The sequence below is a fragment of the Solenopsis invicta genome, chromosome 3 (assembly GCF_016802725.1).
Source record: "Solenopsis invicta isolate M01_SB chromosome 3, UNIL_Sinv_3.0, whole genome shotgun sequence".
In the NCBI taxonomy this organism is placed as follows: domain Eukaryota; kingdom Metazoa; phylum Arthropoda; class Insecta; order Hymenoptera; family Formicidae; genus Solenopsis; species Solenopsis invicta.
In genome coordinates, this window is record NC_052666.1 from 22,645,622 (window position 1) to 22,716,840 (window position 71,219).

The following is a 71,219-nucleotide window of genomic DNA, read 5'->3' on the forward strand; positions in this document are numbered from 1 at the left end:
ACTTATATCAGACCAAAATTTTTGAGAAAAACATCTTTTGCGAATTTCTCCAATATTTTTGTGTTCTGATAGCCCCCAGAAGACTTTTAACTTTTTTCATGATGGTTCGAATCGCTAAAGTGAAAAACGAAAGACTTATATCAGACCAAAATTTATGAGAAAAATTTTTTTTGGGAATTTCTCAAATATCTCTGTGTTCTGATAGCCCCCAGAAGAGTTCAAACTTTTATCATGATGGATCGAATCGCTAAAGTGAAAAACGAAAGAGTTATATCAGTCAAAGTTCGAAATATTTGAGTAAAATTTTTTTTGCGAATTTCTCCAATATCACTGTGTTCTGACAGCCCCCAGAAGAGTTCAAACTTTTTTCATGATGGAACGAATCGCTAAAGTGAAAAACGAAAGACTTATATCAGACCAAAATTTTTGAGAAAAATTTTTTTTGCGAATTTCTCCAATATTTTAGTGTTCTGATAGCCCCCAGAAGACTTTTAACTTTTTTCATGATGGTTCGAATCAGTAAAGTGAAAAACGAAAGACTTATATCAGACCAAAATTTATGAGAAAAATTTTTTTTGGGAATTTCTCAAATATCTCTGTGTTCTGATAGCCCCCAGAAGAGTTCAAACTTTTATCATGATGGATCGAATCGCTAAAGTGAAAAACGAAAGAATTGTATCAGTCAAAGTTCGAAATATTTGAGTAAAATTATTTTTGCGATTTTCTCCAATATCTGTGTGTTCTGATAGCCCCCAGAAGAGTTCAAACTTTTATGATGATGGATCGAATCGCTAAAGTGAAAAACGAAAGAGTTATATCAGTCAAAGTTCGAAATATTTGAGTAAAATTTTTTTTGCGGATTTCTCCAATATCTGTGTGTTCTGATAGCCCCCAAAAGACTTCTAACTTTTACCATGATGGATCGAATCGCTAAAGTGAAAAACGAAAGAGTTGTATCAGTCAAAGTTCGAAATATTTGTGTAAAATTTTTTTTGCGGATTTCTCCAATATCTGTGTGTTCTGATAGCCCCCAGAAGACTTTTAACTTTTTTCATGATGGATCGAATTGCTAAAGTGAAAAACGAAAGACTTATATCAGACCAAAATTTATGAGAAAAATTTTTTTTGCGAATTTCTCCAATATCTCTGTGTTCTGATAGCCCCCAGAAGAGTTCAAACTTTTATGATGATGGATCGAATCGCTAAAGTGAAAAACGAAAGAATTGTATCAGTCAAAGTTCGAAATATTTGAGTAAAATTATTTTTGCGATTTTCTCCAATATCTGTGTGTTCTGATAGCCCCCAGAAGACTTTTAACTTTTTTCATGATGGATCGAATCGCTAAAGTGAAAAACGAAAGACTTATATCAGACCAAAATTTATGAGAAAAATTTTTTTTGCGAATTTCTCCAATATCTCTGTGTTCTGATAGCCCCCAGAAGAGTTCAAACTTTTATCATGATGAATCGAATCGCTAAATTGAAAAACGAAAGAATTGTATCATTCAAAGTTCAAAATATTTGAGTAAAATTATTTTTGCGATTTTCTCCAATATCTGTGTGTTCTGATAGCCCCCAGAAGACTTTTAACTTTTTTCATGATGGATCGAATCGCTAAAGTGAAAAACGAAAGACTTATATCAGACCAAAATTTATGAGAAAAATTTTTTTTGCGAATTTCTCCAATATCTCTGTGTTCTGATAGCCCCCAGAAGAGTTCAAACTTTTATCATGATGAATCGAATCGCTAAATTGAAAAACGAAAGAATTGTAACAGTCAAAGTTCAAAATATTTGAGTAAAATTATTTTTGCGAATTTCTTCAATATTTTTGTGTTCTGATAGCCCCCAGAAGACTTTTAACTTTATTCATGATGGATCGAATCGCTAAAGTGAAAAACGAAAGAGTTATATCAGTCAAAGTTCGAAATATTTGAGTAAAATTTTTTTTGCGAATTTCTCCAATATCTCTGTGTTCTGACAGCCCCCAGAAGACTTTTAACTTTTTTCATGATGGATCGAATCGCTAAAGTGAAAAACGAAAGACTTATATCAGACCAAAATTTTTGAGAAAAATTTTTTTTGCGAATTTCTCCAATATTTTAGTGTTCTGATAGCCCCCAGAAGACTTTTAAGTTTTTTCATGATGGTTCGAATCGCTAAAGTGAAAAACGAAAGACTTATATAAGGTCGAAATATTTGAGAAGAATCTTTTTGCGAATTTCTCCAATATTTCTGTGTTCTGGTAGCCCCCAGAAGAGTTCTAACTTTTATCATGATGGATCGAATCGTTAAAGTGAAAAACGAAAGACTTATATCAGACCAAAATTTTTGAGAAAAATTTTTTTTGCGAATTTCTCCAATATCTCTGTGTTCTGTTAGCCCCCAGTAGAGTTCTAACTTTCATCATGATGGATCGAATCGCTAAAGTGAAAAACGAAAGAGTTATATCAGTCAAACTTCGAAATCTTTCAGTAAAATTATTTTTGCGATTTTCTCCAATATCTGTGTGTTCTGATAGCCTTTTTTTTTTTTTTTTTTTTAACGGAGAGGAAATGCGTTACCGCATACCCCAGGCCCCGGGGGAGGCCTAGCGGTTATGTGGGGCTCTTCCCCGCCGACAACGTGTCGGCGAGGACATACCCACTAAAACCTCTCCGGGTGTTCTGCTCAGGTCCTTGACTGGGGGGAACTCCGGAAACGCGTACAGCAAGCTTCCGGAGCCCCCCGGACCAGGTCGGCCGAGGCCGACTCAGCACGCCGGGGGGCACCCTGGTGCGGGTCCCCCGGCAGGGCCGTGAGGCCAAGCCGGCCTAAGGTCGGGGTAGAGGGACACCAGCCCTCCCCCGCCTCTTCCCCTTGTGATGTTTACGGGGGTAAAGCCCGGGAGTCCGGCCCCCGGCCGGATGTCCCGGGCCCCTACGCGCCGGACTAGCCCGGCGCGGCGGCATACTCTTCTCCGTGTTTGGGGGTGGAGGAGGTAGGAAGGAGTTCCTTCCCCTCCCCCCACCAGCACCCCGGCGTGGCGCTAGAGGGGGAGCGATGGCGCATTGTGACGCGCGATCGCTCCCCCGGACCGTTAAGTCAGGTTTGCCTCGCCGGGCTCACTTACATGGGGAGCTGCCCTCCTCCCACGGTTGCGTTTCCGGAAAGCTGGGCCGGCAGCCGCAAGGGAGGAGGGTCGCTCCATTTCATCATTCCTGTGGCGGTCGCCGTCGTCCCTCTCCTCCGCAATAGTGGGGAATGTGGGGGCGACCGCCACGGCTCTTCTGCCCCGCCGCCGCCCGGTGGAACTCCGGGGGCGTGGGCCGCTTCTTCTCGGTCGGGTGGACGGGGCGGGGACCGAGACGATGCGTGACCCCCGTCTCCGCCACCCCTTCTGTTTCTCGCGTCGCCTGGGGACATACGACCCCCAGGCTGACGCTCCCGCACCTTTTCGGCCTCCTCTTTCTGCAGCATGACTCGCTCGCAGAAGGAGGAGACCGCCTTCCAGGCGCTCTCCCTGCCGACCATCTGACTGATGATGGCCGGCAGGGAGAGGTCATCTCCCACTTCGGCCCTCAAGACTCCGGGCAGCTCTTCCCACGCTGGACACTCTTCCAGCGTGTGCCGCGCGGAGTCCCAGGCGGCGCCACAGTGGTGGCACTGTGTCGTCGGCTCCTTCCTTATCCTGCACAGGTACTTACCGAAACAACCATGCCCGGTGAGCACCTGTGTCATCCTGTAGGACAAGCCGCCAAACGGGCGGCCCACCCACTCGTCCAGGTGTGGTAGGACGGCCTCCAAGATCCGAGATCCGGCCGCCGGCGGATTGTCGATGAGGTTCCTCTTCCATGACCTCATCACCCGCCGACGGGCCCTCTCCCGTAGCAACGCGGCGGCCCTGGGGGTGACTATCCCCCCCTCAAGGCGGATGGCTTTTGTCCTGGCGGAGGTCCACGCCAGGGCATCGGCCGTGTACTCCGCCGGGGGAAGTCCCGCCAGGGCCATGATTGCTGCGTTGGGAGCGGTGCGAAACGCGCGCGTTATCCTTCGCGCCAGCCGCCGCTGCACATCGTGCAACACCTTCTTGATGCGGCGGCTGGCCTGCGCCTCGCGGGACCACACCGGGGCTCCGTACAGAGCCCCGGACATGATCGCGAGGGCGTACGCGCGTCTAGCACCCACCCTCGGACCTCGGAGGTTGGGCATCAACCCATTGAGGGCGTTCAATCTCCTGCCCAACCGCTGGGCCAGCTGGTCAAAGTGATCAGCGAAGGCCCAGCGACCGTCCAGGTGCAACCCAAGGTACTTCAGGGTTGCATCCACCTGAACACGGGTGTTGTCCACCAGGACGAAGGCCTGGGGCGGTACCCCGGAGGAGCCATCGTGAAAGAATATGGCTTCCGTCTTCTCCGGGGCCACCCTCAGGCCCAGGCCTTTTATGGCACCGACGACACAGGCCACTGCCCAGTCGCCATTGGCGACTGCTCCTCCCCAGGAGGTCCCCCCCGCCACTATGAACGTGTCGTCAGCGTAGCCGACGACGTAGCAGCGGGGTGGGGGGAGGGCCGTGCGGAGCACTTTGTCGTATGCGGCGTTCCATAGCAGGGGGCCCAACACGGACCCCTGTGGAACGCCACATGACACGTCCCTCCTCTGCTGGAGTCCGTCTTTGTCGCGGAACTCCAGCTCCCTATCCCGGAAATAGTCCTGAACGATGGCGAAGAGGTAGGGCGGCAGGCGAAAGTACTCGCTCAGCGCCGCCACCACCTCGCCCCAGGGGAGACTATTAAAGGCGTTGGCGATATCCAGGGATATCGCCAACGCCACCATCCCGTCCCCCGTTAGGGATTCCGAGAAGGACCGAACCTGACGTATCGCGTCAATTGTCGATCGCGCCTCTCGGAACCCGTATTGTTTGGGGGACAGTTCAGGACCATTCCGGGCCATATGCCGGATGATGCGGTTAGCGATTATTCGCTCGAAGATCTTACCCGCATCATCCAGCATACAGAGGGGCCTGTACGCGGAGGGACTCTCCGCGGGCTTGCCCTCCTTTTTAAGGAGGACAAGCCGGGCCCTCTTCCACCTCCTGGGGAAGGTACCTTCCCGGAGGCACTTCGTGTACGTGGCATGAAGTGCCTCCCCTACGATAGGCGATGCCCGGGCCCAGATTTTGGCATAGATGCCATCCGGCCCGGGCGCCTTCGCTTTTTTGCCATTTATTCGGGCGAAGGCCGCGACCATTTCGTGCCTGGACACCTCCAGTTCCTCCGACCATCCTGGGGGAGGGCCGGACTTTTCCGGGATATCCCTCCCCCGGGTGGGGAACAGTGTGTTCACCACCCTTTGGAGGAACTGGGGGTCCAGCGTCTCCGAGACTGGAGGCTCCCATGGGCGAAGCCTTTTCATCACTATACAGTAAGGCCTGCCCCATGGGTCGCGATCCAGCTCGGAGATCATATCCTTCCAGGCCGCGGCCTTCGCCCGAGCTATGGCGGTCCTCAGGGCCTTTCTGGCATCCCTGAGGACCGCCGTGGCGTTTGTCAACGCTTCCTCCATGCCCCGTCGCTTGGCGCGCGTGTGCGCCCGCCTGGCGGCCACGGTAGCTCGCCTTAGTTCGGCGAGCTCCGCGGACCACCAGTAGGCGGCGCGGCGCGCCATAGGTCTGCTGCGGGGCATGGAGGCGTCGCAGGCACGCGACATAATCTCACAGAGGCGCTCCGCCTCCTCCTCGGCTCCGAGGTCAGCTCCTCCCTCCGGCCAAGTGGAGGAGAGGAGGCTGACCTCGAGGGCTTCTAGGTCGAGTTTCCTCAGAACCCATCGATTCCTATCCCGGGTGCGGCGGCGTTGCTCTCGCACCTCCGTGGGGGGGGAGACCAGCTCCATGGAGATAAGTCTATGATCAGACGTCTCTCCGAGGGAGCCGGTCTCCACCGTCCATCCCTGGACCCTGTTTAGGGCCTCGGGGGAGGCCCATGTCACGTCGACAATGGAGTCTCCCCCTGTCCCCACGTAGGTGCTGACCCGGCCCCGGTTCAAAAGGACCAGGCCGAGCCCCGCCGCAAACTCCAAAGCGAGGCGGCCCCTCGCGTCAGTGCGGGGGGAGCCCCAGGCCACAGCGTGGGCATTGAGGTCTCCCCCCACGATGACAGGCCTTGGAGAGCGACTGAGTATGTCGCTCTCCATGCCGTCTAAGACCGCCTCGTACTCCCCCCTGGTTAGGCTAGGGGGGAGATAGCATCCCAGGACATCGATGGGTCCGTACTCGACCATGACTAAGCCCTCGCCAGCCGATAGAGGAATCATCGGCGGAGCGCCCGGCACATGATGGCTGATCATAGCCACCTTCCCCGAGGGATCTCCAACCCAGTTGGGGTTGCCCTCGGGGATCCTATAAGGATCGGCGACGATGGCCAGCCCGCCACCCCCCTCCGTCAGGCACTGCGCAAGCATGTCTTGCGCAGCCCTGGCGTGATTGAGGTTGGCCTGGAGGAGCCTAGGGGGCATTTTCGGGTGTCCCCTGAGGCTCCTCCACCTCCATCTCGGTTTCGCGGGTTTCCGCGTTCTCGGTTCTTATGGTCCTCTCCCTTTGCGGGAGAGGGGCTTCCTCCTCAACTACCACCATGCGGACCGGAGCAGGGGGCGGGGTTGAGTCTGAGATTGTAGATGGCCCCGCCTCCCTCCGGTCCTCGGTGCTCGGGGGCGCCCGTTGCGGCTTGTTAGCCAGGCACCCCTTTGCACCGATCTATCGATCCGGCTGCTGCATTTGGCCTGGACGTGGCCTTGGGCCAGGCACTTGTGGCGCTGCAGCCCCCGAGGGGGAAGCAGCACCACTCGGCAACTCGACCAGCCCACCCTGACGCGGGGGGCGGCCAAAGCTGCCTTGCCAGCCTTGGCTGGGATACGTACCCAGCAGGTGCCTAGCCCGTTGGGAGCCGTTCGGATCTCCCCCACTTTGATGTCGTGGGGGGAGCATCCTCCTATGGCTCCCAAGGCATCGGCCACCTCACTCGAGGTGACCGAATCGTCCAGGCCACTCAACCGTAGCTCAACCGTCTTGCACGGTCGAGCTACTTTAACGTCATCTCTGACTCCGAGGGCCTCCCTGATCCCTTCGGCCAGGGCGTCGGCCTTGATGCCGTTTTCTACGCCCCTGACCTCTAGGATCAGGACCCCCGTAACGGCTCGTCTCGGGCGCAGGTCCTCAATCCCGAGGGAGGAGAGATCTACCTTCTCCCTCGCGGTCTTGAGGACCTGCGCGTATGCTCCCGGGTCGGCGCAAGTGACCGTTACAGCCGCCGTGGTCGGCTGCCTGATCTTGGTCACCTTGGCCGGACCCTGGGAGCCGGCTCCTCCTGGGGTTTGCCCCCCTGGTTTCCCCTGGCCCCCTCCACGTCCACCCCTCTTCTTCTTCTTCGAAGAAGTAGAAGGTTGTTGGTGGGTGGGTTTCGTGGGCGGGATCGGGAGGACCCTAGTCGGCCTCGCCGCCGGGGGTGGGGTCGTCTTTGTCGCCCTTTCGGCGGCTTTGACGGCCTTTTTCTTGGTCTTTTTGGAGACCACCTCCGTCCATAGCTATAGTATGGACGGGGTGGCCTCCCTCTGCGTCGTCGGAGCGGGCCTAGCGGCCACTGCGACAGCGTTGTCCGCTCCTTTCTGGGGGGCAACCCCGGACTGCCTGGCGATCTTGCCCGCAGTCGGGGGTGCCTTGGGCCTTTCCGCCCCCCTGGGGGCGAAGAGAAGTCCCATCTCAGCGAGGACGGCCGGGAGGACTCTAGAGAGAGCCTCCTTTAGGCCGTCCTCGATCAGGGCTTTCGCCCTCTTCCTTTCTTTCTTCCCGCTCTCCCCAACCCTGGCCCATCCCGATGTCTCCAGAGTACTGGAGGGAGGTGGGAGGGCAGGGAAGGAGAAGCGGGAAACGGGAGCCGCTATCCGGTCCGCCGCTTTAGACAGGGGGTTTAGCTGCTTGCTGACCCCCTTTAGCGGCGGACGGAAGTACGGCTCCTTTAATATCTCCGTGGAGACCACTACCGGCAACTTTCTGTGCCGGGTGGTCTCTGCTTTGGCGGAGGTTTCCTCTACAGGGGGTCCCTCCACGGCCGTTTCCGTGTTTATATGGGTCCCCTCGGTCAGGGCGCCTAGGACTTCGTCGTCGAGGTCCAGATCCGTCTGGACCTCGACGTCCGTTCCGCCCTCGCCGGCGGCTCGTGCCGAGAGGCCCTTTTCGAGAAGGGCAATGCGAATTCGCAATTGCCCCATCTCGGCCTCCAGGCGCTTCTTCTCCAAGGCCCACTTGGCCTTGGCCTTGGCCAGTGCCGCGCTTTCGTCTCGCTGCGCACGAGCCTCAGGGCTCTCCGCTTGCCTTGTTACAATGGTGGACAAGCCGGCCGTAAGGTCCGTGTACACACTCCATAAGTCCCTCTTGATGGGACCCTGGATGTTTGTGGACCTTTCTACCGACTTGGCCAGCATCCCAAGGCTCTGCGACATAACTGCAGCAACAGCCGCGATTGGCTGTTGCTCCAGTTCTTCGGCGCGTTCTAGGGCCTTCTCTTGGGCCTTGGCGGCTCGAGCAGAGGAGGGGTGGACCTCCGGGTCGTTAATGGCCATGTGGTCCTTTTTCACCTTCCTCGCCCTTGCTGCATCGGCCTTCTTTGCGAGGGCCTCCGCCGTGAATTGCCCCTCATGAGAGGGGTCTTTCGCCGGCCTGCCTCGCCCCCTCTTGGTTGGACCTTCGTCCGACTCGGACTGTAATATGCGGGCTTCTTTTTTACATAGGCCCGCTTTGTCCCTCGCCCCGTCGAATCCCTATCCGTGTCAACGTCCATGTATATGGGGTCCGTGACTAGGGACGGGGACGACGGCAGAGACGCCGTCTTCTTCGTTTTCAGGCCGGATGGCCCGGGAGTACTAACCTTCTCGAGGCGGGTGGTATCCGGTCCGCAGCTGTCGGGTTTCGGCCCCTTGCTGCAGGACGGGCCCGGCCTTGAGCCGGTGGGACGTGCCTTCCCACCTTTCGGCAGGAAGTCCTCCAGAGTGATCTGGAGCCTTCTGGTCTCCAACTTGTTTGGGGGGTACTCCTGAGAGCTGGACGGGCTGAAAAGTTCTAGCCCGCCAGCTCCGGTGGAGGGTCCCCTCACATATTTCGAGGCATCTCTCCCTTCTGCGGGAGAGATGTCCCCTGTTTTTAAATCGGGAGAGGACGAAGATCTCGTCCCTCCCAGACCGCCGCTTGAGCGGACACCCTTGGGCGTGCCGCTTCTTCCTGCCTCTTGTTGGTTACTAATACTCATTTTGAAATGTATCCCACTCCCCGTGACGGCTGGACCGACCGGCGTATCTCCCCCCCCGCCGAAACATGACCGGTACGGGTGCCCCCGGTACTCCGGGGGGGTCGGCTTATGGCGCAGGCCCTGGGGATGTGACATCCAGGGCACGGGCCTCCAGCCCCCTACACACCCATACGGAGGAGCCATCAAGGGCTCGCCCCGTATGGGCTTTCAGGGGTCCCCCGCCTCCGACAGCGGGGGCACCGTCACGGGTGGCGCCATCCGGGGGGCCCCACGGACGGATCGGGCAACGGAAGCGACGCCCCTTCCGCACCCTAGCCGCCGTAGCGACCAGCATGTCCACCCAGGGGGGTGACAACTCCCCTGGGGGGACAAGACTCCGGCCCGGCACCCGCTTCGGAAGGGACGCCGTCGCGGAATGCCGGGCCAGCCAACACCGCCGCGGGCCCCGCCTCGGAATACTTCCGAGCGGCCCCGGAGCCAGTCCAGCCCGCAACCTCGGGGAGGGTTTCCCACGAGGAACGCGCTGGACCGTCCTCCACCGCTCCGACCCTGACCCGGAATAAGTCCGGGCGGCCCGGAGACGGCCCAGCCCGCTGGGTCTGGTGAACCGGGGTCCCAGCGGCCCGTCTCGTCCGATTGGGGGCGGCGGGGAGTTCCGTTCCGGGACAAGTCCCTTCACAGAGACCCCTCGCCGCTGTCCGCACGCGCCCTCGGCCCTGCCTCGGAAAAGTCCGAGCGGCCCGAGGGCCGCCCCGGCCCGATGCATCTGGGAGAGTTTCCCACGATGCACGCGCCGGGACAACCCCGCCGCTCCGACCCTGCCCTGGAATAAGTCCAGGCGGCCCGGAAACGGCCCAGCCCGACGGGAATGGCCACGCCAAAACCCGCCGGCCCGTCCTTCCCAGAGGGACTGGTTCTCCCCGTGCCAGGACGAGAGCCGTGAAAACGACACAGTCCCCAGACACAGGGATAACCAGCCCCTCTTCTTCCCGTGCCCGCCGCGCCGGGAGGCGCCTTGGGCAAGGCATTTGCCTTCGATTTGAAGACAAATGCCTTTCACGTGACCTCTTGGCCCCCATCCCCGAAGGCATTCGGGGATGGAGTTCACCCTCTCACCACGTTGAGGTGGGTCACATCGAGAGGGGTGTTCTGATAGCCACCAGAAAAGTTCTAACCTTTATCATGATGGATCGAATAACTAAAGTGAAAAAAGAAAGAATTATATGCGATAGAAATTTTTGAGAAAAATTTTTTTTGCGAATTTCTCCAATATTTCTGTGTTCTGATAGCCCACAGAAGAGTTCTAACATTTATCATGATGGATCGAATCGCTAAAGTGAAAAACGAAAGACTTATATCAGTCAAACTTCGAAATTTTTGAGTAAAATTTTTTTTGCGAATTTCTCCAATATCTCTGTGTTCTAAAAGCCCCCCAAAGGTTCTAACTTTTATCATAATGGATCGAATCGCTAAAGTAAAAATCGAAAGACTTATATCAAAGTTCGAAATTTTTCGGTAAATTTTTTTTGCGAATTTCTCCAATATTTCTGTGTTCTGATAGCCACCAGAAGAATTCTAACTTTTATGATAATGGATCGAATCGCTAAAGTGATAAACGAAAGAGTTATATCAGTCAAACATCGAAATCTTTGAGTAAAATTATTTTTGCGATTTTCTCCAATATCTGTGTGTTCTGATAGCCCCCAGAAGACTTCTAACTTTTATCATGATGGATCGAATGACTAAAGTGAACAAAGAAAGACTTATATGCGATCGAAATTTTTGAGAAAAATTTTTTTTGCGAATTTCTCCAATATCTCTGTGTTCTGATAGCCCCCGGAAGTATTCTATCTTTTATGATGATGGATCGAATCGCTAAAGTGAAACACGAAAGACTTATATCAGTCAGAGTTTGAAATTTTTGAGTAATATTTTTCTTGCGAATTTCTCCAATATTTCTGTGTTCTGATAGCCCCCAGAAGAGTTCTAACTTTTATCATGATGGATCGAATCGCTAAAGTGAAAAACGAAAGACTTATATCAGTCAAACTTCGAAATTTTTGAGTAAAATTTTTTTTGCGATTTGCTCAAATATCTGTGTGTTCTGATAGCTCTCAGAAGAGTTGTAACTTTTATCATGATGTATCGAATCGCTAAAGTGAAAAACGAAAGACTTATATCAGTTAAACTTCGAAATTTTTGAGTAAAATTATTTTTGCGATTTTCTCCAATATCTGTGTGTTCTGATAGCCCCCAGAAGACTTCTAACTTTTATCATGATGGATCGAATCGCTAAAGTGAAAAACGAAAGACTTATATCAGTCAAACTTCAAAATTTTTGAGTAAAATTTTTTTTGCGATTTTCTCAAATATCTGTGTGTTCTGATAGCCCGCAGAAGACTTTTAACTTTTATCATGATGGTTCGAATCGCTAAAGTGAAAATCGAAAGTCTTATATCAGTCAAAGTTCGTAATTTTTGAGTAACATTTTTTTTGCGAATTTCTCCAATATTTCTGTGTTCTGATAGCCACCAGAAGAGTTCTAACTTTTATGATAATGGATCGAATCGCTAAAGTGAAAAACGAAAGAGTTATATCAGTCAAAGTTCGAAAATTTTGAGTAAAATTTTTTTTGCGTATTTCTCCAATATTTCTGTGTTCTGATAGCCACCAGAAGAGTTCTAACTTTTATGATAATGGATCGAATCGCTAAAGTGAAAAACGAAAGAGTTATATCACTCAAAGTTCGATATTTTTGAGTAAAATTTTTTTTGCGGATTTCTCCAATATCTCTGTGTTCTGATAGCCCCCCGAAGAGTTCTAACTTTTATCATAAAGGATCGAATCGCTAAAGTGAAAAACAAAAGACTTATATGTGTCAAAGTACGAAATTTTTGAGTAAAACCATTTTTGCGAATTTTTCTAATATCTCTGTGTTCTGATAGCCCACCGAAGCGTTTTAACTTTTTTCATAATGGATCGAATCGCTAAAGTCAAAAACGAAAGTGTTATATCAGTCAAAATTCGAAATTTTTAAGTAAAATTTTTTTGCGAATTTTGCCATTATTTCGCGAGTTCTGATAGCTCCATAAGAGTTCTAACTCTTATCATAATGGTTCAAATCGCTAAAGTGATAAACGAAAGTGTTATATCAGTCAAAGTACGAAATTTTTTAGTAAAACTATTTTTGCGAATTTCTCTAATATCTCTGTTCTGATAGCCCACCGTAGAGTTCTAACTTTTATCATTATGGATCTGTTGGGTTTAAGTGTTTGGAGATGGCGATGATAAGTAGTTTTTTGTTAGTTCGTGAGATTATCTAGCGTACTCTTGTATCTCTATGCACTGTGTGTATGGTCGTTCTTCTTCTTCTTTGTCTAATCGTAAGCGTGATAAATCAAAATTTTATACGTGCAAGTGCATAGCATGTAATATTCTTTTAATTACTAAGTTGCAATATTTTTAGTTTAGTTTGCGACAAATGAATTACTTGTATTCTTGTTGCAGGCGCTAGCCCATTGAATGTACATTGAGTATAATTTTTATAAAAGTTCAAGTTGCATTTCTCTCTCAATTGGTCCGATTCAAGATTCCCTGATTTTTGCACGGTTCCCTGCACATCAATTGTATCTCACAATAACGACAGGTTATGTGTCCAGGTGCAAAAATAGCGGAAATAGTAACGTAACCTCCAAAAAAAAAAACCGAGTAAAGCAAGTAAAATTCAGTAAAGTAAGGTTATATAGACAAGAATAAAGCAAGTATTAGTATTGAAAGCTAATCATGGTTGAAGCAAAATTGAACTTGGACAAGCTAGTCGAAAAGTCTGATAATACAGGTCTAAGTAATTACACATCATGGCGCTTCAAAGTAAATCTTATACTAAGAACGAAAGCACTCTATAATATAGCCACAGGTGTTACAGTCAAGCCTTCTGAAAACGATGCTTCGTATGATGAATGGTGTAGGTAAGACTTGGAAACTCAAACGATCATAGGCATAAATGTTGATGAAAGTATAGCATTGAAAATATGTGTATGCAAAACTGCTTCGGAAATGCTCGAACGTCTGGAAACGCTGTATGGTAGAAGGTCTAATCGACCAAAGATGGACTACGCATGCAATTCTTCGCTTATAAATACGATGATAATAAAACTGCAGTCGACAACTGTCTTGCCATAGATGGGTTATCGCAAGAGCTGGGCGCTATTTGTGGAAGAATAGAAGATGATTGGATTATCTCTCTAATTTTGAATAGTCTACCAGAAAGGTTTAGTCATTTCCATTCTGCCTGCAATTCGACAGTATCAACTGATAAAACAATTTCAAAATTAATGGAGCGACTTCAACAAGAAGAACAACGTATAAAATTGAGAGACGGCAATTCAGTAGAATGTTGGGTAATTTCTAAAGGCAAAAATAACAAGCTTTATAATAAAACGCATCACAAGAAAAATTTATCACAATGGAAAGGAAATCAGAATCGGTCATCAAGCAATTACAACCATAAATGTTTTAAATGTAGCAAAGTTGGACATCAGAAAAGTCAGTGTCATGGAAAGCCGTGTCAAGAGTATTTGGATTATTGTAAAAGAAACTATAAATGTAATAATTGTCAGGAAGTTGGCCATTTTATAAAAGAGTGTCCTAAATTGCAAAAGGAAGATGTAAAAGCTTTCATATCAATTGCCTTGTCCGCAACGGAAATATCAGATGATCATAAATCATGCTATCAAGATAGAGCAACACATCACATGACTGGAAATCTAAGTTGGATGTCAAATCTCACAAGGATAGAAAATTCTGCAACGATAATTTTAGGCGATTCAACGAAACTAAAATCATATAACATGGGCGATGTACACATGACAGCTTATAATGGTAAGGAATGGTATCCCATAGTACTTCAGCAAGTCTTGTATGTACCAGAGTTGACATTCAACCTTTTCTCGTTAACAACTGCATTGGATAAAGGATACACTCAACAAGCAAATGCAAGTCAGTCAATTATCCTTGAAAATAACAATCCAGTACTAATAGCAGACAGAACGAAAGGATTATTTCGAATGAGAGTAAGGAACAATAAAGATCAATGTTTGACAGCTATATCAATAAAAGATTGGCACAAACGACTTGCACACCAAAATGTCACTTATGTCAGAGACATACTGAAAAGAAACGACATAAAATATATCGACGACTGGAATGGTTACGTATGTGAAGGATGTGCTTACGGCAAGCAATGTCGCACTACACACAAAACGAATCCGAATACAGCTACAGAATGTCTGGATGTCATACACGTAGATTTAGGAGAAATGAACGAATTTTCATTAGGAGGAGCCAAATACTTTCTCTTGTTTAAGGACGACTATAGCCATTATCGAACCATATATTTTTTGAAAAATAAGTCAGAAGCAATTGAAAAGCTCAATATTTTTCTAAAGTTGGTTAACAATCAATTTGATCGATAAGTTAAAACTCTAAAGTCAGATAATGGAAAAGATATTAAAAATACTGAAAGTCGAAAGATACTTGAAGAACTTGGAATATTTCATGAACGTTCTGCAAAGTACACTCTAGAACAGAATGGACGTATTGAAAGAGAAATAAGAACTATAGTGGAAGCTGCTCGTGCCGAACTACATACTGGAAATCTTAGCAAGCAACTTTGGGCTGAAGCTATAAATTATTCCGTGTTTACCATAAATCGTACAGGTACCAGCTCGGTCAAAGGTAAAAGTCCAGCTAAACTTTGGTTTGGACGTCATGTGAGTATCAAGTCTACGAAGCCATTTGGTTGTAAATGCTACATACTCATACCAAATAAGGATCGTAAGAAGTTGGATAAGAAAAGTCAGAAAGGCATCTTTGTCGATTATGATCTTGAAGAAACAGGTTATCGTATATATGTTTCAAATAAAAGAAAAATAGAAATATCTTGCGATGTTATTTTTGATGAAAAATTGAATCAAAACCTAAACTCGACGGAAATCTTTCTTAATAGAAAACCAAAAGGCTTGAAAGAAGAAAAACACATCAAAAATTCTGAAAAAGAGGAGCATGTCAATCGACAGGAGGAGAATCATGATAAAGAGTCAAGCGATGAAGAAAGCTTTGCCAGCGTTGATGAAGTGGACGAAGAATCACAAATTTTCGATGAAGGTGAAATTCAATCTCAAGATGTACTACAGCGAGGACTACGAGATAGAAAACTTCTGAAGCCACCCAACAGGTATGATCCATGTGCTTCAAATCTAATGGCATTAATCGGAGACGTGGAAAAGATATCGAGGATGCTTTAAACAATCCAAAGTGGAAACATGCAATGGACGATGAAATGCACTCATTGGACAAAACACATACATGGTCACTGACTGAACTGCTAGAAGGTCGCAAAGCACTAAGTAATCGTTGGGTATTTCGAATTAAGGATGATGGAAAAATGGAAGCTCGCCTGGTCGCACGTGGATATGATCAACAGCAACCCAAGCAACATTGAGTCGACTGTTAGTCGACTATAAGCCGGCAGAAAAAGCTTATAGTCGACTGTAAGTTTTGACTAATTGCCGGCTTATAGTCGACTAATAGTCGACAAATGTCCCGATAATTGCTGGCTTTTAGACAACTAGTGTAGTCGACTTTTAGTCGACTGTTTCTTGCCGACTGTCAGTCAACTTTAATTGCTGACTTTAATAGTCGACTTGAAGTCAGCTTTTAGTCAATTTCACATCGATTGTAATTATTATTGAATTTTCATTGGATATATTGGCATCTCAACTAAAACACAATGTAAACGTTACCAAATAGTAAAATAATTATTTTTTTATTAGTTTACGATTTGATAACTTCAACATTTTGTGTTTTAGCTGGGATGTCAATATATTCAATAAAAATTCAGAATAATTACAGCCGACATAAAATTGACTAAAAGTTGACTTCAAATTGACTGGTAATCGACATAAGGATATGCTTTTTAAAAATTGTATTCTATTTTCATTGTATTTGCAATATTTTATTTTATTGTCACACATACATACATATATAGTTTAAGCGATTTTTTGTAGTAAGCAATACTCGCAGATTTGTCATTAAACTTTACCAATGTAAAAAACCGTTTTTGTAAGTCACATATGTGAAAATGGGAAAAATATTGGGCAAAAGTGAAATTTGTTATTATTAATTTATATTAACTGTATAATTATGTGTAACAATATAAATAGAATTAAAGTATATTGCATAATGAAAATAGATATTTGGTGAAAATATATAATATATCTAGATACGGATGTAGAAAAAAAAACTAAAAAACTAAAAGAAAAAACAATAAATGTAATTATATATAAAATATATTTATTTTTGTGCAAGTAACAAACGCAATCGGTCACCAGCTCGTCGCAGCCAATCTTGCATCAATAATTCTATCTCGCTGATAGTCGCCTCGCTATTCTTCATAACAGTTTCTACAATACAAATGTAATCATCCTCCTCATCAATTCATTTCTCCTCAGGTAATATATTGTAATCGTTAACATCATGAATAGTCTCATCATCAGGTACTACTGAGAGCTCTTCATATGATTTTGTCAAATTGCATTCTTCATTGGCGTTAATAGTGTCCGAATTTTTATTGTCAGATGTGTCAGTACTGTCTTCTCTCGCGTATGCACAAAGACGGCGATTTTTTTGCCGTCTGGATAACTCTTGAAAAGCCTTTGGCATCTGTAGTAACAATTGATTTATACACTATGATTGAGTATAGGATAGACGTTCGGCTTATGACATTTACGTAATTTGTAGCTTATCATAAATTTTATTGAACTGTAACATGATAGACGTTTTATATTTTAAAGCTATTAATATGTTATGATTCTGTATCTTTTTATGTTCTTGTAAAAGATCTTTATTAAACAATAATACATATACTCTAGCCATCAGCCTTTTACAATTTTCATCTTAATCAATGTAATGAAAACAGGAAGCTGGTTGAAATAAAAAAAGAAAAAAATATAAAGATAACGTTAATAAATTGAATGGAGTTCAAAGACAAATAAATATAGCAGCACAAGCTCGGTGACTTAAAAGCTCAGAATCTCCTTTTCAAATTAATTTTTTATTAATTTCTGTATGATAATTACATGCTAAGCTATTGATTTATTAGGGAATATTTTCACAGGTGTTCTCATATTTTTGACTGGTGCTGTAATTTAAAAAAAAGAACTTATACAAAATTAAAAAAAAATATAATAAAATATAAAATATATGTATATACAAAACCGAACGGCTTTTAGTAAATAATAACAATATACAATTTATAATTATACGTGCAAATTATGTGTTTTTTTTTTACTTATTGCCTTTTAAAGTGGACTCTACATCATTAAAATTTCTAATTCAAGACACGATTGGCTGATTATTGTATCTTAAATCTATGCTAATTGCTTTTCCATGTGCTTTATAAATATACAGAAGAGCTAATGAGGACACAATAAAGCTCGAAATAAATATATAATTTTTACAGAAATGCATATAAAGATTCTTCTGTAGACAATATTAAGTATGTTTACATATGTATATTTAATATTCTATCTACTTTTATGTTTTTATATTATTGTTTTTTAAGTTAACTATGTATGTTTTTCAATAATAATGAAGGTCTAATAAGAGCATGTTTAATTTTTATAACTTTATATTCCTTATGTCTTCATCCTAACACAAAAACTGCTTGTTTAGCTAACATCAAGCCTATATCAATTTACGAGTAAAAAAAGATTTTCTAAATAATGCATATATAACAATATTGTTAAAATTGAATGTGCAAAAGGGAACAAAGCAGCAATGTTATAATTGGAAGGAACAACATCGAGCAGCCAACGAACATAACCAAAAATTATTATCACATGCGAGGACCATTATTAACATTAACCTATAAATAACTACATAACAAATAACAATTTTCAAATTGATATATTTGTTTATATAGACGATTGTACTGCAGAATAAATTAGAATTAAACAAATATTTTGTTGAACCACACCTAAGTTGAAAAAAACAATATAAATTCTTTATGTAATTATATTATTTGATATTAATAATTAATATTCGCTTAGCTTGCAGTTGGATTATTCGCGAACGCTATACACTTCTGTTTTTTGTCTACGCACTAAATAATAAAAATATTTACGAAATTTACACTTGTTCACACTCACCGGAATGGAATAAGAATAATAAGAACAAGGAATATATAGGTTATAGACTGCAGGACTGCAATAGCTGACTGCAATAATCAGCATCAAGTCGACTGCAATAGTCGGCAAATAGTTGACTGAAAAAAGTCGACTTACAGTCGACAAATAGCCACTAATGTTGCTTGGGTTCTCTCTCTAACTGAAGGCCTAAACAATTAAAGGACAATCACGTTAAAAGAGAAAGAGAGAAAGAGTGAGAGAGAGAGAGAGAGAGTTGCGTCAAGATTAAAAAAAATTAAGAAAGCTAATTTTTTCAAAAGCATAATTTGAAAACATTTAAATAATAAAAAATTATGTAAAAATAAAAAGATGGTATATTTATTCGTGGAAAGACATTTATTTCTTCTTCATCATATGATGCGATGTCAATTATTTTTTTAAGTTCTGCGTAAAATGAATGTTTCTTTATTAAAGAACCAAATTCTGTCTGTTACTATTAAACATCTTTTTTAAGTAAAATATGATTGTGCAAAATATGGGCATAAACGTATTGATATGTATTAATATCAATGTTAATGTAAATATTTCAGACTATAATAAATAAAAATTACTCGAAAGTAGACGTAATTATTCATTTGTGCACATTCTCGACCCCTGTTCTGGATGCAACATACGCGATACGCGTCAGATTTTATTTGCAGCGAAATGGATGTTAGCACGGACAACAACCTACATCCATTTCTCGAGAGATGGATGTGGGTTGTTGTCCGTGCTAACATCCACACTGTTTTTAACGGCGGGTTGCAAAATGGATGTGACACGTAGTTCCCATTCTGACCAGAATAGATGTGCGTCACTAGTGTACGGGAGTTTCGAAGCGTTAAAGGAAAAAGGCCGCCGTGGCCGCTCTCAGGTTCCTCTCTGCTGTAGATCAAGTAGGATAATGCAACGTCGCTACACGTTGCGGCGCATTTCAACTCGCATCCTCGTCATCCCGTACGAGTTTTTGACGCCAGCGAGTGTTTCGACAGTCCCGTGGAGTATCAAAAGCGAAGCGAAGTGTCGAGCGTTCGTATCAACTGCGTGCCGCGTTCGCATGGCCGTCGTGCTGCTTCAACCATCGCATCGGACGCTGTTGTACGAAGTCGCATCGCGTTCAATCGTGTTTAGCATCTTCTTAGTTTCCGATACGCGTGAATACTGGCAGTGCCGAAAACGAAGGGTCGCGCGTTCGTGCTAAGTGTAAATCAAGACGCATCGTCGCGAGGAGGATCTTGGATCTCGAATGTTCAAGAGCTGCGACGGAGCTGGACGGAGCGGCCAGCGGCGAACGGTGAGTCAATTCATTTGTCTCTACTGTTTATTCGCCTCCACATTTCAGTATTCGCGCCTCGTCTCGATTGTGCTTGCATAAATCGCGACAAGACGACTCAATGAATCGCACGAAAGTCGTTAGAATAGGAAAAATTTGAAGTTGTGTACACGCGCTAAGCGCTCTTTTCGCCAGGTATGCCAACAGTCGCGGGTGACGTACTGTAAATTACCACGCATTACAATCAGATTCAATCAAAATCTACTGGCCCAAAGATTTGATTTTTAATACTTACGGGACGGAGTCAGACGCGCGAAAACCGTTAAGATGGCAACGATTAAAGTTTGTGTACGCGCGCTTTTCGGCAGGTGTGCCAATAATCGGGTAATGTGCTTTCCCAGGTATTGACCGATTGTGCATTGGCTGCATTGTAGTGTATGTCGACGTTGTAGAGATGGCGTGATATCAGCTAAAAATCGTAGGCATGGCCATATACGTATTTCCCTTCCGCGTCCTCGTTTCTCGTCCCGTTCCGCGCACAAGCGTCCGCCGTCCGCCTCTATCGAGTGTCGTCTGGCGGTGGTCGCGCGACCCAACGCGGCGGGACGATTGAGCAGTAGTAGCTCGTCCAACTCGGTCGGTTGCTCAACGTCGCGCAATCCGACGGCGACAACGTTCTCGCGAGTCCTCGCTCGACGTGCCGGCGATTCGATCTGGTGGCGTATCGAGCGCACCACCTTCCAAGAAAACTGTCCCTCCATCGAAAGGTCCGTCGTCCCTTCACGCGAGCCAACCGATTAATTGACGGCACAGTGTGATTTCGGGACGTAGTCGCGATTGCGCGAGCGTGATCGAGCGGGGGCGAGCCGCCGCGCGATTCGTTTAGCAGTTCGGAGTTCGATTCCGATGAAACGTAATCTCCGCGCGTGAATGATGCCGGCGATCCGATTTGCACGTGATTAATAACCGTAAACGGGAATTTTTGAGCCGCGACGAGAGAAAGAGAGAGAAAGGTGCACGTCGTCGGGTACGTAATATACCTCGTTCCTTGACTCCATGTTGTTTTGACAGCTTAGACTGATCGGATTCCTAGGTTACTCGCGCTCGCATACATGTATACAAAGTGCATATTCGTTCAGATTTTTTGTCATCCATAATTTATTTTCACTGCTGCATTTATTTGTATTTAAATGCGAGGAGAAAGTGACTTCGAACGCGTGATTCGAGATGATACAGTGGTACGGTCATTTTGAATGAATCATCTGTTTTCAAAACCTACTATTCTGATTAAATTCAGTCTCTCGTGACTCTTGTGAGACGAAGATAATAGAAAAAAATGTTACAGACGCGATTTTTTTTTATTAATTTTCATTTTTTATTTATTTTGTTTGCCTAAAGTACTAAAAAAATTTATTACGTATTGAATATTAAATACAAATATGTTAAATATAAATGTAATATGTTAAAGATTAAAATTATTTAAAAATGCTTTTATAAAAAATGATTTTTCTGAAAGGACAAAAAAATATCATTATTTTTATCGCGTGTATCATTGTTTTGATTAATTTTTATTAAAAAGTATCTGTTTTATCTAAAAGGATAAAATGGGTTTGTATTTTTATTCAATTCAAAAATTTATCATTTATTTATTTTATCTGCGTGATGAAATTTTTATTAAAAATATTTAGTATTGAAAATATTAAGCAGGTATATTAAAGATTAGTTATAAATGTTGTGATTAAAGATATTAAAAGTGCTTGTTTTGAAAGGATAAAAACATTCTTATTATGTTTTTTTAACACTGAATTTTTATTAAAAAGTATTTGTTTTATCTTAAAGAATAAAAAAATTCGCTCATATTTTTATTCAATTACAAAAAAATTTATTTCTTGTTTATTTGTGTGACTAAATTTTTATTAAAGATATTTATTTAGTATAGAAAATTTTAAACAAATATATTAAAGATTATTTATAAGTATTCTTATTAAAGATATATTAATGTCCCAATTACATCAATACAGATTAACTTTGATCTCAGTTTAACTTATTAATTTTTTTTCCTTTTTTAAAACTAAAAAAAATAAAGAAAGTTAATTAAACCGAGATTAAAATTAATCTGTCTTGATGAAATTGGATATAAATGTGCATATTCAGAAAGCATAAAAATGTACTTACTTATCATTATCTTTTTATCACTAAATTTTTATTAAGAAAATTTTATTTGTTTTATTTAAAAGAATAAAAAAATTACTCGTATTTTTATTTAATTTAAAAGATTTATTTCTTATTTGCTTTATTTGCGTGGCTAAATTTTGATTAAAAATTTAGTATTGAAAATACACGAGTATAATAAAGATTATTTATAAATATTTTTATATGTTAAAAATATATTAAAAGTGTTTGTTTTGAAAGAACAAAATACGTACTTATTATGTTTTTTATCACTGAATATTTATTAAAAAATTATTTTATCTGAATTAATAAAGAATTTGTTCACATATTTTTATGTATTATTATTATTTAATGTAGAGGTTTTGAAAATGTATGATTATATATTTCCTGTGAAGTTGCCTTTACATAAAAACAAAAGTATTTACATTCTTAGTGCTTGCAGCAGAGAAGAGTGTGCTAGGAGTGATGATTTTGTGTAATAAAATGTCATTTAAAGGTTTGTGCAAGGATTCAGCGGGACAAGCATCTAGATTGGAAATATCGGAGCAAGGGGGATTTTAAATTGGAGCTAACGTTATCCACAGCTTTGTTGCACGCTCAGACTTTATTGTTACGTCACGTTCATAATTCAACGCTTCTGCGATAACCCGCCAATTACTAATAGGGCATGCGGCTTTGGCTTTTATTCTCTTCTTCATTGACTCTCAAACGTGACCGTCATCGTCTTCAGTCGTGTCTGTCGACGTGCGATTCTTGTGTTGGACACAATTTGCGAAAATTGCGCGACTAGAGGCAGAGGGTGTCTGTATGTATGTATGTATATGTGTGTGTCTGACCTTTGTCCGCGCGCTGTATTCACCAATTTCGAGCCCTTTGATCGATAAACCTCGTCTATTTGCCTTTTGTAAGACCTTGGGTAAAAATTTTATCGTTTGTTATTGATAAGATGCGCGATCATATGCACTGTAAAAAGAATTCAGTAAAATTTACCCTATTATTAATAATGGAAAAATTATTGCCGTAATTAATCCTGTAAATATGAAAAATCATGTAATTTTACAGAAATCATGTAATTCCACGAAAAATATGTAGATTTGCTTTTATTGCATAAATATTATCTTATTTTATATGAAACATTGCGTATATGGCGGGATATTTAAATATTTTATGTAATTATTTTAAATTTAAAAAATTTTTGTAATGCTACTAATTTTCCATACATATTTTCAATTTTTTTTGCAATCTGCTTAATTAAAAATTAAGGAATTAATTTCACATCTGTATATTGTAAATTTATAAACACATAAAAATTTACAATTATTATATTGGGTCTCAAAATTACTTCTGTAACAGATGTAAGGCTATACAAAACTTTTTTACAGTGTACCGGGTTTATCTCCTCTTGCGTTTTTGTTTGCATTTAGCTTTTCCCGCTCGAGAAAGACGCACGAGGAAAACTCGCAGTCCCATGGCGCAACGATGATTTTTCGTGATAAAATGCATGCAAATGTATTATGAAAGCCTGGATTGAAACAGCGGGATCGAGATTGAACATATCGATTCGAAGGTCTCGGAAAAAACATCACGTTAATTAAGTGGCTGTTGATGTGGCGATTATGTGCAAATGCATTTCTTCAGCTGCCGCTCGGCTCGTGCTTTGCTCGTCTTCTCGTTGTCTTACGCTCATTGGCACGACCCGACGACGACGCGGATTTATTGCGAGAGAAATGTATGAATGGGAAATGCGCGCGATGAAGTCGTCATTTTCTGTCACCCTCGAATTACGAATACACGCGCGTTCAAGGGTGAAATTCTCGAAATTTTTCAATAAAGAGTGAAATGACACTTTAACGCGCGAGGCTTCTGACTGAAAAAAACCCTCAGCCATTCGTATTTTTTTTTTGTATTTTTTGTATTTTAGTATTTAATTTTTTTTAAGTATTTTTTTTCTTTCTAAATTTCTTCGAATAAAATCTCACTCAATCTCACTCACGAATAAAGATTCATTCCAATCGGAAATATTGCCACTCGAAATAGATTTAAATTGAATTTTTTGTAAGTGCGAATGCTTAACTCCAATGAAAAAGTAACACTTTTTGTTTGAAATGAATATTTTACACTATTAAAATAAACAATTTTCTCCAATAGAGTAAATTTTTTATTTTTTCTCATGGATGGGTTATATCTCAAACATTACCAAAAATGAACAAATTTCATAGAATGTTTTAGTATTATGTTTGAGTATCTGTGTAAAATTTAAGCACAATTCACTTATTGGTTTAAAAGTTTTTTAATTTTTTGTTTATTTTTTATTCTTATGTAAAATCATGTTTTGCAGTACTTATTTATAAATTTGATGGAGAAGTAGTATTACCAATTAAATCAAAATTTTTATATATACTAATAAAACTCTAATAAATATCCGTGCAAAAATTCATTTAGATTTATTTACTCGTTTAAAAGTTATTTATTTAAAATTAGCAGCAAAATATAGTAATTTTTACTGCAAAAATTATTATACGTTAAAATTTTCATTGTTTTCTTCTTTGCTGTTAGCTTCAGGGCTAAAATTCGGGCATTTGCTACTAAAATTTTTATTGTTGATTAGGAAAAAAAAAGAATTAATCGCGAGGAGCCTTTTTAAATTTCGATAACTTTTAACTCGCATTGTATAGCCAAAACATTCTTAAAGTGAATCTTTTGTTTCATCGTTAATAATACGAATAAACAGATTCACGCTAAAGTTCTCCGCACAAGAACATCCGTAACACTGATCTTAAATTTAAATTTATAGCAACAGTAAATTGATGTTAACGCCTGAGCAGAAAAATTGTCGTAGTCGTAACCGTAAGTTAACGCACAAAGCCGACATACATATGTGTTTACGTCAATCTTTGTGCGTTGACTTACGACTACGACTATTACGGCAATCTTTCTGTTCAAGTCCTTACATGACAACACGACGACGGAGGCGATCAATGCAACTCGCTTCTTTCTTGGCGCTGCACTGTTTCCAACTGTCACGTGGAGCATATTAAATTTACTCTTTAATTATGAGTGAAAATATTTATTCATTTTATTTCACCGAATGAAAGAATTCACTCCACGATACAAAGTGATAGAATTCATCCCATGACACAGAACGAAAGAATTCATTTTATATAAATGAAACATCACTGAAAATCATTCCAACTTGAATTAATCGATAATCAATTTTTTTTTAGTAGAATTTTATTCGAAAAAATTTAGAGAGTAGTTCTTTAATTATTTTGATGGAAACATGAAATACGAGATATATCTACAATATGTTCATTCGATTAAAAATTATCGAGGCTTTTTCAAATCACGTACGCTGGGAGAACTAAGACCCTGACGGAGGTGAAACGCCGGAAGTAGCACGACAGTATATCCGACTTACGATCATTGGTGTGGAATATTCGTTAGCTTCCGGGAAACGTCGCGCTCGCTTCGTTAAGTCCGATTCACGATGCTTTTGTGCCGAGTGGCGAACTTTACGGGGTGTACGGAGTGCGATCTGATTTTTTATTATTTGGTCTCTTTATCTTTAGTTTTCAGTTGGCGGGCCCGATTATCCTTTTGGCTTGATTAAAAAAAAAGAACAAAGCAAAAGCAAAGGCAAAACCGAGAGCGGGCGGACTAAATCTTATCTCTTTCCTCTGTGCGCCTTGCGGGATAAATCTCGGTGGGCGGACCTCTCTTCCGTAACGACACCGCACGCCGTGTGGTAAACCACTCCAAACTCGTCGTTGCACCTGGGAGGTCGTCCCCTGGGAGCTCAATACCTCGGCTTTTATCGACGCGGGGCGGGTGGTGATGCTTTTGTCTCTCCGACGGGATTTAGCCGTGCGAAAATCGAGAGCCACATCAATGCCGAAGTCGGCAACTAAGTGGAGATTCTGGAGGTCTCTTTTATCTTTATTTCTTACATGTATGTGTGTGTGTGTGTGTGTGTGTGTGTGTGTGTGTGTGTGTGTGTGTGTGTGTGTGTGTGTGTGTGTGTGTGTGTGTGTGTGTGTGTGTGTGTGTGTGTGTGTGTGTGTGTGTGTGTAGAGAGAGAGAGAGAGAGAGAGAGAGAGAGAGGAAGAGAAAGCGTTATTTTTTAGGATTTTATACGTGTACATTATACGTCCTCCCGCAGTGCGAGGATTGAGTGGAAGAGGGTCAGTTGCACCAACATCGATTGACTAATGAATGATTGATTGGATTTTCCCACTTTACCTTCAGGCAAAAAGACGTATTTCCCTGTCACACAACATAATGTTAATTAACATAAAAACTTTCAACATGCATGTTTCTCAAATCAGAGGATTTCAAATGAAATCGCGTCGAATTAATTCGTAAAGTATCAGATACACGTGCATTTTGCATATAATGGAAAATCAAGATTTAGAAGGATAAAACGGGAAAGGGCAGTTCAGAACTTCAGGATGTATCACACTTATTTTTATAATAATGAAAAAATTTAGAAAAAAAGACATTGTTCTATTTGAAAGTAATAAAAAAATTTAGTGGCGATTTTCTACTTGGATTAAAAGTAGAAAAGTAGATACCCTACTTATTTTCAATAAGTAGGGTATCTTCAATTCAATTATTGTATAAAAAAAAATAATGCTGTTTGTACTCATGTTTTATTTTCTTCAAGTTAGACAGGACATATTCACATCTAAATTTTTTACCGATAGTAATAGGATTAAAAATGAAAAATAATAACAAATATAGGAAATAAACTATAAAGTTGTGTTGTTAAATATAAATATTGGCACATTTCCAATTCCAAACTTTTTTTGCAGAGACTATACGGATGATACATTCTTAAGCTTGAACTTTTTAAAATCTATCTTCTTAGATCTGAGTTAATTGCTCTGTTTTATCTGAAAATCGATCTGAAAGAAATCCAGCTAGACATTTAATTAACTAAGATCGTTGGTGCAATTTACCTTCTATCGACGATGCTATTGCATCTTGCGATAATTGTGCGGTACTTTTCGGACGCGACAATGAGAGCAGATCGCGGTTGATTTAACGCTAATCAAATCTGCTGCTCCACTAACTTTCCGCTCGGAATAATCAGAAGCTAAGAATTATGCCGATGTTGATGCGGTATAAGGTGGCCTATATATTGTAAATGATAAATATTGGCCACATTTGCAATTCTAATCTAATAAATTGCTCTGATTTGATTCACTTTATCGGAGGCTGATCGGCTATCTCTGACGAGTACCTCTGTAAGCGCTGTACGTAATTCTTCAATGCTAAGCGACACAAGTAGTCTAATTAACTCTCCCCAGGACAGCATTTACCCGGACAAATATTTCAGTACCATTTACTGACGGTCTGAGTTGCTGCCGTCCCGGTGAGAGTTAACAAACTCATCGATCGCTGGCGCTTTGTACATATCTTCTTATGCAGATTTGTTTCGCGCAACACTTACGTCACACGCTCTTTTCAGCGATAAGCGTAGTTACTAATGTGACATTAATTTAATATTAACAATTTATGGCGATTAACGGCAAATATCTCTTAATCAATTTGCATAACTCGTAACTACTTTCAAAGAATAGCTCTCTCTATAGTTTCTTAGGCCGATCTGTTTCCCGTTGCAAGTATTTTTTTATGTTGGCCAGTTGTTTGCTGTGTTTATTTTTTATGTGCTGTTCAGCTAGCGCTAATAATCTCTTTTACTTTTAATTATTTTTTTTACGCGCTCGTTGAGCTAGCATCGCCTTTAATATACAAGATGATTATTAATGAATGTCTCCACTTTTTATCATAGAAGCATGATTTACCGACGGATACGTATTTCTAACATATTATATTAGAAATTACAAATGCGTGCTCCTATGGTAAAAAGTGGGGACATTCATTAATAATCACCCTGTATATACATGGATGAAAATAGTGGCAGCTTTATATATTATGCCAATGCAATTCTCACGTCATACAGATACGCGCACGCAATTTTTCTTCCGATTGCAATTGGAAAAAAAGTCGCGGTGCACTGCATTGCGGTGTGCAGGTCGCACCGCGAACGAGAGAAGTACGCGCCGTATAAGATCGTGTGGGTAGAGTATATGTGTGCGTGCATATGCACGCGAAATAACATGAATCTTGCACATTCTTCGAGGACGGTTACGCAAACGGTCTCCATTGAAACGGCATCTGGCTGACATAGTGATTTAGCGAATATTATTTACAATTAATTTTCACAAATCTCTCGTTACTCGCGATTCTCCCGTTCCTAAAATTTCTGATTTCAAATGCCATCCTTTATCTCCTTGACGCGAACGGATTTTCCTCGAGGAAAGTTCAAATATGGGCTGAGCCACTGTTGTAAGCCGTTGTAAACGGATTGCAATGTTATACAACAAGTCCGTACATTGAGAGAAAAGTATTTGCACGGAAAGTTTTGCTGAAATATCAAAAAGTTTAGCTAGATACAGTTTTAAAAATAATTTTGTTGGGCTATTAAAACAATTATGTAAAACGTTCAAGCATGATGAGAAAGGCTGCAAAATGTTTTGACATTCTAACGACTAGTTTGACTGTACACAATTTTCCTGTACAATTATTTTGATAGCCCAACAAAATTATTTTCATATTTAAGTCTAGCTAAATTTTTTGACACTTCAATAAAATTGTTTTCTTGGTGTAAATTGTTATTTTTGTAACTATATTTGAACGTTAAAATAACGGTGCATGGATATATCTAGTTGATTTCTATTTGTGAATTTGTCGAAATTTCAATTACACTGAAGTTCAAATATTTGTTCTAGATATTTGAAAGTATATTTATGAATTTTTAGAAATTTTTTAACGTTTTTAAATAGTTCACTTTAAATTATTATTATTATTAGTTTTATTATGTAACATTAATATTTAATATTATAGTAATTGAAAAAATAGTTGAATATACAAGAGTTCCCATGTTTGGTAAAATACCGTTTTTCACATTGTATTATAACAAATAATTATGGTGAGGTTCTTTTTATGATTATTACTATAATATATTTTTTGTAGATCACCGCGGATCACGACAGTAGGATCGTTTGAGACCTCAAATTTTTCCCATTTTTGTCGATTTTACCTCAAATTCGAACTTATACAAAAAATATATATATAAACGTTCCGTGTCTATATAACGATACAATCGTATTTTTAATACTAAAAAAGTGTACTAGAACTTTTTTAGAGCTCAAAACTCTTTGAAAAATACAATCATTTACCAGTGACCCAGTTGATCTAACAATAAGCAGCGAAAAATGGGTTGGTCAGCGGAGAATTAATATCAATGTGGTACAATCATTAGAAATGGTTGCAATTATCATAATTTAAAAATTTTGATAATTCTATTAGGTTGAAGAAAAAGAAATCCATTATTTATGTACATACATAAATAATGGATTTCTTTTTCCTCAACATAATATTATAAAATTTTAAATACTTTTTGATGCTAATTGCATTCGAATTATTGTAATTGCAATCATCTGTTTGTCAATATAACACATTGTAGTAATATTGTATTATAACAGTAATTATTATAAAAATGCAACTTTTAATATTTCACCATAATTATTTTAACATTCAATTACATGCACAGATATTAAATACTTTTTTCTTAGTGTATGCACATATATCGACGACATACGAATGGTTTTCGTTTCCTCATGCCTTTTACGCGCTCAATACGGCAAATTGTTATCGGTTTGAGGTCTGCGTTATCATCACGTAATCTGGAACATCGTATTTTTCTGTGCGCTTATACGCGCGACCTTCGTGCGTCTATTTCTCGCACATCGAGTCAGGAAATGACGAGTACGTCCTCGCGTTTGCAGAAAGTCCAGGAGGGCTGTTCTCGAGGAGGACAACCAAAAGGAGAGTAAGCGCAAGCGCTCGGCACCGGCAGTGGTCGTAACGCAGGTGATCAGGCAGGATTACGATCAGCTAACCGAACAGAAAGTATCGGAACAAAAAGTATCGGAACAGAAAGTACCGAAACAAAAAGTACCGGAACAAAAAGTACCGGAACAAAAAGTACCGGAACAAAAAGTACCGGAACAAAAAGTACCGAAACAGAAAGTATTAGAAGCAACGGACATCAGGAGGAAGATGGATCATCCACTGAACAGTCGGCTATCGCCGAAGGTCACGCCGATCACGGACGACTACGAGATCAGCAATCATGTCCTGGGTCTTGGGATCAACGGGAAGGTCGTGCAGTGCTACGACAAAAACACGAGACAGAAATACGCTCTTAAGGTGAGTTTTCGCTTTACGCGAGTTTGCAGCTCGGCACTTTAATTCTCCGAAGCACATGTGCACGGAAAGAACAACTTTGTTGAAGTACATTCTACAGATCTGAAAATAATTATGTTGAGCCATTAAAAAAATTGATTCGGATGTTTAACTTGGTAGCTACTGTAGTGTCAAAACTGTTTACAGTAGCATTATCACGCTAGGACATCTTATATTATTATTTTGATGGTTCAACATAAAATTATTTTTTTATCTGTATCTAGCTAAATTTTTAGATGCTGCAATAAAATTGTTCTTTTCATGCGGATGTTCATTTTCACCAAGGTAAACTTTAATTTCTAATATTTATCTTTTTCTTAGGCTTAAAAAAAAGATAGGGCAGGTTAAATCAAAGATCAAAATTAATCTATATTGGTGGAAATGTATATAAAGAAACACAAGATTTTAAAATTAAGAAAAATTTCCGATTTAAGGTTTATTAATTTGATTTACATAAGCTTGTTCGAACGACTCCATTTGGGCTTTGCGAGCTAATTGAAAGTCGTATACCTCGAAGCAAAGATAACAAACGATCGAAACGCATAAGAATCGAGGTTTCTTATCGGAAGGCGAGTACAGTAACGCTGTTACGCATCGGCTTTTCTTGTCGATCGCGATGTGCCTCGGTTATTTTTAAGACGCGAGAGCGACGCACCGCCGCGTCGTAGACGCGAACCGCGAGTTCTGAAGATGTTAATCCGTTGCGTTGACACCTCTTTGAAGGTACGGCTACGTATCGATACCAGCTCGAATCGCATCGGTCGAGCGCGTTCAGAGACCGCGAGTCATCCTCTATTTATACTCCGGTGATTTCCTCGTTCGACGATGTCGGGGCCCTCGGAAAGCATATCTCTCTCCCCTCGAAGGTGGTTTGTTGCCGCCTATTTCGCCACCGATCCGTAAAAAAATTCGGTCAACTTCATGGAAACGGTTTCCCTCGAGAAAGTCAATGTCTCACATCGGTGACTTCTTGCCTACCAAATGACAACTTCGATTGTAATCACGAGGCAAGATTTATGTCCATTTTTACCGATGTAAACTAAGGGTGCTTTCTATTTAATGACTTTTGTCTCTAACTTCGATCTTGGTTTAATCTGTTCTTTATCTTTTTCTAATTTTTAGAACTAAAAATCAAGATCCGAGATCAAAATTAATCTATTGTACAATGAAAATGAACATTACTCTTTCTAAATCAGAATTAGTGTACTGTTCACTGAATGACAGTGAATATAGCAGAATAATCTGATTTCAGTGCTATACATACTTAGAAAGAACAATTTTATTGTAGTTTTATTGTATTTAAAAATTTAGCTAAATACAGATCAGAAATTAATTTTATGTTGGACACATAAAATAATTATGTGATAGATTCAAATATGATGATACTGCTGCAAAAGTTTTGACATTCTAGCTAACTAGCTTAAATGTTCAATATTAATTTTTTAATGGTTTAACATAATTATTTTCAGATCTGTATTTCAATTTTTTTTGTGTAAGTACTTTAAGTATTCAAGATAATTTATAAAGTTTTATTGTGATTGCCTGTTTAATTATTTTATAAATAAATGAATAAATAAATTATGTTTATTTTACAGAACTGATTTTTACATCGCAATGAAACTTTATATAAATCTTGAATATTAAAAATATTTAAATAAAAACATTTAGATTTTTTGTTATTTCTTATTTCATTATTAATTATATTTTCTTTAAAGCATACATTTATTTTTTATTAAGATAAATTTTTATTTAGATAGAAAATTGTCGCCAAATGTTTTCTACTACTTTCAAATGCAATATAAGATATTCTATAATTTTTTCATAATTTTCTTAATGTTTTGAGAAATGCCCTTATATCTTTTTAATAGCAAATACTTGAATTAGCCTCTGGATGAAAATTCATTCATAGTAGCACTGTAGAACTAGAGAAAGTCTAAGAGTCTCACTATCGGTCCTCAATAAAGTTACTCAATATTGCTAGACCGTATCTCTAAAGACTGCAATCGTAAAAGAGAAGCTTCAACTCTGATTTATGTCCCGTGTATCTCATTTGAAAGAGCATTCGTTCGCACGCGGAGATAAGATTACGTTGTACTTTCGTCGATTTTACGATAGGAATTATTTCGGCCACGCGGTTAACAGACGCGCCGACGGTGAAATCTGATAAATGTAAACTGTAATTACTTGATTAAATTGGTTTGTTTGGGGAACGTGCATATTAACATACTGACGCCAGTCGATATCCGTTACATTGTTATTATCTGAAATGGTCTCGTTCTATTTTCTGATAACGTTCGGTAACGATAAAGTGCACGCTTTATATTGCAAGATTGCGTATTTTATAGCAACTCACGTGTTACGTATTAAAACACAATAAGTATCTCTTATATTATAGAGACACCAGAGTATGTACACCCAGAAATTAAGATTGCATTCTTCACAGCCGCGTTCTTCGCAATTGAGTGTTCCTTGAGGAAAATTTGGTTTGTTATGTGTACGTTTGAGCAGTACTTTCTTCGAGCAATTTTCGAAATTGCTGTCTTGCTTTACTGCGGCTGGTTCCGCATCAAAGAGCATCGTCCGCTTTTTAAATCGAACGTGCGGCTGTCCGCGAAAGTTGCGTTTCCTTATAAAGGCGAGATTGTAAACGCGAGATTCTGTGAGACCAGCCACGAAAATAATTTGACGGCAGTTTAATGTGGAATGTCGATTGCGTGATACGACATATAGAACGCTGATGACCGATTACGAGTGTCACGTGATCGCTTGCATGATCGCCGCGATATATAATTTTCTCTCGTCTTTTTTTGTATTAATGTATATTAACGTTGGCTGTCCAGCGAGTTTTATTCTTATGTTTTAATATCACAGTAGAATTTTTATCATAAGTGTATACGATAAAATATTGTGTAATACGATTAAATAAGATTACATTCTCATCGGAGGATATAATCTTATTACTGATTTTACTATCGGAAAATATCAAGAAAATCTGGAATTTTCAGGGAACTTTTTTTATTCTTGAAAATCATGGATTTTTATAGGATTTTATTGGTATTCAGAGACATTTTTGGAATTTCACTTTTAAATTTCAATTTTACCTTTTTTCTGATTATTTTTTCTTATTAATATAAAATCTTAATTAGTAATAAATGTGGCAGTCACGTCATTCTTATGTAACTCGTGAGATTTTATTAAAAAATTAATGACAATATAATAGAAGATAATGATAATACATCGTTCTAAATTAGTGTCGTGTGTTCAATTATCGTGATCTAGATCCGTTTATTACGAACAAAAAGATTTTTATATGAGTATTATATTTTTGATCTCTACTACTTTCTTAATTTAATATTTAAAACTTTCAAGTGACTTTTCTTTGCAATTGTATGATTACGGAACATTAAATGATATGATAAATTTATTTCAAAGCTGCATTTAAAAAAATTTTCTGATCTTAATCTTTTTTAATCCTTGGTTGCTCGCGCGGGGTGTCACACATCCCAGCGTATCGTATTCTTATATAACTTTTTTAGACGCGAGCAACCAAGAGTTAAATAAAATTTCTATAGAAAATCTGAGAATTTTCAAAGAGTTCTCTTACAAAATTTGGGTTAACATCTCGTTCATGGATTTCCGTAGGAAAATTTTTAAAGTTTACTTTTTTTTGTAATTTGTATGTTTATTGTACAATATATTAATATTAATATAGTGAATATTAATAGCAAAATATGGATAGTAAAAATAAAATGGACACATTTCTATGTACATTTATAATTATGAATGAACATTTCACAACTATTTTTTAAACATTCTTTTTCTTATTACATAATAATAACAACTAATATTGTTATTATTAATCTTGAAATTGATATCAGTTGTACTCATACATAAAAAGTCAAGCTTTATATTTTAAGATTTTTTTTCATAGCACGTAACAAACGTGCTCGTACTCGTCAGAAAATTTCGGAAGTTTGATTTTTTTTTAGATTTGGGGCGCTTGGTTCTTTTTACGTGAAGTTCGATTGAAAGCTCTGTTTTTCCGAGAGTGAGTCTAAAGGTCGGTGGTATGAAACACTTTGTCTTCTCGCGTCCGCCCGCGTAAAAATCCCGATCTTGCCATGAGAAGGTATCGCGCCGTGGCTTCTCAGATTCGTTAAAAAAATAATCACGAGTGTGTCTCTCTCGCCCTCTCTCTCTTTTTCGCGTGAGTAGTTTCGGCGCGATGCGTTCGCGGTACCGCGAAGATCGCAATTTTTCGCGGCGCGCAGGACGCTGCAGCGTCTTCGGTAACTCTCCGCGTCGATTGTAAATATCTCTCGCGTTCGTGGAAAGCGTCTTCTTATTTTTACGAGAGACATTGGCGTCTCAACGGCGATAATTCCTCTCATCGAACGAACATTTAAACTCTTACGCGTTCACTAAAAATATCGTTCGTTTCTTCATTCGTCCTGCATACAACACGTGTGCGATGTGAGATAAAATTGCGAAAAATCACGTGCATCTCATTCGCTCTCGATATGCCGCGATCATCCTTTTTTCATATTCGTCTCTCTCTCTCTCTCTCTCTCTCTCTCTCTTTTCCTTTCTCATTTTCTATCATTGCACGTGTCGTTCACGTGTCGTCAGCGTTCAGGCTCGCGATTGTTGATTTCTTCGTCGCGCGTTTTTCCAGCGGTGTATCATAAAACTATGCACGGTTCTCCCGAGGAGACGCGTTAACGCAACACGCGCAAATTGCGCGCGAATCGCGCGCGATTGACAAAGCGATCCACGCGGCGCATCCGCAAGGAAAGAAAAGCAAAAAGTTGCACCGTCGCGTCGTACTCGTCCTCGCGCGCCTCTATATATTCCTCGATGAGCTCATCCTTTCCGGCGCGAAAATGGTCAATGGCATCGGAGAACGTTATCCGGGGGGATTCCGATGGTCGCTTATCGTCGGAGGTCAAAGTGACGCGATTGTTAAAACTGACGCGAGAGTCAAGTCGCCGTATCAATTCTTGTACGTATCAAAGATAATGAATATTGACAGATCAACCGTAAGATATGAACAGATTCCTCGTTTTTCTTTTCTTATTTTATATATTATTATATATGTTCTAAAATTTTGTATGACGTAGAATCCGCGTTCATTATCTTAATGATTCAACTCATCCCATTTTTCGATAACACTTGTTTCGATAAAATACATACTTTGTATTGCGAGATTGCGTATTTTGTAGTGACTTACATAATATATGAAAGTGAGTTGAGAATATAGGCTATTAGCGTTGTAAATGCGCAGCCACAGTTTGCATATGTTATAAAATTTCAGAACTAAATGTACGCATTTATCGATAAAGATGAGTTGAGAAAAAAAATTTTAACTCTCCGTGGTTCATCCAGGAATTTGAAGGCAACTTTTTAATTTTAAATTATTCTGTCTCAAATTTGGACATGCACAAAAAAAGTGAAAAATGTTTCGGGTCAAGCAGTTATGAAATCGTATACTGGAATATTGGAACAGTGTACCAGAATTTTTTCAGACTTTTTTACACAGTACAAAAACCTTTTTAAAAACACTCACTGGCATCCGTGACCCACTAAACTAGGAAAATAGCGAAAAAAACTTTGGACCACAGAAGGTTAATTATTATACTATATAATCCAAAAATTAAAATTGTATTTTTTGTAATCATATTTGTGTAGTCAAATATTTCTTGAAATTTTGGTTGTATGTGTATAACGGAAATTGATTGATAATTGTCGGCAAATAAATATGACAGAAGGAGGGAGGAAGACTTATCAATTAATTATGTGACCGAAAATGTGTTCATTTTACGCAACCTTAATAAAAGATTTACTTAACATTTTTTTACGTGGAATGAAAAAGATTTAATTAACATTTTTTTAATGCGATAAAAAGACTTCAAATTGAGCGATATGTATTTATTTTTTCATTATTTTTATTTTATTTTTTATTACATTTTTTTAATTTTTATTTTTCTAGTCATTTTATTATTTATTAAATTTTGAATAACGGTGTTTTGAATAACGGTGTCTATCATTGTTACGCACAAATTGATCTGAAATTATTCTTTTGCGTCTCTGTTGATTGACATTCTAAGAATGAAAGTATTGTACTTGATAATTATTACATAACATTATAACCGTTCTTGTAGTAACTACATTTTTATAGCATTAATCTGAATCATTTAAAATAGTTAACGATTACAAACTGTTTACGCAGAATTCATTGACGTATTCAGATATTTTACAGCTGAAAAATTATCTTCGTAACTCTCTCTTTCTCCCTCCCTCTTTTAAACAGTACAATTTCTCTTAACGTATATTCCAAAAATTATTTGATCTTTCTCGTTCCTACAAATTTTGATAAAAGTGCCGTGATAAATATGATGGATCGATTCTTTGATACAGTGTGGAGAAACCCAGTTTAGTCTGGCAGGGTTTTCTTTGAAATTCCAGGAGGCTGTTACATCATGTATTAATGACTAACAGTTTATCAAATAAGTGTGTCCAACTAACACAGGCACTTCTTCATTGAAAGAATTCACGCGCTGAAGCATCCTCGAAGCGCTCAGCGTTGATTGAAATCAATCTTATCGCTGATTCTATTTACGCTATTCTGGTTATTGCAACGATCGATGAGCGGATTATATAACATTGCGGTGTAATCGTCACCGTTTACCTTCGCTAAGAATAACGACAATGCGTCCCACAGGATGTTTTCGCGCGACTCTAATTATAATACAATACTTCCATAAAAGACAGTAAAGTCGAAATTGCGCCGTCGGTGTTTTGACACCAGCACATATTAAAGAATAAATTAAATTCTTGCTATTTACTCTCTGGGTGAGGATTCATCCACATAATTGAGAAGTCTTTTTACATTTTTTAAAAGTCTACTTTTTTGGTCGCAATGTGACAGAATAATTACACTAACGCTATTTTAATGTAAAATAAGCTAATTTTAATGTTTAACAATTTTATAAAATGTTATTTTATTTAACTCGCTAAGTCCTAGAAGACCTTTACGGACTTTTCTGTTTTAAATTCTTGTAACATCCTAATAAAATCCTAATAAAATGAATTTTTTTTTCCAAGAAAATGATTTTCTTTAAGTTCTATTTAAAATTGCTGAAATAATTTTTTATTAAGTATTGTTCTATTTATGTTAAATATTTTATTAATTTATAAAAATAAATTTACTCGCAAACAAAATATCATATATTATAAACAATTACGAATAGAAAAGGTACAGTAACAATGCTATTTGAATATTCACCCAGGTAAGTTTAAAATTACAAAATATAAACAACGTAAATAGGTAAATAGGTTAGGTGGATTTAGCTTCTGGCTAGCGTTGCTTTCTAATAACAAATACTTAAATTAGCGCTTGGATGAAAATTCACCCAAAATAGCACTCTAAGATAAATAATACGTTTCTGACAAAAATTTTGCAAATTATATGAATCAGATTGTCCTAGAACTATTTTCATAAATACCGGTTATTAACAATGCTTTCAAGAACTGTTCTCGTAAATACCAAGTCTTAACAATGCTTCCACCTTTTTGTCGTTATCTTTTAAGAGCGGATTCAACGGAGAGATAGAAGAGAGAATCACGTTTAACTTTAACCGATGTTTCTGTGAACGGTTCTTAGAGTGATCCTAGCAGACAGCGGAATAAGTACGTTTCGCGTTACGGACACTGAAAGAAGATAGTAATATATAGGGGTGTGCGGGTACTCGAAATTACGGGTACCCGAAATCGAGTCGGGACCCGAAATTGAGACGGGAACCGAAATCTAGTCGAGTCCCGAAATCCTGTCGGAATCTGAAATTGAGACAAAATTCCAAAATTTTGTAAATTTTGAGTACTTGGATCTAAAATCAAGAAGCGGTCATAGATCTAAATACCTTATACACTGATGTGAGAAAAATATTACTAAATTTTAATAATTATTTGTTTGAATATTGCCCCAATAAAATTTTTTCTGAACGTATTTTTATATTTATATATTTATTTAGTATAAGGAGTGACCACTAATTTAATTATCATTTTTTATTGAGTAAATACTTATGTACTGTAAGTAAATATTTCATTGGCAGTATTCAAATTTAGTAATTCAATATAAACGAAATGCTTTACGTAAATTTAGTAATTTTTTTTTCACATCAGTGTATAAAGTATCTAAATCTCTGACTACTACTTGACCCGACTTTAGATCCGAGTACTTAAAATTTACAAAATTTTGGGATTTTGTTTCGATTTTGGATCCCGACCCGATTTTGCGACTCAACTCGATTTCGGGTCTCGACCCGATTCCGGAAAAAATTCCCGACCCGACCCGAACCCGAAATCTCGGGTACCAGCACACCTTTCGTAATATAATAATAATCAATTCTAGATAATAGTTACTAAGCTTTATTGAAATAATTTCAATTAAATATTGAATTAATACAATCAAATGCTTAGTAATATTTAGTAACCGTTTAATAACCGATTGGTTTTACTATTATTATATTTGATTACTATTAACACAATTACTATATTACTAAACATTTGTTTATGTTTATCAAACATTTAATTGAAATTACTATTTCACCAAACCTTAGTAACCAATATTTAGGTTTGATCATTATTACTAGACTCTTCTTTCAGTGTACGCAAGTCATTTTTTTTTCAGTGTACATATCGCAATGACACGGTACACGTATTGGCTCGTGGCGATGACGATACGTACACGGGCCTCCGATGGCCTCGCGGCTTTAACGGCCATTAAAAATTCAATATTTGTCGACGTCATGTCGCGACCGCGTGCCCGCGTCATTTTGTCGCGAGCCAGTTTCTCGCCGCTACGAATTCTTTCTCCTCGTTGATTGATCGTCAGCTGTCGGCCAGCCAGAGTTTTCCTCTTGTCAATTGTCACGCGCCGTTTTCTACCTGCCGTCCGCTCGCCCGCGTCTCGTTGGACACTATTTTGCCAGGATTCCTAAGAGTTTCAAAGCATATCACGCGCTCTTCACCGAGGGAAATACTCCACGCTTTGTATCACGATTTTCTTAAACGATAAAGTTACATGATTGATGTAAACCTTTCCTACAGAATTATATTGAAAAATATCGCCTATGTATCATCTCGAGAAAATGAAATAAGACTCTTTAGACTTTTATTTCTAAATTTCCTCGTCTTTTCTCTGGAAAAAACTGACAGTATTGTCGCGAAAGATCAGGAATCCTCTATTGTCTGTTTTTTTTTTACAGCGCGAATTTATTGCGAACGAAATTATGAAAAAAAGCTACGTTGCAGGAAAACAATATTGAAATTTATTTAAATTAAAATTATGATCATATTTTTATTACTCTTCAACCTCCTTTAATCTTTTGCAAGTCACGTGGAGTTTTTGCATCCCAAGTGTAATTAAAAGCGCAAAATCTTTGTAAAAAACATTATCTTTGGAAAAAAGCGCTGTGCTCCTGTGAATAATAAAAAGAGAAAACACGATGTAAACAAAATGTCTTATCGATCACAGCATATCTTAGTGCTGATATTTATTGTGATTTTATGTACATTTTCAAGTTCACGAAACTGCGCGTCGAATAAATTTTCGGTCTTAAAACACAGTTCTAAGTTGAACAAGAAATAGTAATATCACGTTATTAAATTAAAAGTTAATTTAATACTAAATGATTCTAACAAGCATCTAAATGTGAAAACCCCTAAAAAAAACTGTAAAGAATTTATTAAAAAGAGAAATATTATTGTACTTGCACTGAATCTGCATGGAGCGGTTTTTACTTCAGAGTCTCGTGAATCCTACATGAATGAACTTTTGACTTTTATCCATGTGCCTTGCGAAAAGTTAATTGTGCAATTTCCGATTATGTTGTTTGTATAACTTTTTATGTAAAACATTAGAAATTAGTAATGCGTCCAGCGATGCAATAAAAATTACGTAATACACAGTTTTGTAATAAAAGTTAGGAATTTTATTGGAAAATTACAAAACAATGTTACGGTGTGCTATTTTTATTGTACCGTGTGGTGCATTATTGTTAAAGGAATAACGATAAGGAAGTGAAGAAATTGAAGCCGCGCCTGTTTCTAGGCGATTGGCTTTTTCGTGACGGAACGGAAAACTTTTCCAATTCCGCTTGATTGACGTGTTGCCGCGTAATCGTCCGACCGGGAAGGCGATCGATCGCGCGTTTCCACGAGCGTGACGTCCTCGCGCTGCATCGGATTACGTTGTTGGCTTTTATAGCCAAGCGTGTAAAGTCTTCGGCGCATGGAGAGACGTAGAACGGCGAGCGTACATTTGATCTGTCGCCAAGAACCATCGGAGTGACAATCTCGCACGTCTACCCGTCTATTTCGCGCGGCAGGTAGACTCGTACGCCGTGGAGGTGCTAATCTTATTAGCATCGCTCTGTTACGGCATCCGGTATTAGTCTGCGACACGTGATTGCTTCGGTATTTTTCTTACTTACACGCCAACGCGCAAGGACTAGATCAACGGAAAAGCTTGGTCGCGGAAAAATGAATCTCCTGAAATGATCTCCTGAAATGCGAAGGTTTTCATTAGGAGAATCTCAAGTTAATCCGTTCATTTCTCCACACCCACGTGGGTTATAGCCTCGCCATTTTCGCGATTTCAATGAATCTTGATCTAATTTTATCACTTATTCATCACGCTTAAACGTGCTTTTTCGCCTGTATGAACGAATAACACCAATACAAAATAAGTAGAAGACATGGAAATATTACTACTCTAATTATAAGAGTACCGCTTCTACAACGCGCACATCTAAAAAGACGGTTTTAACTACACTGAGAGAGAAGTGTTTGGTATATTTTGTGATTGTAGTTGTACGGTAAAATAATTAATAGCTTTCTAATTTCTAGTTTATTATGAGTTTTAATTCATTATGTTTAATTGCGTATTAAACTTGTAGCGTAATATATAAGCGTTATATAATAATTAACGTCATTATTTTAATTAAATTTGAAAAGATATATCACGCGATAAATATCAGCACTAGGATCTAGTTATGGCCGTTTAGGCACTTTGTTCATATTATGTTAATTAACTTTTCTTTCCTGTCACGGCGCAGTATTTTTCCGTTCTCCCCTACTATCGCTGATTCCGATGACCTTTGTTCCGGAATAGGTACAAATCTTAGAAACCGGTTCTCCAACTCGCTTTTCACTACCTCACGTTTGGCATGCTCCGGATATCTTCGGCTTGGCTCAGGCTATAAAAGCGCGCGCGCGCGCGCGGATCATCCTTCCGTTTTACCATTAATTTCTCCGTAATGTCTTGCGTCGGGAATGTTTCAACTTAAAATAAAGTTGATTCTTTCAGGAGCTTTGACGCAACGCTACCGCGCTATAATCTCGTTTCACGTTCGAGCTGTTTCAAGAAGCGTTAAACTCTTTCGAGAAACGCGCTCTGATACGATGACGTGGCGTCAATCTGGTTTCAGTTCAGTCGCGTTGCAGCGGATGCTTCGGCTCGTAACAGAAAATTATTCTTCCAAGCTCTTAATGTAACAATGCACGTGTATGTCGTACGACAATATGCTAAACACTGAAGCGTGCATGATCGTTACTCTCGTTGCTCGTTTCTACGATGTCGCAATAATTAAACGGTACATTAAGCATCTCGCACCAAGATCGCGGATGATGAATCTCCTGTGTCAACCTAGAGACGTTATGCGAGTATTTCTTTCCGGTGTACACGTTGCGAGCGACAACGTCGACTATTTTAGTTTCCCACCGCGCCACAATAAACGTCTGCGGCAATCGTCTGCAGTAATTCGTATAATTGTCCAAGAAGATCGCGTCTCAAAAGGGCGCAATTACGCGAGCGGGTCCGTTCGAGAGGAAGGCTTTTTGTCCCACGATGATGCACGTGCTCGATCGCTGATTTTGTATGGCATAAAGCGTACGGTATGATTGACCGATCGGTATTGTGTCATCAGCAATTTACGTGTCGTTCACCTCCATATATGAAAGAAAATCGATGTTTCTTCGTTAAACTTTATATACACGATGCGCTAAAGCGTACACGGAAATAATACCTCATTTAAATTCTAATGACGATTTGATCAATTCAGAGATTGTTTTTCTTCAATTAAACTACTTCAGAATGCGATTCGGTTTGAAGTGATACAATATTCAACAATGTGACTACTTATTAACGCACTGATAAATTTAATAAATATGTAAAATTTAAAAGAGACAAAATATTAAAATAAATTGTTACTCAAATTCTCATAGATTTTATTATTTGAGCATTTGAACGAAAGATCTGAAGATAAACGGTGTGATATTTAACAAGTAAACATCGTATTCTCATAAAGGTGATAAAATTTGTCATTGTCGACATATGTATCGAATTTTTTTTGTTCTATGCATATATATAGTATATACATCCTAATATAATTTTAATTTATTTTGCATGATATCATTAATCACTCGTTTATCGAGTTATGATGGTTGAATGGTTATTTTTAAGTAATTATCGCATTAGTTATGTAAGATGCTGCGCGCGTTCTGGTATTGTACGGTTTGTAGCAGCGCGAAGAAGATGCGAAAAAAATCTTTATCTAGGAAATCCTCACGATGACGTCGCTTTTAGTGTGATAAACACTCTTACGAGCTATGAGTCAAGCCTGTTAGTTGCACGATGAGCGATACATAACGGAAACACGATGCGAATACTGATAATTTCGAATGTACAAGTCATTTATCAAAATCAGCGATAAACTAGCCAACCGAATTATCCGACAATATTAATAACATATTTTAAATACATTAGAAATTGCTTCTCGCTAATAATTAACATTTAGAACAAGCCACCAAATGTATGTAAAGAGTTGTTATACAAAAAAATGTTATTTTAATTAAAAAAGGAAAATTTAAAACTATTTGTAGCTGCTAAGCTACAATTTTTTTCAGTACATATGTATATTAAAAATTGCTCGCTGCTAAATTAATTTTTTTGTTATATTTAGTATAATAATAAAATTGAATCTTTTTCTTTTTTTTAAATTTGTGTACACTTTAATGAATTTGTATTAAATGAGTATGTCGAACTAAACTATACATTATTTGCAGGTCCTACATGATTGTGCAAAAGCGCGAAGAGAAGTCGAGCTTCACTGGAGAGCATCGAATTGTAGGCACATAGTCCAAGTCAAGGATGTGTATGAAAATTCCTACAGCGGGAACAAATGTCTGCTAGTAGTCATGGAATGGTACGTGAGAAAACGTAATATTGTACGCAGAGAAAGGATTAATCAATGAAGCTAAAATGTAGTAATAATGACAGTTAAGCTATGCCTTTAAAATAAGGATAGCTAATGTTATTAGTGTCAAAGCTCAAGTTTATTAGTTATTAAAATGTAGCAGCTACAGAAAAAAAATATTTGCTGCTAGAATCAAATATACACTACAACGTTCCATAAATAATTATGATTCGAATGCATGTTTTTTTGCGTGTAAGAGGAATATAACTGACATTTTTCTTAACTTTTTTAGCCATTCGTGTTAAAGCATGCTTTTAATTTTAGCTAGTAAAGTTGTATCTCGCAACATGTATTTTAAGTTTTAGTAATGACAAATTCGAATTAGCCACTGACATTTAGCTTATATATCAAAGTCATTTCTTTCCGTGTTCTTAAAGCAACCGTGACAGGTATCATTTGTGTATGATTCTTGATATTCACATCCAACACTTTTTTGTTTCAGCATGGAGGGCGGAGAGTTGTTCCAAAGGATACAAGACAGGCAAGACGGCGCTTTTACCGAAAGAGGTACGTAGCTTCAACATTCGCAAAGTCTGCCAAATTTTCCTATTTTTAGAAACTACGTAAATTTACTGTACTGTGTTTCTTTACAGAGGCCGCGCAAGTGATGTACGAGATCTGCGTCGCGGTGAAGCATCTACACGACATGAACATCACTCATAGGGATCTAAAACCCGAAAATCTTTTATATTCCAGACCTGGTAAGAAAACGTATTAAGGCATTGCATGTGCCTTAAAATACCACATTATTTGTTTTTTTATAATATATGTGCCAACTTTAAAACATCAATTCATAACATTTTAAGAGCTTAAGAGTTAACCGCGTATAATATGCAAACCTTGAAGTGTCATGAAGACTCTAAAAACTATGGTAATTTTTATCTATATGTATCGCCTGCTCAAAAAGTACTTGAAACTACCTATTTAAACGAAGCAGTTGAATCGAAATCGAAATTTCTTTTTGCCGTCTGGCAAACAGTCACCACGGAATATTTCTTAAATGTTATGAGACATTTACGTGATTTGCAAAAAAGACTGAATTTGTGGAAAGACAATTTATGGATTTTGTACCATGAGAAGGTACCATCTTACACATTGTTGTTAGCACTTTTTTTGCGAAAAACTCAACATTTATATGGTGTCTGCGATATTTTCTGCTCGCCAAATACTTGAAATTGTTAAATTTTTATTAAAACGCACAAATTAGTATTTAATCGGATAAATTTATCTACTACTCTTCAAAATAGTCCTCATTCTTTGCTACACACAAATATCATTCTTCAGACACCTTATTTGCCAGATTTGGCCTTTTCTGATTTTTTTCTGTTCCCAAAACTCAAATTACTACTTCATGGAAAGCGTTTTGAGTCAACAAAAGTTGTAAAAGAAAATTTGTTGAAGGAGTTGAAAAGCAGTATCCTCATTAGTCACGACAAGTGTTTTGAAGAATGAGTAGTGTTGACACATGTGCGTTTTCGGTCCCGAACGGCCTATTATAAGAGACTTTCCTGGGTATAATTACTTTTGGTTTGCTTTTACAATTCTCAGAGATTGTTTTTAAATTGATTAAAAACCGATTTAGGGTTATACTGTTCTGGGTGAATTTGAATCTAAATCTTTGACACAGAGAGCAAACTTGCAAATCCTTATGTCACATCGACACAGTTATATGGACTAACAATACATAGAAAATATAAGATTAATATAGTGTACATTTATTTTCAGACATCACTGGAATCCTAAAACTCACCGATTTTGGATTTGCTAAAGAAACGCACTTGAAAGACACATTACAGACGCCATGTTACACACCTTATTATGTCGGTAAGTTTTTGTATTTTATATTGTAAATACATGCTGTATAGTTGAGAAACTAAAATTAATATATCTGTTTTTATTTTTAGCTCCGGAAGTTTTGGGACCAGAAAAATATGATAAGAGCTGTGATATTTGGTCGTTGGGAGTAATTATGTATATATTGTGAGTATTTTTCACGTATCTTTGAGAGTTATTATATCTTAATAAATATTAATATTAATAATATTAATTAATTGGTTTTGCTTAATGTAGAATAGATTCTCAATCTTTTATGATTTTTGTTATCTTATTAAAGTTATATAAGACAATATGTGATATTATCTTTTATTATTTCTAGATTATGCGGCTTTCCACCATTCTATAGCAACCACGGACTAGCGATCTCGCCTGGAATGAAAAAGAGGATCCGATTAGGGCAATACGACTTTCCTAGTCCGGAATGGTCAAACGTGAGCCAAGAAGCTAAGAACCTTATTAAGGGTATGCTGTGTATAGATCCAGCGGAAAGGTTGCAGATTGACTCCGTGATGCGTAACAACTGGATCGCCGTAAGAGCACACTTTATAATAAGATTTCGTTTTTTTTTTTTAGAATAAATTCTCTCTGTAACGTGACTTTTCAAAAGCCACATGTTTCTCTTAGAAATATATGGAAGTACCCCCCACTCCTTTACACACCGGACGCGTTCTACGCGAGGGAGAGGAAATGTGGCCTGAGGTACAAGAGGAGATGACGCGATCGCTGGCGACGATGCGCGTCGACTACGACACGGCGGCTTTAAAACAGCTCGATCACACGAACAATCCTCTATTAAATAAACGTAGACGCGCGAAACAATCCGCGAACAACACGACGGTGCCCACGCCCGCCTCCTAGGAAGAGGACATTGTCGGAGCCAGACGAAACTGGACATGTTTTCTACGGAGGTGCGTCAGATACAGCGTGATCACAACGAGGATCGTTTTCTGACTGCTGCATTTTACGAAGCGAAAGAAATTCCGAAGTAGAGTAGTATTGAAGAGCACTTAGATCGCATGATTTACGCTTATCGATATCTGAATTAGATCTTAATTAGAAGAGAGATCAATTTTATTAGAGCGGTAACAATAACGCACGCAACAAGGACAATATTGCTCCAGCAAACGTAAGTGATGTTTTTTTAATTATTGAACGATATCATGATCTTTCTTAAATTACAAAATATATTTTAAAATATATATACGTTACATTAATTATAAAATTGAACAACGACTTATGTGGTAGGGCAAACGTTATTAATGCGAAGCATTAATGTTATATGTTTGTCGTCAGTTCAATTTCTATCAGACCTAATATAATAATAATTGTTATTGTTCGAAAATAATGGCCTTTAGAGGCGCTAAATAGAAACAATCGATGCTGTTAAACGTGTCTTTTGTCAAACCCCAAACATAATAATTGTATTTGAAAATACTTAATATAATATTTAAAATATCTATAACTATATATAATATAATATTTAAAATATCTATAACTATATATATATATATATATATATATATATATTTATAAACAGAAAATTAAGACAACTTTTAAGATTTCCACGTATTTTTTTCAAGAATGCTATGAAATTTACCGGTTGTCTTGGTTTATCATTAATGTTAACGTTTTGTAAACATTGTAATTCATCAAGGCGGGTATCAGATTGCTTCTTGCTCTGATGAAATAAATGATGGATTAAGACACGAAGATAACCCTCTTAACATTCTTGAAAAAAAAAATTTGTTTTTCTCAATAAATTGCTTATCTAGAGGGAAGAATATGAAGTTACGTGTTTTACTTGAAAAAAAAAACTTGAAAGCTATGTTATATCTCGAAAAGTCTGTCATTTTTAACAACTGAGTCGAGTTTAGAGCATAAAGAACAATTAGCTTTTGCTATCTTCTATTATTAATTCAAATAAATGAAATCAAATTATAATATCGTTGAGTCAGTGATCGTAATTCTTGCATTCTGTGTATACATACATATATTCTAAAATAGGCACCGACAAAAAAAAAGATTACTTTGATCGGGATTATTTTATACATAATCCCAACACAAAATACAAATATAATAATAATGTAAAGACTATTTATCCGTAGGCTATTAAGACTAGGAATTGTAGGAATAGTTGCTCATATATTTACCACTTCTACAAAAATTATTTGCTGCCATTGAATAATTAGGTGTGTATCACGTTTGTATTTATATCATCGAATTTATAACACATAATTATGATCTTTCTCATAATCGTCCGTTGCCCGTCCAGCCTGTTTTAAATGTATGTATTAAAGTTTCATATAATTATTGCTTGGTTTAATAAGATTATCGGTTTAATAAGATTTTTTATCCCATTTTTACTACTGGTGTAATTAATTTAGATATTAAAAATTGGATTATTTGCATTCTAATATCTATTGTATCTCTAATACGTTCGATATATATATCTTTAATTATATTTACATATATTTGCTTTATTTTAAGATTCATAAGTAATCACAACAATATGCTTGAGGCTGAATACATTTAAGTGATTTAAATTTGCTTTTTATTTAAGTCACAAATGCTATGAAGCATGTTTTAACTGGAAGCGATCGAATGCTACGAGATAAGTGGGACGATATCCCAATACTGTATCCTTAAAAATATAAAAAATAATAGTTATATAGAAATTGTGTATATATTTCTACTTAATTATTCGAGAATATTGTGTCTATGATTGTGTAGAAATGTTGTCGTTAAAGATTTATAGAGATGGAATATTAGTCTACGTATTTTCAGTACTATAGATATAATATAGTGCGATAGTCTACAATACACTTAATGGCTGATAAATCAAACAAAACAAAATGAGAAGAGTTCCATGTGCCTATAATTTCAATCGAACAAAAATTACATTACAAATACATTCTAGAATATTAGAGAGGTATCATTAAAATGTATAATATAAAGTGTTATCATAAAAGAAATGTGCAATTATTTTATAGTTTGGAAAAAGACAGTCATTTTCTGAGCGCATCAAAAATGATTAATTTATAAACATGAGAAATATATTCAGACAGAGTTTATATAAGAAAAAAGAATTATACAAAAATTCCAGAGATTGAAATATATTGTGTATGGATAATATATAGTTTCTAATTATATAGAGCATACACAGTTCCTCGTGTTCTACTTTCAATCAATTCACTTTAATCACATGAATAATAAAATGTATAAAAATGCATATGCGCTAGTTCAATTTCACGTAATTGCAACGAATTTAGTAGCAAGATATTTTTATAACAAGTCAAGGGTTCATTGATCTATATTTACAAAAATTGACAATAATTGCAAACAATAGTCTTACACTTTCATACCATTGCTACTTCGTTACTTATGCAATTTGCAGTTCTCTGTGTACTACAGCGGTGAAATCATGTAGTTTTAACATGTGACGGTGCTGTAAATTTCCATAGACTGTAATGCGTTTACAGAAATATGTATGATCAAAGTGATGTGTTACGTAAGAAAAAATTACAAAATCTATTTTATATCTATATTATTATTTTTTATTAGTTCCTTCTCTCATCGAGAACTCATTTCTTTAATTACACAGAATAATTTCACTATCTTGCACTTTATAATTTATTTAATGTGTCATTAATACATACAATTAATTAAATTATCTTGTATTAATAACTATGCATCTCTGTATGGGACATTAGTTCAAAATCATACTTAATTGCTCTATTACAGATCATTACCAGATAAAAATTATCATTGATAAAAATTCAATGTTTGTTGTGTCCATTGTCCAAATTGTTTATGAAATTTCATTGTACGTGTTCAAGCTTTTTATAATTAATAATTTATATTTTTTAATTATTGAAAGAGACATTAAGAAAATTATATATTCATGAAAATTACATATATTTAATAATTATGTAATGTAATATGCAATTATATATGTGATATATAATATATTGTATAATTACATAATGATTACATGTATGTATTATATTTTTTGTACAATTATAATTGAATATAATTAATAAGGTTTAATATAATTTGCGAATTATTAATTGAGACATCCATTAATTTTGCCAGTATATATAATTATCCATTGTTTAAAATAATTATACTTCGATTTGACAATGTATAATTAATTTAAAGGCTCAATGATTAAATGTTGATAAGTATTAATTATTAACATAATAATTACATTACATAATTATTATTTAATCCGAGGGGAAATTCACAGCCGGCATTGGTGTACAAAATTTCGGCAGTGGACTGCCGAAAAAAGTGACCTATAATATTGACGGCATTGTCGTCAGTGGTTGGGGAGTGGTGAGCTCACTTCAGAGTCGGTTTTTCGATCATGGGGTTGAGCACAAAAATTTTTTCTTGCATATTCCGAAAGTACATAAATAAAAGAATATTTTAAGCCTATAATCAATTTCATAATTGCTTTCTTTCTGGTAGTTTATATTAAAATGTATAGATACAGTTCGTAAATAAAATTTTTGGAAGTTTTTTGTATAATTGTGTAGAATACTTCGGGAAAGCTTTAGAATTCTTGTGCAGGCATTGGCGTATGATAATGGGCACGCGGTAGTGTTCATAATTGCATGGCATTGCCTTAATTTTAATATAGGATTGACGGCATTGTAGGCATTGACTAACAATAAGCATTGTCGGCAGTGTACAAAAATGTCGGCAGTGTTTTACAGCAATGCCAAAAATCGGCATTGGTGTACAAAATTTTGGGTTGTGAATTCCCCCTCGATTTAATCATTATTATCAAATGTGTCTTATATAACAAATGTATACTTCCAAATAAATCATTTAAAATTTTGAAGTGCGTTTTATAGTATCTAGTTCATTTAGAAATGGATGTACGAATTATGGGATTATTTAAGAGTCATTTTCATGTAATATCGAGTGTGTATGTGTGTGTTTGTGTGTGGAGAAATTTGTGATCGTTTAAAATACATTCTATTCTTGATTGCAAACTATTAAAAGAAAAATTAGTACAAAAAGGAACATAATCAAATTTTAATGTAGATATTTTATATAACACTGGGAATATCTTGTATGTGTGTTACAATAATTTTAATACACTTATATCTCGCTATCATAATCTGCATCGGAACATATGTGGTGAACATAAAGCAATGTAAAGTGAAATATAATAATAGTTGGTACATATATACGAGTAACTTACGAGAGACTTTATCGAGCAAAGTAATAAATGTAGATGTACACAAGTATAAAACTGTTGTCAATCAACTATAATCGATCAAACAGGATTACTAATCTAATTGCGTGTCTCACGCGCAGGTTTTTCTTAATGATTACATAAATAGTACATTACAAATTATTAAAACTATACAAAGACTTTTTCTCTCGTGTGCAAGCCACTATTTATAATCTTTTTACTATTAGTTTTTCAGAGCTATAAAGCTTTTCATGCCAAGTGCTTTTTTACAGTGGCTCTAATATGTTTACAGGATTCTCATTATTTATTAATCAAAAAACACGAGGGCAATTCTAAATTACAAGGATTTATCGCATTTTTGCGTACTTTTACTCATTATTATAAATTCTGTCGATTTAAACTTTAAATTGTAAACACGCTCGTGTGTAGTTTGTAACATGCGCGCGAAGCAATGTAGCTTTTATTCCATTGTATCAAATACATATTTGATATATTCAAGTACAACGATGCAAAATTGTGCTGCAGACACATGGAGTTATATCCGTAAAAAAGGACTTTATATACCCTTTAAAGAGAGACTTAGGATGGGTATGTCGTTTATATTTGGAACAATAGTGATTCGTTATATGTTTGGTATTAATAAAACAGTGTTTTTTCACAGCTTTACAGACAAAATATCTATTTTCTTTTATCTAAAGCATAATGAATATTTAATCAAAATTTTAAAATACAGCTTTAAAGTTACAATATTGGAAATAGTATGCACATCATGCATCCATTTGCAGATATGCAATTAATGCGAAAAGTATTATAGTACACCATGCGTTCTTTCTTCTTCCCTTTTTCTCTTTCTAAAAGTCCATCTAAAAGTTTATATCAAACGCCAAACTATATATATAAACTCTTCGTTACACAATGGGCCCAAAAAGTAAAACATATTTCCCTGTATATACGAGATTTATAAATCACGCATGATAAAATAAAGGCGTCTATTCAAAAAGACACGACGTGATCTGTAAAAATTTGCTAAGAGTTATTGGAATGTAAAGGAATTACGAACTTAGGTCCGAACGGCGATCTATAGGTGATTCCGACGTCGGAGTACACCTTGTTCGGCAATGCAAGATTGCACAAGTACAATCTGCCGTTGTCGACGCTATGCGACAGCGGTAGGGCACCCAGCAGACTAAATTTACTGAGAATACCCGGTGTGCCCGTCGCCGGCGGCTCGATAGCTAGTACTGGCGCCCGATTGCTGTTTGCCCATCGTGCTATTGGAGTAATCATTCTGGATGAATCTTCGTCACAGAGTGCCACAAGTATCAGGTCTACTAATGATGGTAGATTCTTGACTTTGGTCTCCACCTTGTTCTCCGTTAGCCTGTACAGCGATAGTTCCTGTAGGAGAAATACGTCTTCCGTGTTCTCTACGAATACGATCGTCTTGACACCATGACTGGATAACTGCCGGGCGCAATTAATACCCGCGGCGCCGGAACGATGCGGTCCACACAGTGCGACCACGGTGGGCCATTGATGCGCATTATTTGGATTCAACCGATGACTTCCACCCAATAGCTGGAGGGTAAGCTCAGCACCCGCGCGACCAAGGAGTTCCACCTATCAAAGAAAGCACACAATGATGATAAAACTATCAAATAAAAAATAGAATTAAAATAGAATAAAAAATAGAATAAAAATTTATGAAAGTAATAATATATGTGAAAATATAACATTCAATTAGTTATATATTCAAAATTCCACTTATTTTCTTTATTTTTTTCTAATCAGAATAAATATGTTCTATTAATATCCACATTTGGTTAAATGCATTGCATCTTAAAACTAGAATTGCATTACTTGTATGTAACATTTATAAAGTTATTTCTTTACTTTTTCTCATTTCGATATGAAACAAAATAGTTACAAATAATATCAATACAAACCCTGCGTTCCCAACTTATTCCCAATCTATCTGCTGCACCTATTAATTGTCGATGTAGACTGAGAGGAATGCTGGGAATTACTAAACCGTTATCTGTAACATACTCTTTTTCACCACTGCAAGGCACCATGATTTGTCTGAACACTGTAGGTTCGGATACGAGAATATTTTCGTCTGGTCGGTAGATAGCCGCAGTACCTCGATTGCTTTCCGACTGCCTAACAATGTCCGGTTTCAAAGAATTTATTTCTTGCCATACAGCCTGCAAGAGATAAATTGTAATTGTAATAAAATAACATTACAAGAGCAATATTATTTCCAGTATTCTTTCCGATGTAGTTAAATAATAAAATAATCTATAAAATAAAAAAATCCAACCTCTTTGTTGAACAATGCTAAGTTCTTTTCAAAATCAAAGTCCTGTTGTAATGATTGATCAATCGGAGTACCAAAAGTATGCTCGTCCCTTTCCAGTACTCTTTGCCTATGAGTTAATCTTTTCGATACTGATTTGTTGTTAGACGCATTGTTTTCGGCTGCAACAAAATTATTATATTAATATAACAAATAAATATAAATATATAACAAATATAAATATATAATTATATATATGTATAATGTACTTGGAGGTATTTTCCCATTTGGAGTTTGCTCCATTTGTTGCTGGCTAAGTTCCACAGGCTTCTTGAAATTGGTCTGTGTTTGAGAACTTCCCGGTTGCACTGTATTTGAAACGCACTCTGAAATAGATCGTCCAACTCTTTTTGCAATCGGTCTCTTTACGATCACCTTGCTGTGGGTATCATTTACATTTCCCGCTTCATCAGTTGATATAATGTCAATTTTCAGTATATCTTTTACACTGCAGTAATAAAGATTATTAGTACACGTTAAGATGTCACACAATATGTTGGATAACTTATTGCTATTGTTAGTAAAAAAATTTATTGCAAAAAATCTGAGATTAATTAGACTATCACTTCAGCAGACATACTTCAAACTAAGAATTTTAAATAGAAGAATCTTCCACTCTGACAGGAGCAAAGGATAAACAAATCGTTATGTCTTGAAGGACAGCAGTTTCCAAACAATAATAAGTAATTTTGAAAACAAGTCTAATCTTTCAAAGTGGAAGTGAACAATGGATTTTATAGACACCCATTTTTGTAAAAATAAGAATCGTAATGAAACTAATTTGAAAGTTTCTGTCCATCCAGGGTTAAACAATGACATCAATTTTTCCATTCATTTAAATTGAATTAAAATAAATGTAAATTCATTTCAATTTTATTTAAATTTATTTAAATTCAAGTTAATTAAATTTAAATTAATACAAAGCTCAGTAAGATTAAAATTCAATGATAATCGGCAAGATTAATTCAATAATAAATAAAATTATTTAAATACTCTATATTAAATTGTATGTATAAGATTTTCAATTATTTTTCATGGTTTACATGTACAAAAACAATCTAAGTAGTAGAGCTCACCTCAAATTAACAATGGAAGAAGTGTGAGGTATACCATTGCAAAATGCTTTGGCCAGAGTCAGGTTATTCTTATTTAGATCGATAATTTTACCTTGATAAGCAAGATCATCAATGCATTTCACCGAAACTGTGCAACCCAGATACTGCTCAGACATTTTGCCTGAAACTGAAAATACAAAAGTTAAATCGCAAAGCTTCCATTGTAACACAAATCTCAATATTTACGATAATGCTGATAAGTACATGTACAGTTACAAAACTTTGTTATAAACTTGTGTGATAATTGATATAACAGTTAATGTAGATGCTATTAATTCATCATTGACAATGATTTTGAAGCAGTATCAGTGTATCGCTGTGTCAACAACGACGGTAATAAAAAATTAACAACTAACGGAGCCATAAAAATATCATTTATATATCAACACATAACATACACATATTAGAATAACGTAATTTTTTTTTTGAGAAATTTGAGAATAGCGTAAATGCAGTGTGTAACGTTAATAAACGAAAATAAAGAAATGCAAACGTACAAGTACAATATTTCGTAACATCATTAAAAATGCTTTACTTTCGAAGTTGATGTTAATATAGGTTAAAAGCGGTGCAATATTCTAGAAAAAGTACAAAGACCGTAACTACGTACCTAAATCGATGACGGTAGAAATACAGAAGATTAAACGAGAGAAAAGTAACCAGTAGGCAATTGGCGATTGCTTAATTGTTGCGCAGAATTTCTGTTCGATTTAGCGTGCCGCATCGAAACGAATCGCTACCCCGTATCTCGGGCAATATTTCGGATACATTTGCGTACAAGACTGTGATTTTTTTCCTCGCGTTAACGCTTTGTTCTGACAGTAAGAATCATCAAATGTATTTCACGACATAAATATTTATGTGACCGTACAAGGAAATTTGCAATTATAAACAATAAGCGAAATAATACAAGTCAGAAAATATAAATACGTTATTTACGCATCAAGCCAATATTTACGACTGCTCCGTTACTGATCGTCGGTAATTATCTTGCGTAGCAGTGAATGTTCATTTTATTAATGTAGTTTAAATTTAATCTTAATTTATTTTAATCTTTCACTTTTTTCTAAAGTTTAGAATTTTTATAACGTTTATTGCTACATAAAAACAATTAAATTTTAAGTGACAAAATCACTTGAAAAAGAAAAATAATTTTGTATGATTTTTTGACAGGATTGGCAAGTCAATATATTTTTAAACTATAAATTAAAATTAATGGCTTATAAAATAAAATTAATTACGTTAAAAGAGGAACACACAAAAAAATTAACTCGGTTAAAAATAGCATCAAGATTAAAATAAGTTAAATTAAAAGCTAATTTTGAAAAACATGGTTTAAATTTTTTCTTAGAATTTTTTATATAATTTTTCAGAATTTTTGTATAATATTTATAATTTTCTCAGATTTTTTTTAGATTAGAACACTTCAGAAAACCTTAGAAAATTTATATTATTTTTAAAATTTTTCATATATGTTAATTATAAAATATTTTAAGATTTCAAAGATTTTTTGTTTTATAATTTAATTTTGTTGAAATGTCATAAAATCTAAAAAAAGTTAAAAGTATTTTTTAGAAATTATGGATGAGAAACCTCAGAATATTTCAAAATTTATGTATATAAAAAATTACAAAAGACGATGTAAACTTTGTGAATATTTCTGAAAAATGTTCCAATTCATATGAAAATTATGACAAAAATTTTCAATTACATTAACGCAGCTCTACTATTACCGATGGAATTTTCCTGTCAATATAACATCCTGGGATTCGTCCGCAGAATGTCGCAGAATTTGCCACCGAGTGGCGCGGCGGTTGATCAGAATTTTTCATATATATACATATTGACTGCGTTCAGCAGACTCACATGTTGAGATATTCTTCTAGATCATCCAATCAGACTTTTAGATTTAGAAGAATACACCAATAACAGCAAGCGCTCACTAAACTGTTGAGTCTGCTGAACGCAGCCATTCTCTTATTTTCTACATAACACGTTTGTGTATAAAATATGGCGGACTCGGCAGGAAATTGGTGTCTCATTGAGAGCGACCCTGGCGTTTTTACGGAATTGATTAAAGAATTTGGCAAGTATATATATATTCCTAATTTTGATCTTCTGCAGCAATGGTCTGCTTGCCTTGTTTTTAGTATTAAGTTCCAATGAAAAGCATTTATCATGTGTGGAGCTGATGTGCACTATGCATATTTATATATATGTGTGTGTGTGTGTGTGTGTGTGCGTATTTTATATATATATATCTGTAGATAGATATAGATATAAATATAATACCAATTTAACCAATTTACTACACACACACACACACACACACACACACATATATATTTATAATAGTTTCATTATAAATTATAATTATCGAACTTCATAAAAAGTTATGACATTTTCTTTTGATGAATTCTTCAATTCTTGTGTTAAATATGTTATACCTTATAAAATCAAATATATTATTAAATGGAATATCATATATTACTTTATTTATATATAGGTGTCAAAGGTGCACAAGTGGAAGAATTATGGAGTTTGGATGAGGAACAATTTAATGAATTGAAGTAAGTTTATTTTGTAAAATAAATATTAATTTTTATGTTATCTGAAAGCTATCTATAGATGTGAAAGATTAGACATTTGATATATACTTATAATTAATCTTTTCATACGTCTACTTTTCTCTCATTTTTTTCCTTCAGAATATAATTGTTATGTGCATTTATTTTCTTTAGATAAGTATGTGAGATAAAGAAAAAAATATATAAATAAAAAGAAATAAAATTTAAGTTAGTTTAGACAAAATTGGTATTTATCATCTTTATAGACTGATTTTTGTATAATATTTTGTATTATTCTTTTAAAGGTTTATAAATTCTTTTTTCTTATAGGCCTATTCATGGTTTAATATTTCTATTCAAATGGGTACAAGACGATGAATTATCAGGAAATATTGTACAAGACAATAGATTGGACAAAATATTTTTTGCAAAACAGGTTTGTGAAACGTAATATATTGTAAATGATTTATATATAATATAATGATAAATAGCAAAATAAATTGGATATTACTAATTTTATACTTTATAAAAATATAGAAAAATTAATTAGAATTTATTGGAATACTTAATATATAGAATAGATTATTTTATTTTGCTTTCCGTTTTATAAGATAATTAATTCACATGTATCATTGACTAAATCTATATAAAGTATCCTACTTATTATAATGTTTAATTTTTAGGTCATAAACAACGCCTGTGCAACGCAAGCAATATTGAGTGTTTTATTGAATTGTAAACATACAGATATATCTCTAGGGCCAAACTTAGAAGAATTTAAGAACTTCTGCCAAAGCTTTGATGCAAATATGCGTGGACTTGCACTTAGTAATTCTGATGTTATAAGGGAAGTGCATAATTCTTTTTCCAGGTATTTATTACATATACTTTTCAACTAACCACTATTATAAATATTGTTTATATCAAGAAAAATATCATATTAACACTGAAATTTCAGACAAAATTTATTCGAATATGATTCAAAGCAGGCATCTAAAGATGACGATGTATTTCATTTTGTGAGTTATGTTCCGATCGATGGTCGTTTATATGAATTAGATGGATTGAAAGATGGGCCGATTGATCTGGGTCCATGTCCAGTGGGAGAACAATGGGTACAAGCTGCGAAACCAATTATTCAAAAACGAATAAATAAGTAAGTTGTGAAATATAGTTTTTTAAATAATTCATGATATCTATATATATACACACGCACACACACACACACACACGCAGTATAAAAGTAAAATTATTATGCACAGGTATAACGAAGGCGAAATTCATTTTAATCTGATGGCTATAGTAACAGATAGAAAGATTTTATACGAAAGGCAGAAGGCCAATGTTTGCGATCCTGAGGAATTGGAACGTCTGCAAACCCTAATCGAGGAAGAGATTAGAAAGTCGAAAAGATATCAAATAGAAAACATTAGAAGAAAGCATAATTATTTACCGCTTATTATGGAACTTTTAAAAATTCTTGCTAAAGAAGGCAAGCTTGTGCCTCTGTATCAAAAAGCAAAAGAGAAAGCACTTGAGAAAGAGTCAAAGAAAAGTAAGGTTTAAATTTAAACAAAACCGGGAGAAAGGTTAAAAAGTTAAAGAAATATTTGATATTTGTATATCGTGTATAGCAGAAATGAGCAGAATTCATTGTAGCAGTCTTTTTTTAAAAAATAAATTGCTTATTCACATTATACTCACAAACTTTTTTTATTTTTTCCTGAAATAGTTTAAATTGTTTAACATATATAACTTATTTAAAATCACGGTGTAAGGATATGACGTAAAGCAAGGCGTATTATAATTGAAGAATATCGGAAAAAAAGAATATCGAATAATTACCAACTCCCCGAATATTCGGTTACAATTTTATATAATATAAAAATAGTTTATCAATTTATCAGTAGAATCAAGCATTTCTTGATAATCGTTATTGACCTTATTTCTTATATCTAAAGTAAACAAATTTTCCCATTTTTATACAAAATCTTAGGTAAAAACCTATCAGTTGGAGCATTTTGAATTTCAGGGATTTTAATATGATATAGATGTTCCACAATATCTGTAATATAAAAAATCTCATATAATACACGTATACATTTAATAGTATAATTTTATAAGTTTAATTCACAAGTAAATATTTTTCATTACCGGTAAAATTATCCATGTCACTTGTATCGCATTCTTGAATGAGATAATTGAAAATTTTGCAAAGAAATTCTGCAGTTGCACCATCAAAATGTTTTGCAACATTGGACCATATAACTTCGCGAGTATCGGATATTCCTTTTGCATATATACTGCAATAATTATGTGTTTATGTATAGTAATAAGACAATGTTTATTCTCTACTAAAATCAATCTGAATAGTTTTTAATAGATATATTTACAGCCATAAGATGTAACAAGAGATATACTTACTACTCAATTAATTGTATCTTAATATCGTTTAAATAAATAGGATCCGTCCTGAATAGTTGCAGGTGTAACTGATGTTGCCAGAATGTTCTCAAGACATCCTTCTTTATGTTCAGTTTTTCTTCCATTTTCCTCCACACTGGTATAGGAATTATGGCACCTTTCAATTCATTTATATCTTCACTTAATGTCACATTGAGTAAAGTTTTTATGAATTTCTTGATGAGCGGTAATGTCCATTTAACATTATTCAATGCTATAAATACATCAAACAAATTTGATAATAGATATAAATACATTAGAAATCTAGAAATAAGTATAACAGTTCAACAGTGATGAAATTATAGCTGCTTTTCTTTTAGGAGACACAAATCATACTCGAGTATAGTTTATCACAATTAAATGAAACATAATATGTACACTATATACGAACTTTTAATACTTAATCGTATAACATTTATTTGAAAAGGAAACAAAAGTTATAAATCTTAATGCAAAATATAAATCATTATTTACGGTTATAAAGTATATAATACTTATCATTGTAATTATTTATTGTTAAATGGAATCAACAGTTCAAACTTTTATTTGAATGTTTGAATATATGTATACTTATGTATGAATATATTCAAAAATTCAAATGAAATATTGGGAGCTGGTTTACAGATGCATTCTGATATTGTTCAATCAGTCAAAAGTATACTTTGACTCTCCTCTCGAGCAGTCATAGTGTCGAGATTGAGTTTGAAAATAGAAAATCATGTGTGTCAATTTGCGTCAAAAATGTCGATTGTGTTCTCTAAAAGAAAAGCAGCCTATATCATGAAAGTTACTCACGTTCTGTTTCTGATTCGTTTTGAATTTGTTTTATCAGATAGTTATATCGTTTAACAATCGACCGACTTGTCCGTTTTAATAATAAAGCTAACTCATTATATTTAGTTTTACGTTTAGCAAGGTGTTTATTCTCAATGTACATTAAAATTTTGTCATCTTCTGCGGAAGTATAGCTATGAAACATAAAAATAAAAATTACACATGAGTACAAATTCAAGTACGATTTAAGATCAAAGCTGGATTTGAGATCTTTACATCTTACCGAGTGTGAGTGATTTTTTTGTGATATAATATTTTAAATCTGCAATAAACACTGTAGAGGGTTCGCCAAGGTAATCCATTTGCCAAGAATTGAACAAATCTCTGTCTTTCTCTCATATCTTGAATATAATATTTGTTTTTGTGTCTCCAATGAAGAAATAGCTCTGTCTTTTTTGTGTCCCAGTCATGGAGCTGCATAGCATAGAACATTGTAGTAAAACATTAATCCTTATATAATACTTATATTTTTTTACATTACATAACACTACTCTAGAAAAATTCAGTCATAATTAAGAACTAATTTTGTCTACTTTATAAGTGTACAGTTATTCTAAAATTAAAATAGAGATATAGAGAATAGCACTATTTTAATATATAAAATCTTATTAAACGTTATATATTTTAAGCTCCAAAATTTTAATAACAATAACACTAAACTTAAATATTGGGTACAAATTCACTCATATTTAATATTTTACGGTTAAGGGAGTATTCTAGTCTAGAACATAAAAAATTAGTTTATTTTTGGAATTTTTTTTTAAGAAAACTGGTGAACATATTCTTCTATGCTTTTACATGTCTACTTATATAGATTTAGACTTCTATAACTTTTGTGTAGCTAAATGAACAAAAGAATAAGTGAAGATACTAGAAGATAAATAAAAAATATTGTAAATTATTAAGAAAAAACGGTTTTATTAAAAAAATTAATCGTTTTAACATGTATAAAAAAATAATTAATTTATAAATATTGTAAAAAATTTATGCGACAAACAGATACATATGTTACATATATGCAAAAATTGAAATTGATAACTGTAGTGATTTCTGAATTGTGTCAGATTGAAAAATGTGCTCATTTTCAAATTGACAGAAAAACTAATAAACATTTAGCTATATCAAAAATTGTCGACATTTGTTAAATATATACAAGTGGATGTGTAAAAATATAAAAAAATTGGAGCATTTTTTTTTAATTCACAAAAATAAGTAAATAACTTTTTCATCATCTAGACCAGAATATTTCTTTAATGAATAGTTATTATAATTATTATATATTCCAAAGATAATATAACAATTATATTAGCCTATGATTTACTTAAAACATACCTTACAAAACTTTTGCCAGTTTTTCCTAATAATTTTGTCCTCTACAGATCTATAAAAACCTCTTCGAATTGGGCCATGTTTCTGAAATAACATTTTTTCTTTCTTTGTTGGTGCGTGAGATCCAGAAAGTTCTATCTTGTGTTGAGGTGGTACTTCATGTATCAATTTTATATGTAGTTCCTGTAATTTCTAGAATAAAAAATAATTAATTGACTGATATACACAAGATAAATAAACCACAAACTCAATACACAAAATAATTAAAACTAACTTTTATATCAGTCAATGGTATTTCCTCCAATACTTTAGACTTTTCTAACTCTTCTAAAATATGTTCCTCATCCATGTTCATTTTGTATTTTTTTCTTTTTAAATGTTTAGATTTTCGCGTTTTTACTTGAGATTTCGATTCTACTCTTTTGGTAATCTTTGAATCTGTAGCTGTGTCAATATCTTTCTTTTCACAATCACTGATAGAAAGGGGATCTGTTGCCACATCTTTATTTACTCCTAACAGATCATAGTCCTCTTGCATCATATTGATATCCATCATTGAGACACAATCATTACTATCAAACATCACTATAGAATTTAAGTCATGTAATAGTTCAATATTTTCAATATTACTACAATTTTCTGTATTATACAATTCCGACTTAAATATATCATAATCACTATTTGTACTGATCGTCCTTTTTCTTTTTCGTGGACTTGTATTCCCAGACTGTGGGGATTTATCCCACTTTTTAATTATTGGACTCTTGAACAATGGACTCTTCAACAAGTTCTTTTGATTGAAGTTTACGTTCTTATAAGGGCTATTTGATGACTTTTCGTTTGTACAAGTTGTATTGTTACAATTAGAATTATCTACTTTGTTAGATGTGCTATGTACATTTTCTGTTTTGTTCATAGATTCAGTTTCATTGATTATCCTTGATCTTAAACAGTATGAATTATTCAACAAGTTCTTTTGATCGCAGTTTATGTTCTTATAAGGGCTATTTGTTGGCTTATCAATTGTACAACTTGTATCATTACAACTTGGATTTTTTACTTTGTCAGGTGTATTATGTGCACTTTCTGTTTTCCTTGTCGATTCAGTTTCATTGGTTATCTGTGATCTTAAACAGTATGGACTCTTCAACAAGTTTTTTTGATTGAAGTATACATTTTTATGAGGGCTATTTGTTGGCTTATCAATTGTATAACTTGTATCGTTACAATTTGGTTTATCTACTTTGTTAGGTGTACTATGTGCACTTTCTATTTTTTTCGTAGATTCAGTTTCATTGGGTAACTGTGATTTTAAACAGTATGGACTCTTCACCAAGTTTCTTTGATTGAAGTATACATTCTTATGAGGGCTATTTGACAGCTTTTCGTTCGTACAACTTGGATTATCTACTTTGTTAGGTGTACTATGCACATTTTCTGTTTTTTTCATAGATTCAGTTTCACTGGTTATCTGTGATTTTAAACAATATGGACTCTTCAACAAGTTTTTTTTATTAAAGTATACATTCTTATGAGGGCTATTTGACAGCTTTTCGTTCGTACAACTTGGATTATCTACTTTGTTAGGTGTACTATGCACATTTTCTGTTTTTTTCATAGATTCAGTTTCACTGGTTATCTGTGATTTTAAACAATATGGACTCTTCAACAAGTTTTTTTTATTAAAGTATACATTCTTATGAGGGCTATTTGATAGCTTTTCGTTTGTACAACTTGTATCATTACAACTTGGATTATCTACTTTGTTAGGTGTACTATGTGCATTTTCTGTTTTCTTCGTAGATTCAGTTTCATTGGTTATCTGTGATCTTAAACAGTATGGACTCTTCAACAAGTTTTTTTGATTGAAGTTTACGATCTTATGAGGGCTATTTGACGGCTTTTCGTTTGTACAACTTGTTTCGTCATAACTTGGATTATCTACTTTGTTAGGTGTATTATGTGCACTTTTTACTTTTTTCATAGATTCTGTCTCATTGGTTATCTGTGATTTTGAACAGTGCGGCACATCATCTTTACAAGGACTTTTTGTCTTTTTATTTTCACATTTGTTTATATCCATTATACATAATATTGTCTCAACTATTCCAGAATTTTCTTCTTAAATTTCAATTCTCTTCGTAACGCAAATGACTAATGTGATCACGTTACGACGTTGAGTAATATATTTATCCACAAATTGCTTTCATATCTTATTTCCATTAAATTTATCATATATTTCTCTATATATTAATCAGCTTTTTATATATTTTTTTGAGAAATATATTAGTGTTACCGTATTTTACTTCAGCAAGCCGGTTCTTTTCACACTTATGTATCAATAAGCTACATGACTTGAAATGGAAATCAGTTGAAGGAACCTAACCTAACCTAAAAGATACCATGCCGCTCTTTTTCTTATAACACATTCAGGTTATGGCTTAGAGATACTACTTTACCGACAGCAATGTAAATATCGATCGTAAATCGGACGGGAGATGGCACTAGTTGATCAATATTAAAAATTTATTGTTCCAGATCAGGGTTGGTTGTTTGCGTATAAAATATAAACAGGAGGTGAGTAAGTTAGTAGATATTTGTAACTAAATTAAATTAAAGTTAAATGGCTTATAAAATATCTTATAAAATTAATTTAGTTACGTTGAAAGTTAACAAAAAACTATAAGTTACAATAAGATCACATTAACTTGAGTTAAAGCTTATTTTGAAAAGCGTTATTACCATATATGAAGTTAGAAATTTATGTTTTTAAAGTTAGATTATTTAAAATAATTAAAATATGGATCATCAAACAATATTTCATTCAATATTAACGTAGAACATATGTAAGTCTAGCCAAGTGTAAGTGTCGTTAATATTTGAAAAACTTTCAATATCAACAATGTTTATTTGAAGTTTTATACAAACGTTTTGATCATCCTAGTTTTTCTTGTAAAATGATATCCGCAATATGCTAAATATATAATATCTGATCCTTAATTAAATGCTTATATAATATGAATTACATTTGCATATTTTATTTTCTTGCTTATTATACTTAGATATATTCTTGGATCGTTTTTATTCTTGAAATCTTGTTTACGTATTCTCGCTGCTATTTTTATTACATCCTGTTGCATCAAATGGCCACCATTTCGCATTGATTCTATGAGATTACACTGTCCACGTAAATAATCATTTTTTAGTTGTTTGCTATTTAAATTAGTATCTGACGGAGACATTTGACTTTTCTGGGTATAGATAGTTCATTTAAAGGGAAAACCTAGTGTAAAATTGATTTTTTTTCACGTTTTCTGTTTTTTGCTGAAATTGTTAGGAAATTATCTCAAAAATATGAAAAAAAATATTAGAAAGTTATAAGAGACTTCCTTTTCTGTTAAATCTATGTAGACGGAATCTTGAAATGTACTTCTGTTCAAGACGTACTTAATACATACTTCTATTGCGCATGTAGTGTAAGAAATATCTCTGTAATTTGTCAAATATCTTGGCTGTGAACCAAGATTTATTGGATATATACTTAATGGCTGGTCTCTTTTTATTGACAAAAAAAGAATTATTATAAAATTTTTGTTAATTACAAAAATCGAGCTAAGAAATTGATGTAGTATTAAGAAAATAAATATAATTAGTTAAGAAGTAATATTAACTGTAAAATTCTAAAATATATTTTATAAGTAAAAAAACTTATAGATAAAATATAAAATTTTAATTATATTATATCAGAATGTACAATTATATATAATTAATTTGATTCTAAGTGTACATATCTTTTTTATCTTTACATTAGCATTTTTATAAAATTCATTCCTTTAAGAAATATTTTTCACGATATATGTTAATATATGTATTCTAATATTTCATTTTCTTCTTTCTTATAGCTTGCGTATAAATTCACAATATTTTATAAATGAATTTAAAATATAATCCGTAACACATATAAAATATTTGTGATTTTGCATATTGTTATTTGTGACATAAAATTTGTACACATAAAGTTAATAAAAATGCCATTTTTTTATATTATTTAAAAAATTTTATTATTATTATTTAAAATATTTTCTTAATTTTTATTTTAAAATATATGCATTAATGAGAAACGCAACGATGTTTTCACGCCTTAATTAGATTTAAATCAATGCGTACAAATATTTTTAATACTTTAATTTCAAAATTAACGTAATATTTTTATAGATTTTTATTAACATTTCTCTAATATATAGTGGAATAAGCAAGTTTACTTACATATTTAAGAATTTCTCTTCTTTAAATAAATAAAAAGAATAATTCTCGTTTGCAAAAATCCTTAACTAACAATAAGAACAACACTTGAAAAGGAAAGCAGCAATGCTTTCTTTCTTATCTTTTACTTTTGCGTAGTATTTCTTCTTTTTATATTACGCTTTTATTTCTTGTTACACGGCGTCGCTTTCACGTAAAATATAATATATATATCTGATAAAAAATTATTACATTTGACGTTGCTGTGTGTCCGCAATCACTTTGTTGCTACTATCCTGATAAGAGAGGAGCGGCATTTTCGTTTCGCGTCTCTTCAAGTTGTTTTGTTGATTTGTCAAACCCTCAGATCTGTAATTTTCGAAAATATCGATAATTAGGATTGTTTTATGCAAGATATCAAGACCGGTTTTATTTTTCCGATCATGGAAAAAGAAATTTGTTAAAACAACTAAAAACTTCACTGATTCAAGAAATTCGTAACGGATAGCCAGTTTTTAAAAGAAAGTTCTATAGCTGCATAAAATTAGCAATTATAACTAATCATATTTGTTATAATTACAAATTTGTTAATATAGGTAAGTAACTTTCTACGAAAATTAACTGAATATGTGGATTAAATTTTTTAACAAAACCTACTAGTTAAAATGATACTTTTATAAGGAGAAAACGTGTTACATTAGTAATTTTTATTGCAGCAAAGAATAAGTTGTTCTAACGATTCATTCAGTGATTCATATTTATTATTATTTCCTTCTTTGAATTTAAATTTCCTTAATTACAGATATTGAACGCGTGTAGCAAGCTATAGCTTTGTTGAATCACTTAATCTATTTTTTTGTGATTAGAACGTTAAGTTTTTTTTTTAATTACAGAACTCGGCGTTTAATCGTGCAAAAAGTTTATCGCGTTGCGACACAATCTTGCAGTGTTCATGTATGTAAAATGCAAAATTGTGTTTAAAACATTTGTGCCCAAAGGCTTGTAATCTTTGGCCGTTCTAATTTAGCGCCTTTCCTCTCCCCCAGTGAATAAACAGTAAATAATTAAGTTGCGTTTTTAATATTTATTAAACTACTAAAATTTATTTAGGCATAAAAATAAATAATGAAAAAGATAAAACATTTTTTTTTCTAAAAAGTGCTCCTGACACTTCAATGCTATAGAGGCTCCAGCCTCAAAAGCCCATAGGTAAACGCTTGAACTGGTTCACCATAACTCGCGTGCTGCGAGTCACATTGGAGCAAACGCGAACGGGATTTCACGAGATATGGTACACATCGAATCGGTCTCGTAAATTCTATTCACCTATGAGAAGAACCATGCCTCTGCCGTTGTTTCTTTGGCCAAAGATGAAACGCGCCATATATCAAGGGATTTACCAAGCTGTTGCTCATTCCGAAGAAAAATATTTCGCTCTGTAGCTCCTCGCTGAGCTGAAAAGGCATTTATTTGTTATTTCGTTATCATTAGCTTATGAGCGATGTTGGCTTTTTCACCCGTATTATTGAGATAAGAAAATTATATACTAACGCGATCATCCGGATTCATGAACAAGAGAATTATCATCATCGTGTAATACGGTGTCCACCAGATCAGAAATGCTGCTACTATGACGATGCTGATGCGTAGAGATTTCGTTTTCGCCCGGTTCATCAGTTTTCTCCTATTTAAGTCGCTATTTCTATATGTCTTCATTTGTTCTGTTTTGAAAGTTTTCTGACCTCCTAGAATAAAAGATTTTCTTAGATATGTACAATCACTACTGTAATGATCATAATTGAATTAGGTATTTTCGAGTCACTTTTTCAATTCTGTTAAACTATTTTCATATTAGTGCAGATTTAATGCTCATAAAATTTAGAGTGCCCAATATGAGTTTTGTAATATTTTCAAAAAATAATAAAGTATGGTTCTTGCAATGGAATATGCGCGATTCATTAATTCTATAGTAATTTTTTGATAATATATAATTTTATATATTCGATAACATATGTACTAAAAGAAACTTTTTTTTAATGAAAAAATACGTTTTCTTAAAACCATATATTTTAATTCAAACATTTTTTTGTTCTATTCCTCCCTCCTGTATACGATTTTACAAGATTATTGAAAAGTAAGATTAAATCGCACATAATTCCATACAATTTTGTGTGAAATAAATAAAATACTTACGAGAGATAGTGAGCACCGTGGATACGTATGTGGTGATTAATATTGCTAATGGCAGGATGAACATGAAGAATAGGCTGAAACCTCCGTAGAGCTGTTCCTGCCAGGGCTCGGTGTAAACACCGTGTGTCACGCATTGCGTAAATTCCTCGATAAATGGACCTTGCGCAACATGAAATACCGCAATCTGAGAAAATAAATAAGAGAAAATACATAAATATGCAAGACATTAATATTAAGTAATGGCTGAAATAATGACAGTGTATGTTGATTAAGCACAGTCTATAAGATGCGAGAGGGAATATGTTGTAGAATTCGCGGAAGTTCAAAGATTTGTGCGTAAAGATGTGACACAAATAAATTAGTTGGGTAATAAAATACGTAAGGTGTCTTACAAAAAGATATTTATAAAGTACTCGTTTAACAGGTTTTCTTCTCATATTACTTTAAATGAAAGATTAAAATAAACACGGGCTGCTGGGCAATATGCATGTTCGCAGTTTGATTATTCTTATCAAGTTTAAAGCTAAATAATTCGAAAAATTCAACTGTAATGATTTATTCTAAATGTTTATACATTTTTATTTAAGTATATATATACATGTATAATTATATATTTATGTATTTTATATACGACGTTAGAATTTTATTATATTTTTGTTTCCTGTACGTGTCATTCCGGTCTATTGTCCTGCAACACTCTTTAGGTGCCCGGATCTGTAACTATCTTTTATGAGATTCATTATTTCATATATGGAAAAAACAATTTTACTGTAGTATCTAAAAATTTAACTAGATATAAATTAGAAAATAACTTTATGTTTTATACTATGAAAATAATTATATGAGAGATTCAAGCATAATGATGTTGATGCAAAAAGTTTTGACAGTCTAGCAATCAGCTTAAACGTCCAATATAAATTTTTTAATGATTTAACATAATTATTTCAGATCTATATTTCCACAAAAATTGTCTTTTTTGCATAACCAAATAAGTTGGAATTTTAATCGGTCTACGTATCCACACGACTGCGCATTTTAAAAGTACCCACATGGATTTGAAGGCATCAGAATGAATATGTAAATACTTGTGTGTGTGTATCAAACCGATACATAAAACTACTATACGTCTATTTGGTCCAAAACCGTGATTATTGTTAATTTATTGAATGTTTCATTGAATTTTACTATTTTAACACTGAAGATGGTCTAATATATGGCCGAAATGTTTGTTAAATTTAATATTGTAAATTGCTGTGTGGAATTAACAAAAGTCCATTATTAAAGTCGAAAATGTAACAACAAATTTGTAAAAATCAAAATTTGTAACAGCAATCATCATTCAGTGAGACTCGCACTGTGTTGTGCATAAAGTTATTTATAAATTTATCATATTTTATCTAAATATTTATTATATTTCATTTAAATATTTATTCTGAATCAAAGGAACTGTACCTTTCATAAATTTTATATGAAAACAATATAAACGTTAAATGCAAACGTAAACTTAAATATAAAACTTACTCCACTCATTTATGTTATATTAACAAATGTTTTTTTTAACAACAAATGTATGTATTATTTTGTGCTCAAAAAATGTGCGAAGGTAAATACATATAAAAGGAACAGAGCGCTAATATCATTTTCGACGCTCATTTGTATATGTTTGTTTATCGATTCGATCTTTTAAACCGAAGACCACCGAAGGCGCGACCGCATTTGACGGATCAGTTGATTCCAAATTCGCCGTGTAAGGCCTTTTCCCGGTAAAGCCAGGAAATTCCGAAAAACGGAAGATGGAATAAAGATTATCGCTGCCGCGAAAAGAATTCTCATAGAACGGCGCATTAATTAAACGGGCCGTTTGTCTCTCGGCTTGTCAAGAGATATACGTTTGTCATCAATCTCCGCGGCACGGACCGCGGTTTCTTCTATCGTGACGACAGCATTGTTCCTTGGCCTGCGATAGTTCCGTGAGCTTCGTTCTCTTCGATCCTACCGCGTCGGGTAATCTTGACGAGGAAACAGGGACCGATCTCGAAGATTCAAGACATTGCACTCACCGTTCGGTCGATGCATCTGACACTTCATTAAATCGTGAGCTTTTATTTAAAATCAGTCTCTTTCCTCGAGGAGACGAAGTCTAGCCTAACAGGCTCAACCAAATTGCAACGTCTATATCGTGCCCGCTACAATTCTGTCATTACTTATTTTATAGGTATAAAAAAAAACAAACAAAAAAGTTATTAAAAACATTACTAATTCAGCAGATCTAATAAACAAGCAGTCAATGTTCTATATTTAAGTTGAATATAATTAAGAATTACTAATCATATTTGTTATAATAGCCAGTATTGTATTTATTATAATAGCCAGTATTTAAATAACTTAAAATTGTCTAGACAAAATAAATTACATGTAAATGTATCTTAGATATGATAAAAATAATTGAAAATTTATCTAAGTAAAGATATAATTGTATTGTTTTATCTAAATAATTTTAAGAAAATATTGTTGTTGAGCAAAATAATGCAGGATATTTAAAACAATATATTCATATTTTATAAATTTTAATTTATTTAAAAGCAAGAATTCTTCAAATAATTCAATTTGATAACAAAATTTTTTTTTATTTGGATCGATAGGCAAATAAAATTTAAAGTTGAAAAATATAGAGAGAATATATGAATAACTTGTATAATGGCTGGCAAAGTTTGTAATTGTAAAAGTTTTTATTTGGTTAAACTTATAATTATGAGATAATGTTTACGTTATTTTCTGATCTCTATAATCTGTTGTTATTACTTAAAAAAATTTTTTTGTTAGGATAAACGGTAACTTCCACGTTGAAATGCTAAATATAATACTTTATACTCGTTCACATTATCTTATATAATCGATTTGTATCGCATTCTAGACATTCAATATAAATAATTACCTACTAATTATGTTGATAAAAAATTTAATTGACACGTTAAAAGAGCTATTATTGATGTTTCTTTCACACGAAAGAAACGTATGTTTTCAGTGTGTATATTTACAGTGAGGAAGATAAGAAAACCAGAATGGGTAACAAAGATCATATTTATTTCTTTTATTTAAAGATTATATATGTATATAAGATTATATACATATAATGACAAAGATATATATTGCAATAATCTAGATAAATATATGTCCATTTTTTCATCTAATTATTTAGATAATTTTTTATAGATAACTGAAAACATTAATAATAGCATAACAAATGTTAAAACAAAAAGACAATTTTCTGCGAAAATCAGTCAAACATATTAAATTTATTAACAAAACATATCAAATATGATAGTACATATTTTTGCTACTGTAATGAAGAATATTCATTACATTAGTAATTTTCATAGTAATAAAAAATTTATTCAATGATTATACTAATAATTGCTTTGAGACATATAATTTCTTAGATCATCTAGCAAATTTTTTTATAGCTGTTGAACTCATGCAACAAGCTGTTGCTTTGCTGAA

General features: G+C 35.5%; 7 protein-coding genes across 10 annotated transcripts in view; 2 read left to right on the forward strand and 5 right to left on the reverse strand.

Annotated features, from left to right (window-relative positions):
- Positions 1 to 16,606: 16,606 nt before the first annotated feature.
- Positions 16,607 to 18,673, reverse strand: LOC105197180. The gene is made up of 2 exons (XM_039447314.1): positions 18,483 to 18,673; positions 16,607 to 16,995 (listed from the first exon to the last, which is right to left on the reverse strand). The coding sequence occupies exons 1-2, from the start codon at positions 18,564 to 18,566 to the stop codon at positions 16,771 to 16,773; spliced, it is 309 nt and encodes a 102-aa protein (XP_039303248.1). The 5' UTR covers positions 18,567 to 18,673; the 3' UTR covers positions 16,607 to 16,770.
- Positions 18,674 to 19,318: 645 nt separating this feature from the next.
- On the reverse strand, positions 19,319 to 20,567 carry LOC120357064. The gene is made up of 2 exons (XM_039446467.1): positions 20,069 to 20,567; positions 19,319 to 19,994 (listed from the first exon to the last, which is right to left on the reverse strand). Exons 1-2 carry the CDS (start codon positions 20,532 to 20,534, stop codon positions 19,822 to 19,824), a joined length of 639 nt encoding a protein of 212 aa, XP_039302401.1. The 5' UTR covers positions 20,535 to 20,567; the 3' UTR covers positions 19,319 to 19,821.
- LOC105194280 (MAP kinase-activated protein kinase 2) lies at positions 20,389 to 46,798 on the forward strand. 2 transcript variants are annotated; one of them, XM_011159133.3, is made up of 10 exons: positions 20,389 to 20,800; positions 25,515 to 25,868; positions 29,799 to 30,222; positions 43,384 to 43,523; positions 44,017 to 44,081; positions 44,168 to 44,275; positions 45,300 to 45,398; positions 45,479 to 45,554; positions 45,730 to 45,940; positions 46,035 to 46,798. In XM_011159133.3, the coding sequence occupies exons 2-10, from the start codon at positions 25,780 to 25,782 to the stop codon at positions 46,266 to 46,268; spliced, it is 1,446 nt and encodes a 481-aa protein (XP_011157435.1). In that variant the 5' UTR covers positions 20,389 to 20,800; positions 25,515 to 25,779; the 3' UTR covers positions 46,269 to 46,798. The 2 variants fall into 2 exon arrangements, with proteins under 2 accessions (XP_011157435.1, XP_039302400.1); XM_039446466.1 differs by lacking the exon at positions 25,515 to 25,868 and having other exon boundaries at positions 20,393 to 20,800.
- A 3,640-nt stretch (positions 46,799 to 50,438) lies between these two features.
- LOC105194279 (enhancer of mRNA-decapping protein 3) lies at positions 50,439 to 55,072 on the reverse strand. The gene is made up of 6 exons (XM_011159132.3): positions 54,701 to 55,072; positions 54,052 to 54,217; positions 53,185 to 53,423; positions 52,940 to 53,097; positions 52,563 to 52,823; positions 50,439 to 52,236 (listed from the first exon to the last, which is right to left on the reverse strand). The coding sequence occupies exons 2-6, from the start codon at positions 54,204 to 54,206 to the stop codon at positions 51,643 to 51,645; spliced, it is 1,407 nt and encodes a 468-aa protein (XP_011157434.1). The 5' UTR covers positions 54,207 to 54,217; positions 54,701 to 55,072; the 3' UTR covers positions 50,439 to 51,642.
- A 951-nt stretch (positions 55,073 to 56,023) lies between these two features.
- On the forward strand, positions 56,024 to 58,354 carry LOC105194278 (ubiquitin carboxyl-terminal hydrolase isozyme L5). Its single transcript, XM_039446612.1, has 6 exons — positions 56,024 to 56,176; positions 56,597 to 56,660; positions 56,988 to 57,093; positions 57,341 to 57,528; positions 57,616 to 57,813; positions 57,920 to 58,354. Exons 1-6 carry the CDS (start codon positions 56,101 to 56,103, stop codon positions 58,221 to 58,223), a joined length of 936 nt encoding a protein of 311 aa, XP_039302546.1. The 5' UTR covers positions 56,024 to 56,100; the 3' UTR covers positions 58,224 to 58,354.
- Positions 58,355 to 63,694, reverse strand: LOC105194277 (probable cyclin-dependent serine/threonine-protein kinase DDB_G0292550). The gene is made up of 7 exons (XM_011159130.3): positions 61,558 to 63,694; positions 61,287 to 61,475; positions 60,178 to 60,368; positions 59,916 to 60,088; positions 59,082 to 59,334; positions 58,812 to 58,960; positions 58,355 to 58,722 (listed from the first exon to the last, which is right to left on the reverse strand). The coding sequence occupies exons 1-7, from the start codon at positions 63,364 to 63,366 to the stop codon at positions 58,613 to 58,615; spliced, it is 2,874 nt and encodes a 957-aa protein (XP_011157432.3). The 5' UTR covers positions 63,367 to 63,694; the 3' UTR covers positions 58,355 to 58,612.
- Positions 63,695 to 65,317: 1,623 nt separating this feature from the next.
- LOC105194275 (gonadotropin-releasing hormone receptor) overlaps positions 65,318 to 71,219 on the reverse strand; it is a 15,291-nt gene continuing 9,389 nt past the window's right edge. For all 3 annotated transcript variants that reach the window (XM_011159127.3, XM_011159126.3, XM_011159125.3), the window contains exons 3-6: positions 67,719 to 67,902; positions 67,077 to 67,270; positions 66,852 to 66,979; positions 65,318 to 65,894 (exon numbers count right to left, since the gene is read on the reverse strand). In XM_011159127.3, coding sequence (XP_011157429.1) covers positions 65,774 to 65,894; positions 66,852 to 66,979; positions 67,077 to 67,270; positions 67,719 to 67,902 — 627 coding nt within the window. In that variant the 3' untranslated portion in view covers positions 65,318 to 65,773. The remainder of the gene's footprint in view (positions 65,895 to 66,851; positions 66,980 to 67,076; positions 67,271 to 67,718; positions 67,903 to 71,219) is intronic.

Coding starts and splice junctions, on each gene's coding strand:
- LOC105194277 (XM_011159130.3), bottom strand. CDS start 63,366: ATGGATATAAACAAATGTGAAAATAAAAAGACAAAAAGTCCTTGTAAA. Junction 60,369..61,286: donor ACTGGCAAAAGTTTTGTAAG/GTATGTTTTAAG, acceptor TATGCTATGCAG/CTCCATGACTGGGACACAAA. Junction 60,089..60,177: donor AAAAAAATCACTCACACTCG/GTAAGATGTAAA, acceptor TATGTTTCATAG/CTATACTTCCGCAGAAGATG.
- LOC105194279 (XM_011159132.3), bottom strand. CDS start 54,206: ATGTCTGAGCAGTATCTGGGTTGCACAGTTTCGGTGAAATGCATTGAT. Junction 53,424..54,051: donor TCTTCCATTGTTAATTTGAG/GTGAGCTCTACT, acceptor TTATTACTGCAG/TGTAAAAGATATACTGAAAA. Junction 53,098..53,184: donor AAATGGGAAAATACCTCCAA/GTACATTATACA, acceptor ATTTTGTTGCAG/CCGAAAACAATGCGTCTAAC.
- LOC105194278 (XM_039446612.1), top strand. CDS start 56,101: ATGGCGGACTCGGCAGGAAATTGGTGTCTCATTGAGAGCGACCCTGGC. Junction 56,177..56,596: donor GGAATTGATTAAAGAATTTG/GCAAGTATATAT, acceptor ATTTATATATAG/GTGTCAAAGGTGCACAAGTG. Junction 57,814..57,919: donor ATTCAAAAACGAATAAATAA/GTAAGTTGTGAA, acceptor TATTATGCACAG/GTATAACGAAGGCGAAATTC.
- LOC105197180 (XM_039447314.1), bottom strand. CDS start 18,566: ATGCTGATTATTGCAGTCAGCTATTGCAGTCCTGCAGTCTATAACCTA. Junction 16,996..18,482: donor ATTATTCTTATTCCATTCCG/GTGAGTGTGAAC, acceptor TTGTTACTACAG/ATGCCAAAGGCTTTTCAAGA.
- LOC120357064 (XM_039446467.1), bottom strand. CDS start 20,534: ATGGAGGGACAGTTTTCTTGGAAGGTGGTGCGCTCGATACGCCACCAG. Junction 19,995..20,068: donor CGCGCGTCTGACTCCGTCCC/GTAAGTATTAAA, acceptor GGTAATTTACAG/TACGTCACCCGCGACTGTTG.
- LOC105194280 (XM_011159133.3), top strand. CDS start 25,780: ATGCTTTTGTCTCTCCGACGGGATTTAGCCGTGCGAAAATCGAGAGCC. Junction 45,399..45,478: donor TTACACACCTTATTATGTCG/GTAAGTTTTTGT, acceptor TTTTATTTTTAG/CTCCGGAAGTTTTGGGACCA. Junction 45,555..45,729: donor GGAGTAATTATGTATATATT/GTGAGTATTTTT, acceptor TATTATTTCTAG/ATTATGCGGCTTTCCACCAT.